This window comes from Nilaparvata lugens, chromosome 7 (genome assembly GCF_014356525.2).
Source record: "Nilaparvata lugens isolate BPH chromosome 7, ASM1435652v1, whole genome shotgun sequence".
Classification (NCBI taxonomy): Eukaryota; Metazoa; Arthropoda; class Insecta; order Hemiptera; family Delphacidae; genus Nilaparvata; species Nilaparvata lugens.
The window spans coordinates 49,969,535-50,041,623 of NC_052510.1; positions in this window are offsets into that span (position 1 = coordinate 49,969,535).

Genomic DNA, 72,089 nt, shown 5'->3' on the forward strand with positions numbered 1-72,089 from the left:
GAATTCGTAGTACAATACTAATAAAATTGTTTTTGTCTCTAGCTGGAATGCAAACAACCATAGTCATTGCTGTGCTCTGCTGCTCAGTTTCTTTCTGATAATCATTTTCTATTCAGATCATGTAGAAGTGAATTGGCAGGATCACCGGAGAAGAATGTATATTGCTGTTTTGCTGGTCACACAAGGAGTAAAAAGGTTACTTTTTATACTTCTCCAATCATTACCATGAGGATTGTATATTGTATAATGCAACCAAGATGGTCATTGGAATCAAGAGTGATTGAAATAGCAATCGGGATTTCCATCTAGCAGTTAACCCTGTTGTCAATGTCTGCAGTAGCAGAAGTCTTCGGTGTGATTTACAGCATTCATTTAGGATTTTCGTTAAATAATAATTAATAATTATGAATAGCATATCAATCGTGAGTTCGGAATTCCCATCACTGTACCATCCATGAGTTGAAGGTATTCAACAATCACAATTATTGCAACAGGAGAATCAAGAGAAATTGCAGAACAATCGGGAGTTCCCATTACCCTACCATCGATGAGTTGGAAGTATTCAACTTATTAAAGTCATCACAACAGAAAAATTTAATTTGACTGAAAACGATGAAAAAAAATAACGATATGAAGGTAACTGTAGAAGATAACTGCAATTGAAGTTTTTCATTCAAATCAAATAAAATGAAATTTTTAAACTGGAATGTCATGATTAGAGCCTGTTTAACAAGCCTGACAACATTGGAAGCGTCAGATTAACTTGGAAATACAACAGAATTTTGAAGCTGAAATACCATGATTGATGCAGAAAATAGAAATCAAATGGAAATTCCGGATCGAAATGGTTAAAAATGCGAAACTTTATTGGGAAGGTTACGGTGTTTCTATCGGTAAAAGTGTTTTCATTTGTTAATTACTTCGGGAAATTGTGAAAAACTTAAAAGATTGAGGTTAGGTTCGGTGCGATGGGCGGATGGAAGTTCAGATAAGCAAACTCTGATGATGATCAACATGAACAGTAACATAAAGCAATAGCAGAGAATACTTGAACGTTCCATAAGATTATTTTATTAGGATTTTTAAATTCTATGGCAATAGTACACTATTTATCTTTCTATTTCCAGCATTCATTTGTCCTTGTTAGTGAGTATCAAGTACCCACTTCAATGGAGAAGTTCAAGATTGGATTCCTTCTTCCAGGCATTAGTGCGCGCTCTCTCTCACACCCTCTCTTTTTTCTCTTTAATATCCCATCATTCTCTCTCTATTTGAAGTTCCTCAGCTACCGGGCTCGATCAGAGCCGAGACCGATCGCATTTCTGGCGACTCACATTCGCGTCCGTATGCGGAATAATAGTGCGAAAAGTATGTGTCGGCTGCTTTCCGGCTTCCGTGTGCGTGCTCCGAATAAAAATATCGATCGACATTCTTCCGGCGATGAGACCGACACGTTTCTGTCGCGATGCGTTCTGAATATCGAGCTGACGCGGCAAAATCATCCGCGCGACAATCGAACGAGCGCCCGCCTGTTGAAGAGTACTTCCGCTAAGTGCTGAGTGCGTGCTCTATTTAACCAGCCGCCCACTTGGATGTGGGTCACTCAAACCGCCCCAAACTCTCGCCACAAACGGTTTTTGATGAGGAATCTGCTCGTTGATGTCGATGTGACAAACGTTCAAATCAGCATTGATTTTCAAATCACTATTTATTTCAATAATGTGTGTAAAATGATTAGTCCATTCAAATTTTTCTTCTCTATTGACATGTTAGTACGGTAATTGAATTTGTGATCAAATAATTTGAACTGTTCAGCTTGTTTGATCCCAAATCGAACAAAAAAAGACAAAATTTCAATATTCTCAAATGTAAGTCAACCAAGCTTCAAAGTATTGACATAGAGAAACAATAACGTAAATAGATGTCTCATGGTATAGTGCGTTTATGTCGCAACTTTTATTGTTATCTTGAGTCGATTACTATCGATTATTGTAGATTTCATACCGTTTTGTTGGGGTGAGAGTGTATGAACGGCACAATATGAGAGACTACCAGCGTCACACACCTTTCTGGGAAAGAAATACGTGGACTATCGGCTTGAGATAATAGTAAAAGTTGCGACATAAACGCCCTATACCACGATATCTACTCAAGCTATTGTTTCTTCATGGTATTGACTAATGTGAGAGATTGTGAGATGTTGAAGATTGTGATTTGCATGTTGACCTGCCAAAACAATAGCAAGTTCAATCATGTCAGACTATTTTCAATTGAATATAATCAACAATATCTCTTTGAAACGATACTCCAGAATCATTGAGGAACTATCGTGTACTGTCACCTGATTCTAGTGTTTTTGGGAAAATACAACATATTCATGCTGTATTTTCTTTCTATTCATAATTTCCTCATTGATTTTCTATTTCACAACAAACAAAATTCTCTTTCAATGAATAAAAACGATGAATATTAATCATTTCCAATAGAATATTCTCTTGGGAATGAGAGAGTTCTCAGCTGTCACAAACTGTGATCTTGAATTTCACGATGGAAAACTCTATTCGAAAATTCAAGTGGAGAAAAGTAAAGCTTTTTTGGAATAAAAGTTATCAAACCAGGTAAATACTACTTAGAGAAGAAGTTGGCACAAAAATTCAGTAATCCCATTGGCTGATGCCATTTGATGTGGAATTCCTCCGCACAACACTCTTAGCTGATTGAAGAAGTTGGAGCATCGACTCGAGCACAAAATTCAGTTTAAACACGACAATCCCGAGTTTTGGTGGTACGGGAGTTCGAACTACTTGTACCATGCATAACAGAGGGAAGTTTAGCACGCTGGAAAGTGGATGCTGATGAAACTATGTCAGGAGAAGTCGTCCAACTTCTTCCTCATTTTGCAGCGTGCCTTTTCAAAGCAAGATCTGAACACCGATATCAGATTTAGTCGACGGCTGCACATAAAAGCATTCCGTTTGTGAAAAGTCGACTGAAAGATTCTCGAGTTGCAGCTAACGACAACGGCATCGGTGAAATACACGCTGTGCACTAGTAAGATTCACTGTGAACAGTCAGCAATCCTTAAGAATATCATAAATATTCCACATTCAAACAATTCTGATAGTTTGAAGTGCATCGTACTATAGATGCTTGAACGGGGTTTCAATGCAAGAGCGGGTTGAACAAAAGAATCGCGTTACGATTTCCTTGAAACGATGCTTCATTGTGAAAAAGAAAGTTCTTTCCAGAAAAAATTCAAATCAAAATGAGTATTATTGCAAGCAAATATTGAAATGGCCAGATCTTGGAAAACCATCCTGATATGTTTATTTTTTGTGGGAAAAGTTTTTTTGCTCTATCACACGTTTTCAGATTGTTATTTTTCCTTGCTTACAGACTTGTTTCCTTTTTAAAATTCATCTTTTGATGTAGACGTCTTTGGATGCTCTCATGGCAGATTCCGCAACACTCTGAAGGGCTTAATTTAGGATAGATATTTGTGGCAATTTTTCCGTATGACATTTTTCTCTCTTTATTTTTTATGACTTTTTTCTTCTCAGTGCCCACATGATTCTTTGTTCTCTCTGTAGTCCATGGTTTGTACCCATGTAAGATATTTTCCAAGTCATATTTATCAAGTGCATATTTTCCCAAGAGGTCCTGGAAGAAGGAGAATATCGTGGCTTAGGAACCTGAGGACATGGTATGGAATGAGCACAGCACAGCTGTTCAGGGCGGCAGTCAACAGGGTCATCATAGCCAGAATGGTTGCCAACATCCGGAACGGATAGGAACCAAAAGAGAGAGAGAGATATATTTTCCCACCTCCCATATTTTCTCTTGGAAAGTAGTTTCAGCAATAAATATAAGATAGGATTTTTTTAATAAAAAACACATATTTCTATTGTTAAGACGCTTTTTCTGTTTTATAATTTATTTTGTTCTTATTTTATTTTACTCTTGTTTTATTCTCAGCTTGTTGTTTATTTTAAATCTAATTTTTGAATGAAGAATGTTGTAATGTTTCAATAAGGGTAACATACACACACATAATAATATGTTGCGTCATAATAAGGGACCTGTTGTCCTGTTGACCTGTTGTCTCCATGTATGTATTGTCACGTTATTCTTTATATTAAAATAACGATTAGCCTCCTGCTTGGCATCAGTCGGTAAAGCATGAGATTTAATATAATTAGGGCGTGGTTTTCTAATAGTATTCAGTCTTAAAAAATCTTGATAGGCCTAGATATGGGCTTCTCCAATAACTCTTGTAATTCAATAAATAATAAATATATATATATATATGATACTTATACTATAGAGATGAGGAATAAAAAATAAATTGCACACCATGAAAATTTTACACATATATTACATAAATAATGCAAAGATCAGTCGAGGCAAAAAATATATATAGAGCGATAAAAAATATAATATAAAAATAGAACAATATTTGAAATCAATAAAAATATCACAGGCTAACTTTATATTCTAGATTTATGGCACGAATCATTACCATGTGCCTTTATCTTGAAATCATATGCATTCTTTGGCATGTAGCTGTGACATGTACTTGCTAATACTTGTCGGCTTGGATAATTCAATCAAAAATATGTGCTCTAAGATCAGCTTGATAAATTAGCCACTAATAATCCAAATATATCTATATATTAAAATCTCTAGTATTTAGTAGATTTATTTGTATCGAATATATATTTTTATCTCAGGGTGCAAGATTCGGCACCTGACGGAATAGGTAGAGCCATTCATCTAGTGAATTAGAACTATGATAAATTATCGCAAATTGTATTGCAAAAAATTGAATATTGATGCATATGTTTTAATAGCCTAGATTTCGTACTTCTTTGATTAAACAGAAATTTCTAAAATATTGATCTATATATTTTTCTTTCAATTAAATACCTTTAATACTAATTTTTACTTGCGCAAGTATTACTCTTATTAATTTCTTAATTTATAATAACCCTTTCGGCGAGCTAGCTTTGATCATCAGATTATTTCGAAGCACTAGGGCGCCCATCACTAAATTCAAATTTAATCACTCACGTGTCGAAAATCTTCTTGTAAGCCGCCGATGTCGATCCAACTCCATGTGGTCCGGGAATATGGTAGCCGGAATCGTCTCCTCCAAGGGGTTATAAATTTAATAAAAATGAAAAATGACTTCTGCTTCACAATAGCATCACGAAGTCTTTTAAGAAATTTAATAATTTACTTTAACTTTAATTTTTACAAAATTATTAATAAGGTACTTCGCTCTAAAATATTTGGGGTCCTCTTATGGTGGCATCTGGCTGGCGAGTGCTGGTTCTTCCTTCTCAAGTTTTACAGATCCTCTTTCCGACTTTCAAATTAGCATAAAATTTAAATATCCCAATCTTCCGCCATTAAATTCAAATAGATCTTACAAAGAATGCCAAAATATTGCTTAGATTATATGATTAATAATTTCTTTGCATTCGAGCCATATTGATAACATAGATTACACAAATTTTTACACAAAATCTACTACAATTATATAAATATATATAAATATTTTTGAATTGGCCTACAGTTGCCGCCTATTAACTGCCGTTTTACTATTGGTGCATGCAAATTTTATTAGGTATTCATGCGCCTGGTAACTCTTATTTCCTGAATACATTAAATTATTTTTATTTGGTTTTTTATTTATGCTCTTTGCATGCTAGTTAATATTTTATATATTAATATTAATTCCATGCTACTTAATAATTAGCCACGTGGACGGGTGTTTTCTCACATTGCACACCGTCTGAATGCAATAAAGCTCTGCCAAGGGGTTTTGGTCAGATTCTACGTTCTTCGGTTTGATCGATCTCTAGGTCACCGATCTGTGAATACATCTATCTAACCTCAATCTTCAAATATTTTATAAATAATATATTTATGAGTAGTAAACTTCTTCAAATCCTTTTTAAGTTCTTGTACCATTTAGCCAGAACAAGCTGATGCTATCTTATCTTGATTATTATCTGCTTGGCGATATTAGCCAATTACTTTATTTTTAGACCTATTACTATTTCTGTTAGGGCTTTTCATCTACCCAGATTTAAATATGTTACACGCGCCCCTGGGTTTGAATTCAAAATATTGAGAATCACAATGTTTTTAATGAAAACCCACCCTTCAATACATTGATATACACTATACTTTATTTATGAATTATACTCTCCTACTTCTATCACATTTCGCAGACATATTTGCTGCATCTCCTTTATACCTTTATCAAAAACAATAACAAATTCTCCTCCTCAACACACATAAAAATATCATAAATATAAACTTCTAAACGCACTCCTCCTGACAACATTTACAACACAGTAATTTTTAAATTCGCCGCTTGCAGGGCCGCCAACTTAACTACACACATTTCATAATTCTCATAAATGATTCCTTTTAGACAATAATTTCGATTCATAAACTTCTGGGCTTATATCTTATAGTATTTCTTAGGTCTTAATATAAATAATTTTCTATACATCAGGTACAATACTTTCTTTTGCTAATGGCTTTTGGTTTTTTGGTAGCTTGTATTCACTTTAACTCTTTTCAGGTAACAAACGTGGCATAATTAAAAGTAATAAATATAAAACATATAAATAAATATATCGACATTAATAAATATAATAATAACAATAATAAATAACTTTTTGGGTACAGTATTTCTTTTTATAAACATATGTTCAACAGACATTACATTCGTTTGATTTGGGTGGCTTTGGCCAGCTGGTCACTGGTTCTACAGAATTTGCTGTCGAGTTTCATAACTATTAACCTAACTGCTTAATTTTTTCTCTTAAAAAGGTAATTAACAAATTTTAATTTTATTATCCCCGCTTGTGTCCTTTTTTATCTGATGTATATAATTTAATTACATATTTAAAAATTGTTCTTTTCCTTATTGCAGGCTTCTAACGGTTGGAAGGAAAATTAAACATTGGATTGTTGCCACGAGGTCCTATACCAATATTAAAATTTATTAAGGAAGGTTAGTAATCGGTTTGATAATAATGTTTTCATTGATTTCTTATCATATTTATTTCAAATTCGATGATATTTCATGTAGAATTGTAGTGGTCTTCCCATATCTTTTGACTTTCTGCTTGTAGCTACACTGTAGGCTGGTTGGGTTATCTGCTATCCATTTGTTGATTGTTGAGGCTGTCCTATTATTAATTTATCTTCATGAATATAAAACCCCGGTATCTGGTGTATTCTCTCTTCAAATAACTCCTTGTTCCTTTAATAATAATTTCTTTTAATTGATTCAAAGTCTTCCATTTATTTTCTTTCAATACTATCCACATAGTTTCTTTATAGATAAGCTTAATCATATCAGGAAACAGTTTCGTAAAGCAAGATTTTTCATAGGCCATAAACTTCTTCAATAATATTATCCTCTTCATTATTTCATTAACATCACAATTTTTAGCAAACATCACAGCCATAATAACAAATATTAAACACCATAACAAAACATTTATCAACTTTTTAATATTGCAATCCTTCAACATATAACCAGGTACTTCCATTTTATTAATATAACTTTTTATTGCTTCCATTCTTCTCAAACACCGTTTATCCTTAATTAACCTCAATAAGTAGTCCACTTTATAATTATCCTCCACGCATGAATCCATAGTAGTTTCGTAAGCAGCTCCGTTTTTATCATATTCCTTTGGCCTATTTTTCCGGTCACATCGCTGATCATAGCCTTTAAAACGAATGTGCCGCGGATGCATGACGTCGGTGGTCTGTTCTCCAACCTGGTCCCGGTCCGGTATCCTCCTCGGGCGTTTGAACCGTGCATGCGGCCGGTATGCGCGCGCGTGGTTCCTCCTTCGTCGCTTCTTCCGCCTCCGGGCCTTGCGATGCATGCTCTTACGGTCCTGTATGCTGTCCTCCTCGTCCTGATGTCGGCCGGGTGTCCTCGGGCGCCTTCGTCTCCGGGCCTTATGATGCATGCCTCTTTTCTCCTGCATGCCGTCCTCTCTGGTGTCGTCCTCTTGGTCCGGGTCCTTGGTCTGCTGTGGGGTCAAATGATGCGCGGGTGCGGTGGCGGTCTCTTGATGCGCGAGTGAGACGTTCAAAGCGGATAGTATGGTGACGGTCTCCTCCTGGCAACTGTTTATTTTTAGCAGTGATTCTTCGGTGGCAGGTTGCTCTTCGGTGGGGAACAGGAAACTTAATAGAGGCTGATGCTTGCGGCTGGCTTTAATTGCATGTTGGGCGGCGGTTTTTTGTGATAGGCTGTCTTGTATGGGATCCTGTGTGTCTGGTGGTGGGTTATCTTGTGTTTCTTGTAACAAAGTCTCCGGTAAATCAATTCTGAATGTGGTGTATGACGTTGAAATATCCTGCTTTTCTTGGTTTGTTTCATTTGAGCTTGTGCTTGTTATATCGGGGGTATCATATAGTCCTGGTTTATTAGCTGTAGTTTTCTGTATATCTGGTGGCGGGTCGTTGGGTGCTGGGTTCCGGATTTTTTGTTGATTCAATCCTATTGCATGTGCTAATGTATAGTTTGTACTTATTTGATGAGGTGGCGGTTTGTAATTTCTATTATAATTATTCTGAGTGTAATCATTATTTGTGTTGAATCGATCATGGCCATAATAATAATTTCTTTCATAGGTTTGCTGTGGATAATGATTTGTTTGACGATTCTGAAAACTTCTATTATTCCAGCTGTTATTATGATTATGATTATAGCGGCATTTAAATTGAGGGGTAGATCGTGAGCAATCATATGGTACTGATTCATAGTTTTGGCTGGTATACTGATTACTTTTCGAGTTATATTGATTTTGTGTATATCTCTGGTCTGAACGGTGGTTTGACATTGCCATCACAGACTGTATGCCATATAAATGATTTATCAGCTGCTTACAATCAGTAATGGGTTGTGTGGCGAGTGCCATTCTAACTTGATACGGTAGCTTCTTTAAAATAATACTTGCTAATGCCGATTCGTTAATGGGCTCGCTCAATTGAGAATTTTTAAACTGTAGGGCAGTGACGAAAGTGGTACATGCACCGTCTAAGTTAGGGTTGAAATCGCATGATATGATGTCCGCTAGCACGTCCAACTGTTTATTTCTGCTCCAATACTGTTCCAGGAAGACAGCTACAAACTCATCCAATGATGTAAATTCATGGACTCTACTCCGAAAGAACATCAGGGGTTCGCCAATCAATAAACTAGTCAAACGAAGACGCCAAAAATTCCAAGAGGTGGGTGTTAATGATTGAACTAGTTTTATCTGATCTATAAATTCTTTAGGTTGGAGATAGCGGTCTGTATTGTCAAAACGGCCTAATTCATTGAAACTGTGTAGTGAATCAAACGTTGCTATGGGAATAGGCTCTATATTCTCGTGCGGAAATTGATGTATTTGACTTTCAAGTTGTACCAACTTCTCTTGGGCCTGTTTCCAATGACTAGAAGCTTCTGTTTCATTATCTACTACTTCGGCATTTAATTCAGATGAAAATAATTGCTGTTCTCCAACGGCTGTCTCCAATGAATTAAGTTGTACTTTGTTTTGATTTATATCAGAATTTAGGTGAGCTATTTGTGTAGATTTACTATTCTGTTGTTTATTTATGGAAATAAGTTGACTATTGTTCCTGTTTGTAGCTATTTCATGAATTTGTGAAGTGTTTTGTGCTGGTAGGTTATCTATTCTTTCCGCAGTCTCCTTACCCATTCTTACCGATGTATCCTTCAGTGATTCCCGCATTTCCTTCATTTCCGCCTTCAAGTCCTTCATTGCCATGGTCATTGTTTTTTCTAAACTATTAGAAAATGACTTGATCATCCCCTCTACTATAACCCTTCTTATTGCTTCTTGGGAGACATTTAACGGTTTATTACTGTTCACAGGATTCTTGGCGGTGATTGAAGATATCTGGGCGTTGGACTCCATCGCGCCCCCCTCAGCGTCGATCTCCGCTACTATCGCCGTCTGCAGTGTGTCTGCTACCTTACTTTGCGTGGACGAAAAGAGACTCATATTTTAAAAATGGATTAGGTGTCAAGTGTTTGTTAAAAAAGTGAAAGTTTTGGCCAACAAGGCATTAATAAGGACACAAATGAGGATAGGCCTATGGACATTACAAGCCAGGTAACCTATTTATTACTTAAGCTCTTATAATATAATAATACTATTCATTGATTTCTGACTAGCAGTTTAGGCTTATAAAATATAATCTCTCTCTATAAACAGGTAATTTTTTACAGTACTAATAATATAAAATTTTCTTTAAAACATATAATTTCTCTCTATTTAAAGCTCTTGTTTCCCCAAAAAGTAATACAAATTTTCCTTCGCCAGTTTTCCTCACAACTCGTATAAGTTATCTATAATTTTCAATATGGTTATTGACTTAATTTCAAATAATTATACAATGAGCTTGGCTCTCATCATCAGTCCCACGTTGGTACGACATGTCTTTGTGCCGTATCCGTGGCCTATCACGTTGGGCGACATGTCTTTCTGTCGTATCCGTGGCCTATCACGTTGGGCGACATGTCTTTCTGTCACGTTATTCTTTATATTAAAATAACGATTAGCCTCCTGCTTGGCATCAGTCGGTAAAGCATGAGATTTAATATAATTAGGGCGTGGTTTTCTAATAGTATTCAGTCTTAAAAAATCTTGATAGGCCTAGATATGGGCTTCTCCAATAACTCTTGTAATTCAATAAATAATAAATATATATATATATATATGATACTTATACTATAGAGATGAGGAATAAAAAATAAATTGCACACCATGAAAATTTTACACATATATTACATAAATAATGCAAAGATCAGTCGAGGCAAAAAATATATATAGAGCGATAAAAAATATAATATAAAAATAGAACAATATTTGAAATCAATAAAAATATCACAGGCTAACTTTATATTCTAGATTTATGGCACGAATCATTACCATGTGCCTTTATCTTGAAATCATATGCATTCTTTGGCATGTAGCTGTGACATGTACTTGCTAATACTTGTCGGCTTGGATAATTCAATCAAAAATATGTGCTCTAAGATCAGCTTGATAAATTAGCCACTAATAATCCAAATATATCTATATATTAAAATCTCTAGTATTTAGTAGATTTATTTGTATCGAATATATATTTTTATCTCAGGGTGCAAGATTCGGCACCTGACGGAATAGGTAGAGCCATTCATCTAGTGAATTAGAACTATGATAAATTATCGCAAATTGTATTGCAAAAAATTGAATATTGATGCATATGTTTTAATAGCCTAGATTTCGTACTTCTTTGATTAAACAGAAATTTCTAAAATATTGATCTATATATTTTTCTTTCAATTAAATACCTTTGATACTAATTTTTACTTGCGCAAGTATTACTCTTATTAATTTCTTAATTTATAATAACCCTTTCGGCGAGCTAGCTTTGATCATCAGATTATTTCGAAGCACTAGGGCGCCCATCACTAAATTCAAATTTAAATCACTCACGTGTCGAAAATCTTCTTGTAAGCCGCCGATGTCGATCCAACTCCATGTGGTCCAGGAATATGGTAGCCGGAATCGTCTCCTCCAAAGGGGTTATAAATTTAATAAAAAATGAAAAATGACTTCTGCTTCACAATAGCATCACGAAGTCTTTTAAGAAATTCAAATAATTTACTTTAACTTTAAATTTTTACAAAATTATTAATAAGGTACTTCGCTCTAAAATATTTGGGGTCCTCTTATGGTGGCATCTGGCTGGCGAGTGCTGGTTCTTCCTTCTCAAGTTTTACAGATCCTCTTTCCGGCTTTCAAATTAGCATAAAATTTAAATATCCCAATCTTCCGCCATTAAATTCAAATAGATCTTACAAAGAATGCCAAAATATTGCTTAGATTATATGATTAATAATTTCTTTGCATTCGAGCCATATTGATAACATAGATTACACAAATTTTTACACAAAATCTACTACAATTATATAAATATATATAAATATTTTTGAATTGGCCTACAATTGCCGCCTATTAACTGCTGTTTTACTATTGGTGCATGCAAATTTTATTAGGTATTCATGCGCCTGGTAACTCTTATTTCCTGAATACATTAAATTATTTTTATTTGGTTTTTTATTTATGCTCTTTGCATGCTAGTTAATATTTTATATATTAATATTAATTCCATGCTACTTAATAATTAGCCACGTGGACGGGTGTTTTCTCACATTGCACACCGTCTGAATGCAATAAAGCTCTGCCAAGGGGTTTTGGTCAGATTCTACGTTCTTCGGTTTGATCGATCTCTAGGTCACCGATCTGTGAATACATCTATCTAACCTCAATCTTCAAATATTTTATAAATAATATATTTATGAGTAGTAAACTTTCTTCAAATCCTTTTTAAGTTCTTGTACCATTTAGCCAGAACAAGCTGATGCTATCTTATCTTGATTATTATCTGCTTGGCGATATTAGCCAATTACTTTATTTTTAGACCTATTACTATTTCTGTTAGGGCTTTTCATCTACCCAGATTTAAATATGTTACAGTATTCATGCAAATAAATAAAAAGCCAAATAAAAGGCTTCACACATGATCACACTCTTATCTCAAATTCTGTCCTCTATCAACCTCCTTCGTGAGGAATGCTTCTATATATTTGAATCATTTCCTCTTCCACGGCCTTTATTCGAATAAGGAATTGCACCTCTTCCATAATTGGTCTATTACATCAGTTAAAAATGTGATAATTATCCGTCATGTGATATTGTGTTTTTGATACATTCTTTTGGATCTTCTATTTTAACAGGTAACAACTTCTCTGGACATGATAACAACATAATAAGTAACATAACATGAAAAAGTCAGAAGTCTCATAATGCTCCACACTTACTACTTATCTCCTGGAATATTGGAGAAGGTGATTAGACAAGCAAGAAGTATGCTATACTATCCAATCAGCAGTCAAATAATACTAGTAAAGATTGCTGGGTTTTCCTCTGGATTGGTGACCTTTTTAGTCTGTATTGTGGTCAGGTCGACAGTCATGATCTTCAACATCTCTTATATGAGTTTGGAAATCATCCTAATATTGTGGTATAATCAACTCTTTATTACTTATTCTAAAATGGATTCATTAACAAAAAAATGATGGATCCCGGAATCCATCGGTATCACCATTGGAAAAAAGTATAGTAACTTGATATAGCCGCTCTTCTAATATTTTTTTCCCTCTGATATCACCATACTCTCACACAAGCTTCCCAATCCATATCCACTCATTCTACTGAGACTCCCCTCACCCTTACTCTCGTTTCTCTTTTCCTCTCTCAAATTCATTCACAATCGATATTATCTCTCTTCATCCCCCTCTGCACTCAAACTCTCCTATTTTTTCCTCAGCAAGTTGTTATCTTTCTCATCTACTACGATGTATCGACAGCCCGCACCCAGTGGTCACGTCACCCATTAGTTTGATGAATTAATTCTCAAAACGAGCCGAGAACGGTTCTTTTGTCGTTGCACAAATGGAAAATAAATTGGCCGTTAATATTTGATTGAATCGCGGCAACAAGCGCTAATTGCTCAATAACCGAATGCACTATACGATTTGCCACCGGCTCAGTGGCAGTGTCTCAATCAAAGCTCGAATTAGGAGTGATCACAACAGTGCATCCATTCAATCACTCCTTGAAACAGTGACAATAATACGTACCTTCACTTTTATACATCACCATCAATCCATGTTACAATATACACTTCAAGTCAGTGAATCAGAGAGATTACGAATTACAAAATGAATATATTTGGTCAGTTATAAATTCAAGCAGATGATATTCGTTGTACTTTGTCCATTCAAGTTAACCGTATCGATGACTAATCATAATCACTCAATTTATATATGGTTACAAACATAATTTTGTGAGCTATTGCTCAATAATATAACAAGAAGTGCATGATGTTACGCATGCAGATAACTTATATACCTCCAGAAGCCGGTAGGTGAAATGAAATGATTATCCTATGCTTTGACTGCAAAATGTCACCGTATCGTTCTTGATATAAGCCATGTAAATTTATAATAGAAAATTGATTCCGATCTCACTAGGCATTGAACCTGCACCACTGTAGAAATCAATCTGAGAAAACAAACCAATTCAAATTGAGGATATTGAAGAAATGATACGGCCATTTGATAATAACATTATTTTATAGGATCGTACTAACTGAAATATAAAGTGAACTCATCAAAAATGGAAACCGTCATTATTACAGAGTTACTTGTATTATCAGGTGATCATGGTTACAATTGTGGATAGCTTCGTATAAGAGTATCATGAAAATACGTTTTCTGGTTGACAGGTTGATTTCAGTAAAAAATGACTACAATTCAAGATATTCTTGAAAGTTGAATGTGTTGAAAATTTTACATTATAATTTTCACCTTACACCTGCAGTAATTGCAAACTATTCCAGTTACAGATAACATATACAATTCATTTAGATCCTTTATTGAGCATAGCATAGGATGAAACATTCTCATAAAACAATTTATTGTTCTCTGATAAAATAATGTTTTTTCTGATAGGCTATCAGGTTCTTATGCTAACAATTACATTCTATTTAAGAGAATAAGTGACGAGAATTGCGAACAACTATCCTCTCGTTGTATTTTCCCGTTTGAATGACTCTTCCGCAATAATTGAAAAACTACATCGATAATAACTACTGTAATACGAGTATAAAACAATTTATAGCAGAGATCAAGCAGTCATGAGCGTCATGCCGAAACTTTTATGGTTAGAGGATGATAAAAATATCGGTATGAGGATTAGTATAACCACTCAATATTTCAAGGAGTCACATTTGGACTGTGTCCATAATAAATTTCTTTGTTCAACCAGGGGTGGTCGGAGAGAAAGGGAGTGATCGGCTAATGTGAATGACTCTCTTTAAGAGAGAGAGGTAAGGATAGTTTTCACAACTGAGAACTCATAGTTGTAATGTCTATAGAGGACCACTAAATGCATTAAATGAATGAAATGTGAGGGCAGTGAGCCAACTGTGTAAACTTAGGGTGGACCATAAAAGGGCACGAGTATTGGGATTTCAGAGGTATGTCCATTATCTCATAGAGAATGGAAGTAAGGAGCTAACCTCATGTACTTATAATTCGTTCTACCAGTTTGTACTGGTAGTTGAGACGTTGTTGTGTATTGTACTGAATAATGAAGGTTGTAGAAGTGAGTTGTTAATAAGGGAATGATAAAGCTTGAATGAAACTTGTTTGTTGGATTGAATACCGATATAGTGTCCAATGTATGTGACTTCTGTATTGGAAAAGGATCTGATCAGGTCCACACTCAATATGTCGTGATCAATTAGAGAATAGCTGCTTTAGCAGGAGTAGGTTTTCTAAGACGTATAATGCACCATTTGAATTTCTCTTATTTCAACGCAGATTTTTTCAAAACTAAACATTTTTGTCAGGAAATCCGTATTTCAATGAAAATATTTCTAAACGGAACATATTCATCACAAAATCTCTCACAATATAGAGTAGAGAGTTAGTGGGGAGGATATTTTCAATATTCTTTCCGAAGAATGGACATTGATATGTCCAAAGCTCCGCCAATTTATGTAGATGCATAACAATATAATTATTATCTATAGTTATTATATTTCAAATTGCTTTTTCATATCATATACAGTTCAATAATTATTTTCTTAGTCTATATTATGTAAATTCATCTATATTTGCTGTATTGTAAGCTATTGTATATAAGTGTATAAGCCAGTATATATTGTAATCTACATAAATAAAGTACTCAATCAATCAATCAATCAATATACAAACACAATATATAATTTCACATCTCTTAATACCAATAATATATTCTGAAATTGATTGAAGATTCGAGGCGGTGTTGATAACATTTTGTTTCTACTGTAGAATACGGTACAGTCCCTGAGAATCGTGGAATTGGAGATTAAATTTTACTTCATACTATGTAGTGGAGTCTGGATGTTCCACACAACATGCCAAATAGCGCATCACTGCAAAGTAGTATTAAATTCTTCCATTTCGGACTGTCATAAATTAGTGTATGATAGAGACTTGATACATAGAGTCACTTGGTATATCGAAACAAGAAAACAGGAATGAGGGAGAGAGACTTTTCATCGCTTGAGAGATATTGGAGTGAGGGAGAGATGAAGATAAAATACCCATGCCGCCGAGAAAGAGAACCCCGCATTTCAGTGGAGTGAATTCGGTCATTATTTTGTGACCAGAAGAAGAATAGCTCAAGTCGCTCAAGAGGTTGAACCAAAAGAGCAGTTCAGAGGAATATATATGCCAAAATGAGGAGCCAGGCACAGAGCGAGGCTGATAGGCAAAACAAGATGAATAATACATGTGAAGCTAGGGCTCTACTGTATCCCTGATCTGATTTTTGCCCTTTGCTTAACTCAGCACAACCCCTTTCTCCCTCTGAACCTTTGCCTTTCTCCCTCTGAACCTTTCCCTTTCTCCCTCTGAACCTTTCCCTTAATCCAGCCGCGGCTTGATCTGCTGCTATATTTATCCCTCCTTTTATTATTATGTGCCCGGTCCTTGACATTAATCCTGGCCGTCCTGACATTAATTTCACAAATGTCCATTCCAAATCTCTCCATGTTTATCCTCTTGAATCACTCTTTCCTACTCTTATCAATGCACCTCCACTCACGTTGCCTAGTCGGGGATATCTGATACTGTGCCAGCCCAACAATTGATTCAAAACAGTTGATCTAAGTGAGTTGTATATCAGAGAATAGAACGTTATCCATGTATTTAAATTGCCTCATTGTTATTTAGAAGAGCTGCCACCATCCAATCAATGATCTGATAATAAACCAATAATGAAGATGAAGATGATGATTATAATGATCTGATAATCCCTTAATTTCTATCTAAATTTGGGAAAGATACAGTTTTGGGCTTTAAGCCTGTTGTTCCTTTCCCAATCATTCATAGTTGAGAATGACATTGTAGCCAATGATCCATGTATAAATGTATAACAATCTTATGATGAAATGCTCACCAATTTTTCACATTTCTTTTAATTTCCATCAATATTACGAACAACACATCATGATGAAATTTCCTTGAACTTTCATTGTATGATTCAGGTTATATCGTCATTTCATGGTTTTCTCAAAAAGGCTGAAAACTGACAACCTATCAGTTATAGTTTTAGAAGACGAGTATGAAGTTGATATGAAATCATTCCAGGTTGTAAATTTCTGAAGAATGCATTCAATACAATGATGATTATCAATATTTTAATACATAATAATTCTCAAAATTCACTTGATGCCCTCATGTTCAATTCTCAAATCGGTCGATATTGGAGATTGATGTGGTGGGAATTCATCGATTCTATTCATCCCTCTTTTTCGTGTAAAAAGATTTTACATTTTCAACTTATAAACTGATCTTGAAGACGGTTCTATTAGAATAATTACTGATAAATTATAGTCATACCTCTCAAAGCTACCTGTTTTGAGATTATGATTCACTTGTATATCATGATTTGCTTGTGCTGCACTAACAGGTTAAATCAAGATTATAATAGGGGGAATCTGTTTTTTTTCCTTTTTGAGTGAAAAAGGACTGATTTTAGAAATGTGGAATCATAACCTCATTTCGGACTTTTAAAATAATAATTATTATCTAAATTTGGGAGATAAATAGTACAAAGAGTATCCTTAGTTTTTCTCTCCCATTCACTGCTTTCTTGTAAAAATTAGAATGATAATAAATAAGAATAATCTCATTAAACATGAGACAACATCAGACAAACGGACACAGCAATAAATAGACGTACGCAGACAGACGTTGGAAAAATTCATCCGCAGGTGTTCGAATTTTGCAATGCACACATACGTTCATCTGTCTGCATATGCCAGTTTACTCGTGCATGCAGACGTTTAATTTTATCGCCGTCTCCTGTGTGCATAAATCTGTCTGTTGCTGAGTGAGTTCGTCTATGAGAGCAATATTATCTATGCTTAAGATATTCTTTACGTAAAACGGCAATCACTTCCGCCTGCCAATACGTTGAGGATATATGTATGTATAGGTATATGGGGCTTGAATGTTGTCATGCATGTTGTTGTGTGTGATCACGTGACAAGTGCTGTTAGTCTATGGATGTTGAACATTGACGGCTATGACGTCATAGCAGAGCAAACAGTCTGCTGTGGCTTCTGTTGAGAGATTGGAATGGCAGCTCCACTGCTACAGGCTGACAACTTGCAAGTGGGAATAGCTTAACGACAGCTACGTACTCGTACTCGTTCCGTTCGCGTGATGACAAGACATTGAGGTCGAGAAGGAGAAATTGTGGAGTGGAAGAGATAGATTTTTGGAGTGAACAAGAATTTGAGAGAAGAGAGACGAATTTGGAATGAGTTAGGAGAAATTGAGAAAGAATTGAAAGAGAGAGAAAAAAGTGTAAGACGGGAAGAAGGATAAGATATTATTGGAGAAAGAGAATTGGATAGAGATAAAGTTCGACAAACTTTCATCTCGGTTCATTTGTTATTGATTGGTGATATTAAAGGAAACATAATTGATACAGTATTCGTGAAAATTACTATTCCAATAGAAGAGTGAAAACTTCTCATCAACCTACAATGAAATCTCAATTCAGAATTCTCAACACAATAATCAACAATGATTCAATTTGTGGGGGTGAATGAGAATAGTATATTTCATAACAGTCCTAGATAAATGTAATAATCCATATTGATGATCTTTGAAAGTTTGGTACTGATTTTTCAATATTGAGAGTTGTTCAGGTGAAGTAACTTGATCATTTATCAATTTATCTATATTCTTTATCACAAATGAAAAATTTTATCTATTCTTTATTACAAATGTAAAAGTTATGTGCAACTGCACAGAGTTCATGGGAGTTTTGTTGATGTACTACCACACTGCAATTATTATTAGAAACAGTGGAGTGGGCAAAGTTAGTAAGATTCTCCTTGAAATATGACCTAGATTATATTTCACAGTGTATCAAGATATTGAATAGGGAGAATCAAACAGAAACATAAATTTCCTCTCTTCATTCAATTTCTTTTCCTACGTACTCCATTGAAAAGAAGACTAGATTAAGAAATAAGATTGGTTAAGATTCTTTTTGATTGAAGCAAAAACTGAAAATTTATTGTAAATTATAATTTATGGGTCATTCATAATGTGTGATTTGTCTTAGACAGGGTTTGGCTTTTCCACTCTCGCATTAATTTTTGACATTATTGAGACTGGAATAAAGGGTTTCTGACGTTATTGAGATTGAAATAAGGGGTAGTTGGAAAGTTTCCGATAGCGTAGGAGTGGTAAAAAGTTGTGAAAGGAAGCAGAAAAAGGAAAACAGAAAATGAAGAGCGTGCATTGGTGAGTGGGTTGAATGCTTTCCCGATGTCGCGAACTTTGCAAACACCACAACACATGACAACTCATGTGTGCATGTTTTGTGAGAGCGTTGGTAGCGCATGAGTAGCAGCGCATTCTATAGTCGCCCCTACCAACTAACACGAACGCAATCGTCTAAGCGCCGCTCATTTTCAAAGTAAATAATTATTACCGCGGAGACGTGAGTACACGATTTCACAGGCGATTAACAGAAAGACATTTCAAAACAAAATATGTGTTTAATTTGCCAATGCAAATACACGCCACTGCGTCTCTAAACATACGTCGTACAGCTAAACGTTCATCAACAGCACTTTAATTAAATCGCGTTTAATTTCTGCGTATGTATGCATTGCGCTCTGTGTCCTATCGCTGTTTCTGTCTACTCCAAACACAACATTCAATGCAACTAGGAAAGATCTCCCTAATGAGATCCGTCACATACGTAGCTTGAATGGTGTCACGCTGGATCTATTCCTGGGCAAAGAGACTCCTTTTGTGTGAATCGTTTGGCTTGTCATCATCGTGCAACAAATAAGTCATGAACTATCAATTAATCTTCCACATTTGAAACATTCTAAATATACGAGTTTCAGATAGAATCCGAATGCACTTGAAAACGAAAAGAATTGAGAATTTAGTCACTAACTGTATAAATTGAACAAACAGATTCAAGAATTCTGTAAATCCTATACTATTAAACGAGCAACTTCTGTTTATATGTTTAGCTGTTTGGATGTTTAGATGTTTATATGTTTGTATTTCACCGGATCTCGAAAACGGCTCTAACGATTCCCACGAAATTCATAACATAGTAGGTTTATAATATAAAGATTCGATTGCACTAGGTCTCATCTCTGGGAAAACGCGCTGAAGGACATTAAAAGCATAATTATTATTCATCCTTGGAAAACAGCTGATACTAATTATTTTGTCGTCTGTTGGTGATGGAAGTGAGTGAGCGAGTTCATGTGTGTGGGACTGTGTCGAAAATATGACTCAGCTGTTGAACTTTTGTAATCATTCAATCAGGTACTTAGTGCCGGTTGCAAGAAAGTGGGTTATTTTCAATCCTGATTAATTACAGTAGATCCATCTTTTTGAAATGGTCTTCTTTGATTTGGTTCACGTGAAGTTAATCAGGATTAACATTCAACCGGCTTTTGTGCAAATTTGTGGAAATTTTTGTATTCCTCTGGGAATTAATCTCAATTTACTGTGATTAGATGGAATATTCCTGTATGAATGTTATTGTAATTTCTTCTTTCGTAATAAACTTTTTATACTTTTGTACTCCAGAGGCCCCCGATATTCATCGATTATGTTCACAGGGAATGGAAATTTAATGAAGTCCATAGAGTATAGGGTGAGAGAAATGATGAAAAGTTTACAGTTTTGGAAAGCATGACCCATTGAAAACGTGGTAGCTTACTGAAATGTATACAGTTTCATGGAATTTACACAACTGAAAAGATTTGGCTTACTGCAAGAAAGAAAACATTGATAGACTTCAAATTTTGTCTGTTCAATAGAACAGTGGAATTTGCAATTGGAGAATGAAACAGTAAAATTAACATATTTGAAAAATTCAAATTCATAATACTGATTATGTTGAAAAGGAATGTGGAAATTCTATGAAGTCCATGGAGAATAGAATGTTGGAAAGTTTGGAATTTGGAAAGCATTACCAATTGGAAACGTGGTAGCTTACTGTGATGTATACATTCTCATAAGATTGACACAACTGGAATGATTTGGCTTACTGCAAAGGAAAATATTGATGGACTTCAGGTATATTCTTCACAACGGAACAGTAAAATTGTGATTTCAAGAATGAAACATTGAAATTGACAATAGAAGAACTGTAATCAAGCAGAAATAAACTCTCAGTAACATATTTTCTCAGAAGTGAGAAACATTTACAACAAAGCTTTACATAATTTAAACATGAGGATTTCAAAATAAACACTATTTAATCCCTCCTCGGTGAGCATACACCACATCTGTAGTTGGCTGGTTATTATTGTAGTGCTGGAGCATCAAGCACTCACTTCTTCAGTACTTAGTACTTTGTAATTAGAGCTTAGTAGCCCACAGTACCACTTTGACTGTTAATAACAAATATTTTAAACGCCTGTTCCAAAGAAACTATCCTTCATTCACAGAACACTGTTTTCATCTCTTGATATTTCCCTTGTAATCGATGTATGGGAGAATACAAAAAAGATTCATTATTTGCCATATTGACGGGTACTTAAAATGTACACCACTTTTATGCTGTTTTTATCATCACGAATGAAATCACTTTTAAAGGTTGTAAATTTCTATCGTGGTCATAAATATGATACTACACTAGCAAATTTGATAGCTACAATACTGTCCGGTAGGTCATAAATGTTCCAGACGAATAAAAATGATGTGAAACTACTGAATTTTTGTTCGCATGAACAGATTGATGCATCAAGGATCCATTGTAATGACCTGTTAAATGCTCTTAGATACAACATTTATGTATTCCACTAAAACTTTTGCAGCTCAAACTTCATCAACCAATACAGATAAATGAATCGATTTTATTCTCCCCGCCTCGAGCATTTTATCTTCCACAGTTATTGTGTTGGTGTCTATTAATCATTTTAATTTATTTTTTCGTAGAGACAATAATACTGGTACAATTCAGGACATGGAAGGATGTACACAATCGTTGAAATTATGTTGAAAATTTTCTAACAATTCCATGAATACTGATTGAAAGGCTCAAAGCATTCCCAATTCTATTAATCTTAGCGGAGCAATTGAAGTATTGGATTCACTAAGTATTTATTTAATGAATACACGAGAATCTCTGAATCAAAACAATATATTTTTCTGTTGTATGAGTGGAGCTAAATGCTTGTAGATTATGATGAATGGAGAATCAAATGCCTCAATATAATGTCTTGGACAAATTAGATTTGTGTTTGATTAATTTTATCTAATATTACAATGGTGTTCATGATCTCGTGATCATGATTTGAGTAAGTTTCATATTTTTCCAGAATTCTCTGTTTAAAATTCTAATGAATTTGAATATTCATAACTGCTCCATGTTCTTGTGAATGTAATCATTGGTTGAGTGGACTATGTATTACAAAGTGGTCTTAGAGTAGTATATTCATTATTGAGTATTGGTTTGAAATTCCTTCAGTTTTGGTGGAGTGATTGATGCAATAACTTGAAAGTGATTGTAATCTAAGTTGAAAATGCTTTTAGCTTCTCAACATAATTCAAAATGTCTATTATATTTCCAATTTATAAGATTGATGAACATGTATAATAGACATGTCAATGACATCAACGACATCTGAGACATGTATTTGATGAAAAAAAATTAAAATTATATTCAACTTAATTTAATATCAATCCTATTATATTTGTAATGTATTAGAAATCCAGTTGCGATAGTAGAAACTTTTCCAAAATTATACCTTGCAAGATGGCTGATCAAGTCATTCAGTCAGCAACAAACACACAGTGCAGTCATTCTTGGAAAACTGGGCCAGGCGAGAAGTTGGTACACGTGAATTTGCACGCGGAATGATTCGAGTTCTAATGAGATTCCAAGTGATGCGGTTTGGATCCAACTTCCTTCTCTCGCACACTAACTTGAGGGCACAACCCGAAGATTACTGCAGCATCTGAAGCTGAAGCTTACAACCAATCGCGTGCTACCGATTCACTGTCAACAACCAATCACAGGCTGCGTACAGTTCCCTGGTACAATTAATTGAGTTCTCAGAGACGATAAACTTGGTGCTTTCGATTAAACACACTCATTTCCGTGGAGATCTGCAGCAGTGCAATGACAATAAGGATCTGTTTTCACAACCGCGACCTTAGAATACTGTAGTCACTTTTCGTCATTACCTAATAGTTCTTTGTCAATTCTGCCAATCACATGAATTCAACTACAAGCATTCAAATGCATTTCCCAGAGAAGAATTATAAATTAATAAACAATTCATGTATCCTCCATCAATTCCTAAAGGGCTGCTCAATTGTTTTTTATGGGATTGATAATGAAAATTCATTTGGGCATTTGCATAATTAGCCGTAGCCGATCGTGAATCCAAAAAATGAAGTTTTTACTCACTTTTACTTGCCTTACCCTATTACTATAGGTAAGGAAAGTATTGCCTTCCGAAAAAAATTAAGGTACCCCAGTTTTCAAATTTCTATACGTTTCAAGATCCCCTGAGTCCAAAAAAGTGGTTTTTGGGTATTGGTCTGTATGTGTGTTTGTGTGTGTGTATGAGTGTATGTGCGTCTGTGTACACGATATCTCATCTCCCAATCAACGGAATGAATTGAAATTTGGAACTTGAGGTCCTTACAGTATAAGGATCCGACACGAGCAATTTCGATCAAATGCGATTCAAGATGGCGGCTAAAATGGCGAAAATGTTGTCAAAAACAGGGTTTTTTGCGATTTTCTCGAAAACGGCTCCAACGATTTTGATCAAATTCATACCTAAAAAATTCATTGATAAGCTCTATCGACTGCCACAAGTCCCATATCTGTAAAAATTCCAAGAGCTCCACCCCCATCTATGCAAAGTTTGATTTTAGATTCCCAATTATCAGGCTTCAGATACAATTTAAACAGAAAACTTCAAGTGGAAAAGATTGAGCATAAAAATCTCTACAATTGATGTTCAGTAACATTTTCACCTCAAATTGAAAATAAGCTCAAAGTTCGATAAAATAAGATTATTAAACTGCAAACTGTTGGCAAATGTTGATTCTATTAAATCATGCACTATGAAGAGATAGCAGACTTCGTGTGTCTGCAGCGATATTGTCCTGTCACCAGCTGGCTTAGATCTTTGAATAGTAGACTTGTGATGCGCGGGAACACTAGCGTAAGGTGATCAATTTTCATAACTGCAAGGAAAGTTGTGTGAGTGCGCCACACCAGATTTTTGTTATAGCACCAAGCTATAGACTAATGAGCTGCTCTATTCTGGTTCAAATATTGATAGGACTATGGAGGTGAATGTATGTAGAATATGACTCATTGGTCCAGCTTTCTATATTGATTAAGGACTGAATGAGATTGGAATCATTCTCCACACAATAAAGTTGTGAACTAGAAATTCCATGGAAAATATACATATTATTATAATGCTTATGTACCCAATGATATTTTAGCTATCTTATCAAGATTGGTTCGGATCTGTTAAAAGTCTGTAGCTCACATTCTTACAGAAATGAATCATATCAGAGATAAATAATTTAGTTTTTGTTGCTCTATGATTCTTAGAAGGTGATGAAGAGGGAGAATTTTCTAGAAAGTCCAATATTTCTTCTTGACTAGTAGGGTGAACAAAGATCTCTGACAAAAATCTGTTTCTGGATATAATTTCAAATTTTGATATTATATTCAAGTGTTGAATTGAATAAAATTATGATTGAACAATCAAAATTTGAAGCGATAAAAGTTGATCCCATAGTGAATGTTAAGTTATAGACTGTATGAATTATTATAATATACGTTATGACACATAATATCAAATATTATGTGTTCGAATTCATTGTTCGCTATATGGAATACAGAGAAAAAACTGATACGGCGAGGCAAAATATCTACGAAGCTATTTTCCCCTACAGAAGCCCGAAGCATACGTACATCAAGTTGTGATATTCAAACACTGCTCAACTTCATTGAAATTTGATATGAAATCCTAAAAAAACTAGACTTTCAAAAAAGTGATGCAATTTCAGCAGGTATATTCCAATGCAGACTCGTTTGAAACGTGCCAATAATGCTAATGATACTCGTTGAATAAATCAGAAGTATAGGTCACTATCCCTTATTTCAAAGGAGAAAACCCCGATCAACATTTTGCTGCATCTATCATTTTTTGTAAATCATTGGAAAATGAAAAAAAATGAACAATTGGAAACCTGAATCTCGTTGGATCTATAATTCCTTATAAATCATTTGAAAATAAGAGAAAATTGAACATTGAAAACCTGAATCAAAGAGAGGAATTATTTTCAAATGACACAATATTCATCGATCCTCTAATATTTGTGTTTATTATCAAACAGTTCTGTCGTAATCCAGTTATGACAGGATCGAAATCGACATCAGCATCAATGAAACTCACAAATAATTAAGAATGTGAGTGTGACAGTAAGTGAATGAGTCAACATAGGGGAGAACCAGCAATTGCAAAAGGACGATGAGGAAATGATATTGTAAAGCGGGAATATGTTGTGTCAATGATAGAGGGCTCCATACTCCACACCCGGCATGTTGTGGTCATTTGAAAGGAATCGGAGCGGATCCCCTCGACTAGTAATGTTAGACAAGGGATTTGATGGAGGTTATCGAATTAACATTATCTCAGCGACATAGTAATTCAGGGGTCGACGCCCGAAAGCGAAGGTCTCCCGATAGTAATTGTAATCACTTAAATCGGGGCAAATTGAAGTCGGTCGCTGTGCAGGGAAGCTTAGAAATTCCCTTGAAATTGAAGGGGTCCGTTCCCTCCTCACTCCCATCGTATCCACTCATACTATTACTACAGTAGATTGACAATGACTTGGGTTGCCTGCTTCGCATTCCCACTGATCTTGGTTCCTTCCTTCTCCCCAACCCTCTAACCCCTTCCCCTAAAAACCTCCTCACATCTCCTCCACCCCAGCATCTCCTAGTCTGACTGCAAATATGATGGAAACACCCTCACTCTGCCACCTTGCTGGATATTGTCACCCTCGCTGGTATTATGTTGCAAATTGTCGGCAACAAACAATAATTGGAGGTGACGCGTCTTGGTTGTGTCAAGAGTCGAAAGAAGTTGAGGTCCAGGAGGGCGGGTTCAGTTGTGACAAATATCTGTCATAATATCTTATCTGTGAGTTACGTGTCTCATCACAAATTGTTTGTAACTTATCTGTGGGAGACATTCTCTGTGTCAGAAAGTTGATGAGAGGTGTCAAATTTTTGTATTTTGAAGTTCTGTGATAGACGGTATATTTTATACATTATATTTAGATATGTTATATTTAAACGTTTATATTTTAGACGGTATATTTTTATATAGTTTTCGTATATTTGTCCGTGATAGACCATCAATGTGATTTAAAGTCTTGTGATATATTTGTCCATGATAGACGATTAATCCCTATGATAAGTGATTGCGATGCAAATGAATGAATTATGGAATTCCATTATGCTGTGGAATGCTTTTACTGTTTGTGCATCAGTTTGTCCTAAGATTAAATCGATCTCTCAACCTTTTTGAACCATAATGATGAAAATTATTGAACATTTAGAAAAAATTGATCTGTTAGATCTGGAAAGTGTGTATCAGTTCTCATAGAGTTTACTGGACTTATGAGTCGCCTCAAAAAGTGCAGGTAATGATCCAGCTGCATTCAATAATCTAATAGAATAAATTCTAGAAATACTTTCATGTTTTCACTTATTTGAGAACAAGATGCAAAAAACTAGAAATGGATCATCCTCCTCCAAAAAAATACTCATAACGGAAGATAATTGGATTTGATGAACATGAGTATTCTTAAATATAAAGAAAATAGAAATCTCAGTACCCTATTTTTGAAATATTTTATCACAACATGTTTCGGACATTTATGCCATTTTCAAGTGAATGTCCGAAACATGTTGTGATAAAATATTTCAAAAATAGGGTACTGAGATTTCTATTTTCTTTATATTCATATTACAAGTAGCCCTATACAGAAAAGAGATAAATGAGTATTCTTTTTTATCATGTGAAAATTTCAACAACAAACCATTATCTCAACAAAGCAGGTACATTTAAAAAAATCGTATTATCTTTCAGTTGATGCAGTGCTGACTATCATGAATCATGAAATGTTTGATTTTTGAGCATAAAAACAAATTAACGTCAACTGTCCAGATTCCAGAGTTGAATCTAGAATACTTAAAATATTTCGCTTGGAAATCCTAACTCTGGAGAATTAGAGGAATGCAATAGCACTACTTTTCACAACATCACTCCTGCACATCGTGATCTATGGACGACAGCTGTACTCGCTAATTCGCTATTTATTGTTGTTCAAATAATGTATTGCTGTTAACTGGAGAAAAGCATGGAATCAAAAGAGGGGAAGAAAAGGAATAATAAGGCAAGGGGTTTGATGAGGTGTTTGCTGGAGGGTACAGAGAGATAAGTGGGGGATTATTATGTGTGGGAAGTTGGTGTGAAATTATGGGAGTCGTGTAAAAAATGAGTAAGAAAAGAGGAAGAAATGAGAAATTATGGAAGAAATGGAGAAATTATGGGAGTTATGAATGAAATGAGAAGGAAAGAGGAAGAAAACGAGAAAGAGGAAGTAAAGGATCACAGAGACTGAGAGGTGATGGTGGGGGGTGTGGTGGATGTGGTGATGTAGGAGGCGATGTTGATAAAGAGGAGGAGGAGGAGGAGGAGGAAGAAGGAATTGGTGAGGGATGATTGGGAGGAAGAGAATAAGGAGGCATAGAAGAGGAGCAGGAAGAGAAGAAGGAGGTGGAAAAGGTGGAGAAGAGTTAGGAGGAGGCGGAGAAGAAGAAGAAGTGCTAGAAGGAAGAGGATGAGGAATTAAAGGATGAAAAAGAGGAGAAGGAGAAGGGAGGGAAAAGAGAAGAAAGTGGAGGAGGGGGATGTAAAGATGAGGAGAATTAGGAGCAGGTGATGAAGGAGAAGGTGGGAAAGGAGGAGTTTAAGTAGGAGGAGGAGAAGACTGAGGAGGAGGATGAGTTGGAGAATGATGAGGAAGAGGAGAAGGAGAAGGATGAGAAGGAGGTGTAGAAGAATAAAGATAATAGGAGGAGGAGGTGTTGGAGGTGGTATGGATGTTGATGCAGAAGATGGAGTGAAAGTGGATGATCATGAGGAGGTAGAGGAGGAATAGGAGGAAGAGGAGGAGGAGGATGAGTTGGAGGATGATGAGGAAGAGGAGAATGAGAAGAAGTAGGAGGAGGACATCATTGATGAGGTGGTGGAAAGGGAGGAGAACGATGGGGAAGAGGAGAAGGATGGAGAAAGATGAAGAAGAGGAGCCTATCTCATGGGCCATTCGCGAACGCGAAACAGCAAACCCAGCTACAAAGTTAATAATATATGATAGCAATTAAACGGCCAAAATACTTAGACTGAATTGTGCGCATGCTCTGTAGTGTGTATTCTCCGTACGCCTATCGATCTTGGGCTAAGATTCTGTATGGAGTGTTGATGTGGGCGCTTGGTGAAATTAATTAGTGCGTTTGTTAATTGACAGTGCCTACTGCCTAGTGCCTCATGTAAATACACGACTCGACGATGCTGCTGTGGCAGGTTGCCTGTTCTCAGGCTCTGCTCAAGTTAAGATTGGAACGGTTCACTTACAATGAGTACTTTCCGTTAGTTGAAATTTTCTAACATTTTCTAAATAAATAAACATAATTTGCGAACATGACGACAGGAAAAGTCCCACACTCTCCCAATAACGTGTTATTACATGATTACCATAATGAACAATTCTATAAGAGGAGCATCATCCTATTATATTAATCGAGCAATTTCTGTATTTTTATATCTGGTTATTTATGTTCAACGGATCTCTAAAAGGGCTCCAACGATTTTCACGAAATTTTGAACATAGTAGGTTTATAATATAAAAATTCGATAGCTCTAGATCTCATCCTTGGGAAAACTTGCTGAACGACATTAGGAGGATAATTCATCCTTGGCTGGAACAGCTGAGACTTTTGTCGTCTGTGGATAGAAAAAAAGTGAGTGAGCGAGTATGTGAAAAATCAAAATATCGCATCCCCGAAATTCATAAGATGACATAATTATAGCCAGCTGTGAAATATAAACATGATCATTTTAAAGAATTGTTTTCTGTTTATCAATGAATAAAAATAACGAGTGAAGCTCGGTGCCCTGATATTATCCTATTATATTAAGCGAGCAATTTCGGTATTTTTATATCTGGTTATTTATATTTATATCTGGTTATTTATGCTCAACGGATCTCGAAAACGGCTCTAACGATTTTCACGAAATTTGGAACAAAGTAGGTTTATGATATGAAAATTCGATTGCACTCGGTCTCATCCTTGGGAAATCTTGCTGAACGACATTGAAAGTATATTTATCTTGGCTGAAACAGCTGTGGATAGTGAAAAGTGAGTGAGCGAGAGAGTATGTGAAAAATCAAAATATCGCATCCCCGAAATTCATAAGATGGCATATAGCCAGCTGTGAAATATGAACACGATCATTTTAGAGAATTGTGTTCTGTTTATCAATAAATAAAAATAACAAGCGAAGCTCGGTGCATAGAGTAAAGAATACTACCAGTGTCATATAATAAAATACACGTAATATCTAATCTCTGGTGACATGAAGCCAAGTAGATGTCAAATATCAATGTACTTCCATGAAAGGGAATACAGTGTCTCTCTTCAATGTTCAATTTGTTCTGTTTTTTCAAACTGATGAGGAAAATAAGCCTCAAAGCTTTGACAGGACTCATGATCCATCAGTAAAGATTCTTCACTCAACATTCAAAGTGATTTCCCCCTTGGTGAAATATGTTTCCAGTTCCAATGCTAAGGATTGAGAGCCAAGACGTAGAATCCAATTGTGTACTATGAAGAGATTGCTCAATCACCTGACTTGATATCAACTTAAAAATTTGTACAATGATAATCACAAATTGGTGATTTTTCCTTACCCTACAAAAAAGAGTTCACGACACTTGAAATTCACGAATTTCTCTTTATTTTCTACTATTTCTTGCTTCATCATTGATTCCATTGAGAATTCCATACACTGTTTTCTGTTTACAAGCACATGATTGTATGATGCAAGATGATGACACATCCACTGCACTCATTAACATGCTCTAGTTATCATTGATTGAAATTATTTTTACAATAAACAACAATAATTTGAGAGATTTTTTATATTTTTATTTTGAATAACAATAAGTCTAGTTTCATTTTATTGCGTACAGAATACTTCATGAATGAAGCAAGGATAGCGGAACTGCAATCATAAGTGATGAATGATGAGAAGAGTTTTTCTTATGTGAAATTAATAGAGTTTTGCGAATGAGAGCACCGTAATAAATGAAAAACACATCCGTATTTAATTAAGGATGAAACGTACTGCAGTCATATTTCATGCAAACGGTAGTTGACATTTCAAATTAAACTGGATATAGAATGAATTGAAAACTCTGCTCGGAAAAGATGTATGTTGGTTTGTTCTCTGTTAAAATAGAGGGAATCCTAGATTCCAGCTTTCCCGCACCAATTTACATGTATCTCTTTCCTGTTTGCTCCTCATATTAAACAAGAATTTCAAACACGATTTGAAAGCATTCAAAATGATCCAGATTTATAAAGTTAGAAGAGAAGAACTTTCTCTCTTTAATGGATGAATTCTCATGTAAGAAATTAAATTCTTCAATGGTAAAAAAATTCTCAATGGGAAAAATTCCCATGAAATTTTTCCATACAGAAAAAATTATGAAAGACTTAATCAAAAATTCAAGCTAGGTACTATGCTTCTAGCTTCAATACAGACTTGAAGATGAAACTTGATAATACTTGAAAGAATTTGAACAGCGGAGAAAAGCCCAAACAAAAGGTAGGCTAGATCTAATTCACACTGAGCTGTTATATAGCTATGGTGAATGTGATATTTTCGAGCTCAAAATTTAAGTGTTTTTATTCTTTATTTTGTGAATTTATAGTTTATTTCATGTTTTTAAGAAACTTTTATTATTAATCCATCCAAATTTAAGATTGTTTGTTTTATTCTATTATATTTTAGATTGTGATTTGGTGTAGAAATTTGAATTGACATAACCTATAATATTTGGACAATTTAAAACTAAATAGGAAATTGAAGAAGTTTTAGGCAATAGCCTCTTTTTTTTCCGATTCTTGTATTTTTTTGCTAACCTTATAAACAAATAATGGAGGGTTCATCATTCATCTTTGAATTCTATATAAATTGATATATAATGCAATATATTATCGGTGATAATTAAGTGTAATATTCGACTATAATATGGTGTTTTAATCTTACTTAATTCGAGATTTCTAGCTCATATATATTTTTTCAGATATTATATATATATATATATATATATATATATATATATATATATATATATATATATACTTTCAAGCATAAACTATTACTGGACTCGTTATCCTTTATCAAAGTTTGGGAATAGAATAGTTTTGAACCTAGCCGGTTGTTAGTTCCCGATCATTATGATTTGTTGATTTGTTACAATTTTGTATCCACAAATGGATAAATAAATAAATAAATAAATATTGATAACTCGTCATTTATTCATTTATTTTCATGGAGATATCAGGTAACCCCATTTTGTCTCCTTCATAAAACAACATGCAATTGAATACAAAAAATTGATAAAATATATGAAGATTCATCTTTTCAAAGATGCAGTACCGTAGTATTTTACACGAGATTTATACGCTGCCAAGTGATGGAGCCCCACTTCACAGTTAGCCTAGCAAATTGGTAGGATGAGTAACAGTCCATTAGTCTTTGCATAAATGGGACTGACATTAAGAGGTAAAGGACGTCTGTCAGCCCTTTGCCTAATATGTCCTAATGGCATGCTGAACTGTTACAAGCAGTCACTATGTACTCAGCACAACATCTTGCCATTCATCTTGCACCGATATAAGGCGACACCGATAGCACCACTCACCTGGCAATACTAATCAAGCATGTGAGTTATGCATTAAACATGATTTGTGATGATATATGTTAACATGTATGTTGCACGTCAATAGATGTTTAGCTGAATGTGATATGGGGAGTCGACTATTGACTTACTATCTGGAGTGAGAACCGGGTAATTTGTGGCTTACCTGTTGACTTTGTGATAGGCTGATATTATATTGCTAATTGGATTAATTGAACAAGCAACATCGATAAATAATCAGCGTTCGTACCAAGATGACTGTCATTGATGATTTTGTGTTTGTAGATTTTCGCACAGAATGTACGAATAAATGATTAAGAATGGTTAGTTTTCATTCAATTGTGGGATTTATTGATTACTAGCAGGTAACCCGTGCTTCGCAAGGGTCTTTCATTAAACTTGACGTAATGAAATCTAGAAGAATTCAAAATAGGCCTATAAGAGTCCTCGGTTGATTAAGAATTTATATGCTGCATTTCAAGTAAATCAGTATGACCACCTTTCAATTGAAAAAAGAAGTTGGATTCAAAATGGCGGAAAAAATTTGGGTGTGACGGAAAACCTGTTTTTATCATTTGAAAAGGATCCCAAATCATACCTATCTTCTAATTTCCCTTCTAAGAGAAATTTTGTACTAAAAAGTAAATTTTATTATCATGGCGATTCTGTTGCTTAAGCCGCCATTTTGTCACACCGTTGAGGGGGAGGAGACTGTCTAGCTAGGCCAATGGCAGGCATTCATGCCCCCGACCAATAGCAGTACTCGCCTACTAGTATAAATTCTGCTGCTCTTGTATTTAGTTTTAGTTTATCAGAGATTGACAATGGTGTAATAACCGAAACCGGTCTTTCTAATTTCAATAAATCAGTGTTTTTTTGACAATATCTTAGTCTTTTTCATTTATTATGAATAATTACCACAATATCAACTTCTCAACTACACAAAAAGTCTAAGAGAAATCTTTGCTGCTTCCATACAAACTGGAAGCATGACGAATAATTGAAAACTTGACAAACTGAATACTTAATGTAATCAAATCACAAAATACATTTTTGGATTGTATAGTGTATGATTTTAATGTGTGAAGGAGGCAAAATGGGATTTTACCTGTTGCCTCCATGAATAAAATTATTCATTTATTTATTTAAAATCTTGGAGAATTTGAAATTGGTCTATAACCACCCTCGGTTAAGCAAGAATCTTTATGCAAAATTTCAAGTTAATCAGTCCAGTAGTTCTGACGTGATAATGCGTCAAACATAATTTCCCTATACTTTACACCTGTATAGGCTACGTTTATAATCCAGTTCTTTCCTTTATTATAATATAGAAGATGTTACATGGATGGATGATCATTGTTATTTTACTAAAAGATAGAATAAGTTGAATAATTTCCCTTTCAGAGGGAGTTTTGACAACTCACAAAACTCATTTTTCATTTGAAGATATAACGAAAAGGTGCATATGGCCTTATTTTTTTGCTCAGCTTGCCAAAATACCTCCCTCATTCCAATATTAAAATTTTCGACTGACTGTACAGTGAGTCAGTCATTCTATTAGGGCTCGAATAATTTTAAAATTTTAATAAAATAAAAAATGGAAGAATAATTATAATCTCTTTAAGTGATTGACAACACCTTCATTCAAAGACATATTAGCTGCATGCTTTTTCATATTGCCGATACAGCATTCATGAAACTGTAGACGTTTATTCAGCACTTTGTTTCAAAAATTGTTCTAGCTGAAAAATTAATAATCCATGCCACGTGTAGGTCTAAGCATTGCATCAGGAAAACGAAGTTTCAAAACTATGTTTTTCAGGTAGCAAGAAATATAGAAACAGATGTTCCTTTTTTAATTTCGACTATATGATTTGGTGATTTTTTAATGGAATCGAATGTACCATTAATGAAATTTAAACATTAATTCTGAAAAATCTAGAAGGAAAATTAAAATTTGGGCTCCCAGGTGCACGAGATTGATATTTTTAGAATCTATATGCAAAATTTGGAGATCTAAATCATTCCCGTTTTTCCGGTATGCAATCCACAACTTGACATGTTTTGATGAGAACAAACGAACACACGAACAACACAACCCCACTCTCTCTTATTATATAGATAATAGAAATAAATATGCCAGTCTGATACAAAAAATTGAGAGGAACGGAAAATCTCAGCTCTGGAACCCGCTGTAATCACAGATGATACAATGTAATGAGCTACATTCCATACTATCTGTTTCTAATCATCTTGGAAATATTTTAATGAAAATAACTTCATGATAAGCCCTATTAGTCATTATTTACATACATTTATTGATGGTTGAATTTGTTCTCAACTGATTTTTTTGAAATAAAATTTGCTTATTTACTTCCTTTATCAACTCATAGGGTAAAATAATATGTACATGGAACATTTAATTGAAATTCTTGTTGTTTTTCCATACTGTATTGGCCTAAGTTGAAGATCCCCTGATTTTAGCAAGACCTCATGATATTTGAATTTCTAAACAAACCAATTTATTTATTGGTATAATGACCTCAATATCAACGTTCCAGTCTCACAATTGTACTTCGAACATTTGAGAATTATTTCTCATCCAATAAAAAACGAATTTTTTCTAGTTTTCAGTTTTCTGTCTGTTTGTGGAGAGTGATTATCTGTTGAAAGGCATATATTGAAATAGTACAAGAGTGTCAAATAACAATAAATTCTCCAAGGATTTTCATTTAGGAGATTTCCTTCAGGCTAGTTTCACATGGCAGAATCCCGTCTCCTGAAGATCATATTACAAGATCATATATGAGATCATAGGAAGCTTCATTGATTAAGAATAGCTTTGCATCATATGGAAAGCAAACTGGTTCAGGTCATATAGTATTCCTAATATGGTTTGTAGTATCTTTATTCAGTTTATTTCAAAGTTATATCATTGTGTAATTTCTAACGTGAATCAATTCCGTTTATTGTTCTTGAAAATGTGTTAGCAGGATATTGGAACCTGATTATATTGTTGTTTAATTTTTCTCGTGGATCAATAGAAATTGATTGTTCTCAGCATTTAATTGTAATAGGGAGATATAGGAAATCGCTCTATGAGGTCACATTCACCACGCACCAATATTGCATGTTCAATTTTGAATTCATGCCCTACCAAAGTCCTCAATAAGCAGCCAACAAAGTCAGCCATATTTTCGCGTCACATGTGACGCAATTTTCGAGCGTCAGCGAAAGTGCAATGCGGACCGACAAGAGAAATGCGTCGGCAAATCGAAAAACTTCAAGCGTTTCAACTTTCTCAGAAGACTAGGAATCGGATTGTCAGCAAACCCTCTAAATATATAGATATAGTACTCTCAAACTTGATATACATATCGTGATAGTTGTGTGAAAGAAAGCATCAGTTTCCTTGAATGAGACGGCGGGTACTCTTCACAATTGATTATTTTGGAGACCCTATCTGACCGCGAAGCTTCTCAATTCTCACAACATATTCCCTCACTCTTTTCTCCTCCACCACTACCCTCACTCTTGCTCTTATTTGTTCCCACAGTTCAGAAACTTGAACACGGACTCCTATTCCCTGGGCGACCGTTCCAACTGTCGCTAAACTTTCATTCCGGTTTCAGTTTTCTAGTTTTCCACATTCAAGAATGGTTATAAATGAATATTTCACGTCCGAGACTTCGTCTCTTTTGCATACAACTTTATAATATCCCATCTCTTGAGTGGGAAAACTCAACACTGCTGATGGGAAACTTTGTAATACTTGACATAGTGATACTGTAATATGATAACGTAATAGAGTTGAAAAATTGTTATGAATGAACATTTACTCTTCCAATCTCTCATGTAGATATTTTCTATGTATCATATACATCTGTATAATATATCATCGATATATCTATATCACATGTAGAATCTCTTACATCATTTTATTCTGTGTGATAAACTCAATGACGAAAAACTCTTTCTATTTCTTGAAGAGTTACTCTTTGATTCGATAAACCATCAACTTTTTTATAGCCCTTGAAATTTATTTAGGAGAACACTTTTGGAATAATCACATTATATTCTCGAGCACTCATATTTTCGATAGTATTCCTCATAATAACTTTTAATTGTGAAAATATCAGTTATCAGTTTCTTGAATAAGTTATATTATGGCAAAGAGATTTGAATTCTCTTGATAAAAATAGTTATTCGTGATTATCAAGGAATAAAACAAAATCTTACCTCTTTTTTCTCTTATTCAAAAAAGGCTACTTAGATTTATTTTTTTGCTTGATAATCAAGAATAAGCCCTAACAAAAACATTTGTCCGAGATTCTATTCGGAAATACTTTACTTTATCTGACTCTACAGTTCTGGGTGGACCTTGGCCTCCTCTACATGACGCCTCCATACATCCCGCTCTTGTGCACCCTGCCGCCAGTTCATCCTTATTCGTTTTTATTTCCATTTCCTGTTCCATTTCCTTTGTTCCGGTTCCATATCCGAGGCATCATTAGAGTTTTCTGAACACAAAACTTTTTTCAGTGAGGAGTAGTTAGCACCTCGACCAACCCCCAACCTGGGGAAAATTATTCGAAAATGATTGCCTTATAATTTAAGAACCATTTCAGTCAATGTCTCCAAATTGTTTTTTTTTCTCCAAGTTCCAAGATTAAATAGCTCCAATCGCAACATTTTAAATGATTGAATAAGTTTGATTCGATAAATGAAAATATATTTGTATATTCATGATAGTTTCAAAATACAAATCACTCAAGGTCAATGCTCGGCAATCGGTTCAAGGATCGGAATATGTGTTTACTTTTACGGGAGAAAGCCACTGATAGCAGCAAAGAACATGTTGGAGAAATGAGAATTCGAAGAGAAAAGTAGGAAGAACAGAGTGGAAGAAGAAAGATTACAGGAGAAAGTGGAAAGTCCTCTCGTCTTCCGTCAGCATTCGGGATTTGTTTCATGAGTGGCAAGTGAAGATAGGAGCTGCAAGTTGTCGTAGGGGCTTTAGACAGGCTCTTCACTGCCTTCACTATATCGTCAGTCTTCGTCCTGCGCTGATAGACGATAGACGCAGCAGAGGTACAGTAACAACACTGAACAGTAAAGTAACAACAACGATACTGGCAACTCTCAACCTGTTTTGTAAGTGATACGACTGCAGATTAGTACTCGTTTGCCGAAGAGCTCCAGCTCCAAAGTTCGAGGCTCAGCCTCTACTGACGAAGATGATGATAATGACGGTAGAAATGATGATGATGATGATGATCTATATCAAAACTTACAAGTACCCGACAAGCTCGAACAGTGTGCTTTGATGATAGTTAATGCTCTCATAATTAAAACTGTTATGCGCCAGTGAATAAATGCGAGTCTAGTATCTGAAGATTATAGAAGTAAATTTAAGTAATGTGGAAGTTTCAAGGGAATCACTTCTCGTCTGTAATTGAGAGTTGGATTTGGAGATTTGTAGAAAATACATATTGAACCTGATTTGAGATTTTTTTTCAGATTGATTTCTACGGATTTTGAAATTTTGACTAGTGAGATCATGAAAAAATGGAAGCTAACTCTGTAAAATTTTAGCGGCCATGTTTGTTGAAAGAATTTTCAATGTTCAGCTGCTTCATCTATAATCCATCATCTCAAAAGTGATAATATATCTTTAACTATAAGAATTGTGTTATTGGAAAAAAAACTCTACTTCGCTTGGGAATGAATATTCTGATTGTCCTTTCAGCTAAAACTGAAAGCGTAGTAAATTTTTTTCGTACAAATAATATTGATGACCTCTTTAAATATTGTGATGGACTCATTATGATTATATGACTTATTTCCTCATTATTTACTATCAAGAAACTGGGTGTATAAAATCCAGGTATTCATTATCCAGAGGCTGTAATTAGTTGCGAATTATTTATCTTAATGAATTATTTTGAAATCTTGAAATTCAAATGCAAACACAACTCAATTAAATGGTTTATTTCAACTATGCACAAAATGATTGAAATAAATAGATATATGAAAGATGTACATTATGACCTTGTTAAAAACATAATAATATTATTATTTCTCCCCAAATACAATCACACAGAATTATGTGTTAATTCATTACATGACATGAATACATTGTATTGTATGAAGAATAGCTTCAAGTCGTCAAATGAAAGAATGGAACCGTGACACAGAAAATAACCTACGATTTATTGATAGATTGTCTGTTAGAAAATAATTAAATCAGAATAATTATTGTGATATTGATATTTCATCAAGGGGCAGGGTTTTGATTCATTTCATAACTCAGTTAGCTTATCCAATGTAATGTCTAACGCGATTCACAATCTTATTAAAATGGAAATTTCGATTGAGTATGAATAGTTTGTCAACCCTTCCATTTCATAAGCAGGAGAAATCAGATTTCCTCCCTGCTATTCAGCAATGATAATCTCAACTTCATCAATATAAATGAAGCTTTTTATCACCATATACTTTATTGTATGGAGTACAGAACTAGGCTCCAGTGTAGCCAATAAAATATTCAACCCCTAAAGTACACTCAATTGTGATATTTCCCACTTGCACTGTTTATTCAAGTTACATGAAAATCAAAAGATTTATTCACGAAATATAGAGAGCAGAGTATCGATGTAATACACTCCCCTTCGTATCGTTTTGATAACATCGATATTGACCTTGCCATTCCACCCCCTCCCTCACCATCGTCCTGCCCCCTCTCTCGCTGATATGAAAACTGTCAATTTGCAGTCCCCTCCTATTTGCACTCCCGTGAGACGCTCTGCCGTTACGACGCTTCCCCGACTGAGGGGGCGAAATTTAATTTCTGATTCGGAAATCATTGTCCAATTTATATTGTTCGGGATAAATTTGCATTTTGATGGCTGGATAGTGTCTCGTCTCAGGAGGTTCAATATCAGGGCTGAGTGTGGGGAGCTTGATGGGTTTCGGGAGTTTCCCGACCCAGGGAGTTTCCCTAACCCTCCACCAATAAACGAGAAGATGTTGGAGCGAGAAGACCTTGAACGACCAAATTCGAGGCGAGATTTGGGCACCTCGTGTGGTCGTTTCCAGGAATCGGTGATTGATCACGGCTTTAAAACAAAACTTGTTTCATCAGAATGCAAGGATATTAAAAGAGACGCCCAACCGTTCTGAGAAGGAAATACGGAAAACAGAGCTTCAATCCAATGTGGGGCAGTAGCAGGATCAGTGTATCTCGATACGTTCGAAAAGGATAACGAGTTAGGACTCTACATTCTTTTTTTGTTCGCAACATTTCTCTCAAGTTAACGAGAAATTTCTCTACCTACGATTCAGAGAATTGATATTTCAAAAGTCTCCGAGAATTGATTTTTTGAATTGAAAAGTTTGTGGTTGTCAAAACAAATTGAATAATACAATAGGATGAGTTATCGAGAATCAATCTAGTTTTTTTCCTTGGAAAGAGTTCCAATCACAGTATTCCGATGATTTTCCACTCTTTTCTCAGAATTATCCTCCTCCCTCGAGAGTGGTTTTGAAATGTTTCTGAGTAGGCCTGAATTTTAACTCTCAACATTTTAAAATCTCCTTTGTAGCCCCAGATGATTTCATCAATGAATAAATTAGAACAACAGTTGGAGACAGTTTTCCTGTTCTCAGGGATTCCAGGATTTTTGTAAGTACTCTCTTTGTCCTCTCAACTGGTTTTTTAATATTATTCCACCAGTAAAGATTGATTTTATACTAAGTTTAGCAGACCAATATCAATGAATGTGAGGCGGATGTTTCTAGCTGAACTTGAATTCAAGGAAATTATAAAGCTCAGTTACAGCACTCTTTCTCCATAACTTTTCACTCACAGTATCATGGGAAAGATGATAGTGGTCCCGAGCATATAGTATTCTATTCAGTTCCATCCAGTTTCAAATCTAAATTTAAAAGCTTCACATAAAAACATCCCAAGAAAGATGCCTGGATCTGGAAGTTCATGTATGTGAGCTTTTCCCATGTAGATTAATTTATTCTTTTGAATTTTTTTCACAAATCGATTATATTCAATTGGAAAGCAAATAATTTCTATTTCTCTCAGATTACTAATCAAGACTCTTTTCCAGTGAGAATTGTATTATGTTCCTCCCCTGGCCATGCGAATCTAATAATATAATATTTGAAGATAATGATAATAAGGAAAATCTCGCATAGTGCTCCATCCAGCATTATTCAGATCCTGATTCGGAATTTCAAAGCTTCGGATCCAGGATGACCAACAAAGAGCGAAACTCGGATTTTTTTAAGATACCCGTATTTTATTCTAGGAAAACGTATACTGATTCCTGTATTATCTCAGCTTATCTTTTCGCTCAGTCGAATGCTAGTGGGTTCGCAACCCGTTCCCAGCCCAGTCATCATTAAATTTGGATCCGTCTTGTTTTACCTTGCGTAGGAACGGCAACGTTGTAAGCAAGCTGCCTAACAAACGAGGAAAGCAAGCAAGCACCAGCAAAGTAGCAGACTACAGGCACTTGTTCTTTTGTGAGTCGACGTTCCTATTGTTGGACCTCTGCTAACATTCGGCTGACAAGAGTCTAGGAACTCTTTCGCTCTCTCTCACTTTTCCCTCCTCTCGCACACACTCACTCACTCTTTCATTCTCTCTTACTCTCTCACTAACCCTTCCACACACTCACTCTCTCACTCTCGCTCACTATCTCTCACTCCCTCTCACTAACCCACTCGCTCTCACTTACTCATTCACTCAATCTCATTCGCCCTCTCTCACTCATTCTCTCACACCCTCTTTCTCTTTCACTTTCTCTCACACTTTCTCTTTCTCACTCTCTCTCTCTCTCTTTCTCTCTCTTCGACTTGCTCCCTCTACAAAGAGTCGTTTTTAATGAAACGCTCACTTCCTAAGACAGAGTTTTTCTCAGTTCAGATGACGGCATTTTTCTTTGTTAGTTTCTAACGTTACACAGAACGTTCCGTAGAAGCAGAACGCATCTTACTCCCCCCTCCCTCCAATGTTGTTGATAGGAATAATGAGCTTGTTATCTTGATTAATAATATTTTCTGATTTTTGTGCTGTTGGCTTTTCCAAGTACTTTTCCTTCCCGTTCCAGGGTTTGTAGATTCGAAAGACGGTGAAAAGCGAAAGTGGGGTTGAAAAATGAGATAAGCATTCAAAGCAGAAAGACTTGAAAGAGAGTAAGGGGTGCAGAAAAAGTGGAAAGAGGGAGGTGAGTGATCGAGTTCTTCACAATCTGATTACTGCTTAAGAAATACCGAAGGGAAGTAGAAACGATGAGTGGTATTCTGAATTAATTCATTAAATTTATTCCGCAATATTCTTATTCGTTTGAAGTTTTATTTATTCGAATGTAAAAATGTGTTTTTTGATATCATTTTCAATATCCTTGATGTTAATTCCTCATCTATCTTGTGTAAACGTCAACTCAACTCCATTTTGGGACTAGCTTCTAGTCTCTTGCCAGAATAGTTACAAATTATTTCAAGCACACTCAGCACAGAGAACTCATTCTTCTATCATCAACGAAATCACACATGGATAGTAGCTTCTCAATCTATAATAATCTTTCAAGAAGATTACCAGAGGATAAAGTGTTTTGCTTAAATACTACAAAACATCCATAGCCTGATCATATAAATAGGGGTCCAAAAAAATGTATATACTAATTTTTTGACAGTGCACGTAAAAAGAACAAAACAATGCACATCTTACTCTGTATTTATTTATTCAATCATTCAGAATTACACAACTTATAGAAAAGTACCACAGGCTTATAAGCCCAAAACGGTTCCAATTCTAATTTACACAACAGTCCAAATGAAGCTAGGTTATGTGTCACTTAACATTCTCTTATTACACATTCAATTTACAATTCGAAACACACAAAGATCATTTTTAAATTAAAAATACTCCAAAATTAAATTAAATCAATCACAATTAATTAAAAAATTCCAAACTTTGAAAAAACTATAAAATTTTGAAACCGAAAAGACAAACACACTATTTAGAACTTACCACAGCTGTATTGTAGTTCGATATTTTATTAAAAGGTAGTGCGGAATGATTAGCCGGCATGCAAACTGTGAAACAGTTTCAGACCGTTATAAGCCTTATGGTCATTCTAGACTACCGTAGCGTCTTCGGGCGATGTAGCAGGTATCCCTGCGTTTTAAAACGCAAGCTATGAACAATTCATACCGAGATATATATTTCCCTTTATGTTTGCATTCGATCATATTTTGAGCTTTGGTCGAGTGTCATTGTAAAGTTCAAAGTCCAAGATGCAGAGCGACGACCAAATCAGAGACGATTGGCGTCGCATATTATGAAGCGTCAGCGACTCGACGCGTATATAACATACAATATAATTGATTATAATATAGTTCATTATCAAACTATTATTGATCCACTTATTAATATTAATTATCTAGTTATTATTTTAAATTATCTAGTAGCCACTTTTAGGGTTAATCCTGATGATATCAGATCAGCACTACACGATGAATTTAAAGCCTTGAATATATAATTGTTAACACTCTTCACAAATGATCAATAGTATTAATTTTTCATATTCTCAGTGTCTTCTCTCCCAGTGTCTTCCGAACAGTATTGCATGATAAGCAAGAGAGGAAAGATACTAAACAAATTTGTACAAACGTAGTAGACACTACAGAGAAAGTACTACAGCTGAGAGAGGGAAAGAAAATCATTGAAATAGAAGCACCGGGTATTGGGCATCGTGATAATGGCAATGGAAGCAAAGCCACGTAGCCACGAGGACATAAGAGAAACTGCGGAGGAGGAGAATAAGGAGGAGTAGGAGTAGGATGATTATGAGGAGGAGGAGGATGATAAGGAGGAGAAGGAGGAACTGGAGAACAAGGATATGAAGGGTGATGAGGTAGAGAAGGTGGTGAAAGAGGAGGAGGAGCAGGAGGAGGAGGAGTAGGAGGAGGAGGAGGTGGAGGAGGAAGAGGTGGTGGAGGAGGATGATGATGAGGAGGAGGATAAGAAGGAGAAGGAGGAGAAGTCTGCCTCCTCGGCCCCTGGGGTACTGTTCAACCATCAGATTTATGACCTCCCTCCAAATTTTCTCTCGTCTTATCTGTGGCGCTGCGTAATCTTATGAAAGCATGTGCCTGCCACCTTCTGGCTACTAGTAGCCTACTGCTGCCGAAGCAATGCCTTCTCAGGCACCACCTACTTTGTCTCTCGCTATGACACTGCTCAAAACTACATACTGCATGCAGCTGTCTCGCTCTCACCATGTAGCTCTTCCTATGCCTTCTATCCTCTGTCTTTCTTTATCATCCTATATTCCTTATCCTCCACGAATCTCACTTGTTCTTTGTCTTCTTATGGTAGTTTCTCTCATGTCATATTTGCTGTAAATTGTGAAATGATTCATATTATTATTTTTATATAATTATTTATTTATTTATACATTGATAAATACAATATCATTCTGAAGTATAAATGATTGGGGAAGGAACAACAGACTTATAACTCAAAACTGTTCCTTTCCCAAATTTAGACAGAAATTGTCCAAAAATGATTTCATGATTTTTGGCCATTTTTGAGTCCAAAATATGATGTATTCTCATGTTCTATCTTTTTCTTGAACGTATGCATTGTTTACTCTGATTCTACATATGATAACAAAAATATTTCATGATAATAGCTTTGTGTTGATAATGAAATTCTTGGAAGAGAATAAAGATAAGCTATCTTTTGGGAATTTCAATTTTTATTGAACAGGGGAGTGGAAAGGTTTTGGGCTAGGTCTGTTCCTCTTGCCCAGTCATATCTACTTTATGATTTGTAATGATGTTGATGAATGAATGAAATGTATATTGATAAAAATAAAATATCTTCTTTTTTCTATATATGATGATAGTAACATTGTTTGCTGAATATGTATGTTACATGACTGTTTCTATATTGAAGATTTTCAGTGGTTCGATATCACCATTTATGACTCTAATTCTGAATTTATATGAGTGGTATATGAGCAATAACAATATGTATTCTATGTTTTTTCTCATTTTCTTCATCCAGAAAGCAAGATTATAGTTTATATTTGATTTTGTACGGATAACACAACAATAAATATTATGCAATTTGGTTTGATCTTCGAGTCTTTGAACTCTAATCGATGGAAATGGAATAAAATCATCAGTCAAAGTAAGTAGGGTAACATCATAGTTTGAGTTTACATTTTCTCAAACTTTAAATTCCTAATGCATTCCAAAGGAAACACATTAATTATTGTTCTATTCATAGTATTTGATAGTAGAATATCAGATCTACTGGTAGAGATGGCTATACTGGTGGAGATCATTGATCCAAGTGAGAAAAACTATGTTAAACTCATATATTTGAATTCAAATAATGATAATAGTAATAATTTTCTGTCCTACAAAAGGTTCACTCTGAAATCTAATCACTGCATATTCCAATATTTGAATTTCAATAATTCAATTCCTTACTCGTTCTACACTACCTGACCCAAAAAATTCCATAGACAGAAGAACAATTCCATATTCTCATCTGAAGTTAATAGGAATGAAGAAAGTCCAAATCTGTTGCCATCTGATAATTCACAATCATATTCCAACACTACTATCTATCTCATATGAGATACAAGCCCAAAGCATATACGAATCACATGATAACAGAAGAGCGATTCCTACTCTTCACATGTATTATGTACGCTACAGTTTCAGTGGGAGCAAGCAAGCGTAAAGTGTTGAATCGAAGACAACTGTGTTGAGCTCAAAGCTTATTATAAGGTGGCAACAACTTCACAGGTCCTGATATACGACTTACTCAAGTTCTCCCGGGGGACTTTGACATTCTCTCCGGTGCAATACACACGGGCTGTGACAATAGCTCCCGGAACGTTGCAATTGGGAACCGTTCAACCACACCAACCGGACTGCCCGATATTACACTCGCAAAGTTCCCTCATGAAGCAACAGTTTTGTAATCCTTCTGCTGAGAGAATCATACTCCTAAGGGAGTTTGGCTCTTGGAAACGGGAATTCGCCGGCGAGGAGTGTTGAGTCTTACTCCATTGTTTCCACTGACCATTCACTGGTTCAGCTCGAGCGAGTAGAGTGAAGTACAATTGAATATCGAAGCAAATGAATTATATCATTCGGTCCAAACATTATCTTGCCTTGGACTCTGCAGGGAATACTTTGAAATGTACTAATCTCGGGATCAAAATCAGTTTTGATAAATGTCTTCTTTCCTCATTCATTATTAGTTTCAAGACTGATATGGAGTTTATAGAGATTTGTTTACTCATATCTCTAGTACGATATATCTCTAGATGACATTGTTCTACTGGATCTCAAGCTCAATGAGAGAATCGGGCTAAATCAGAGATATAAGGGATATCATTCAGATAATTATGGTGGTGTCATGATAATTATGAGCAAAGAGCATAGAACAATGAAATCGATCCTGAAAAGGTTACGTTCTTTGTAATATAAGAAAAAACCTCTTTTTTAATTTTCTTCTCTATATGAACATTCCTAAAAAATTATGAATTCAAAATAAACTGGAAATCACTAGGTACTCCATGCGCCAAATTAAATGTTCAATTCCATAGTCCATGTAATAAAAAATGCTTGATCAACTCTCGATAATACATTCTACTGAATAACTCACAAACTCAATGTAGTCTGCCAAGATTTTTATGAGAATTTTCAGAATGAATTCAGCAATGCATGGGATGAAGGTTGGAAGAGACTAAAAACCACATAAGAAATGTGCAATCATAAGTTTCTTCCAACACTACAGCTATCTTTTACTAATCATTACTCTAGATTCTACATGGTTGCGCAAAAGTCACTGGACACTGCTATAAACAAAGACTGAATTTATTTTTTATTACAAAAAATACTTCGAATTATTTTTTATGTTCAAAGTGTTTTCCGTCTTCATTAATACATCTTTCCAGTCTTTAGGGAAATCTGTGACATACTTTATGGCATAGCCTGGTATCACTGTCCAAACCTTCAAATGCGTCGTGTATATAGTCTTTCAGTTCGTCGATTGTCCGAGGCTTTCGAGAATAAACAAAGTCCTTGACGACACCCCATACGAAAAAGTCCATGGGCGTGATATCTGGTGAACGTGGAGGCATGTCTATATCTGCCCCTCGTCCAATCACTTTTCTGTGGAAAGTTTCATTTAAATAATCGCGAACGTTAGTGGCATAATGTGGTGGAGCACCATCGTGTTGAAAGTAAATTTCTTGAAAGTTTTCAGCACACGTCATGAGTCCTGGTACCACGTAATTCTGAAGCATATCCAAGTATTTATCTCCTGTCACAGTGGTTTTGATGTAAAGTGTCTACCCCATTCATTAACAACTGCAGTAGCACCACTTTTATAACATGTTTTTAAAGCGAAGATTCTTTCTTCTTTCGTTAACATCGTGACAACTGTTTAACAAAAAAAAACTAATTCGGAAACTACAGCTTCGAACACGTCTCACAGAACACGCTTTCAAAAACTGACTAGATCGATTGTTGTGTTTGTCATTGCATGGTATTGCCAACTTGACGAGGCGTAAATTATCAACATTTTGTAATATCAACATCATGGGCTAAAACTATTGTACTACATCTTCCTGTTACTTTATTTTTTCTTTTAGCCAACTGTCCAGTGACTTTTGCGCCATTCTGTATATCAACGAACATTTTCATCGTATAAATGTTTATTAACAGAGCTCATTAAGGATCGTGGAAAGATATCATGAACAGTGAACAGCTATTGTTATTGATAATTCAAAATTGTCAATAAGTAAGATTGTTCATGTGAGATTGCGTGCAATTTTATTGCACCGAGAATGTGTCTTGTTGATTTACAGTGGAGAATTAATACTCAATCAATCAGTGATGGTAATCGGATGAACCAATAATGTTGCAATAAATTTCAAATTCTCACAATCATTGGTTTATCTGAGTCCCATCTCTCCACGTTTAAGACACTGTGAAGGTTTTTGTGGATGTAGCCCACATCCAGACCAATCCAAATAAAATAATTAATTCATGAACAGCATCCATCTTAGTTTTTGTCGCGTTGTAAAAGTAGCAGATTTGCCAAGTTGCCCCAAGACCAGCCTCCTAATAACCATCACGGTCGTCATTATCTTTTCATGGGGCGCGGAAAGAGATATTAGAGATTATTCAGCTTCAATTGTGGAGACAATGATTAATCAAGCGACAAAGAAGAATCATTAATTCAAGCGCCGGTGCTAGAAGAAACCCGAGCTTAGCTGCATGCTTCTCCTGCTCCAAGTCTTCGTCTGAACTTCGCGGACGCCGCAGAAAAAGCCGCGGATTAAAACTTAGTCAATTCGGAGACTGGCACTTCTTCTGCTCTGTTTTGTCTTGCTGTGTAAACTTCATCGCTGAAAACTAGAGCAAAATAACAAGCAGCCGCCCGGCATGGCTTCCAGAAAAAGCCTTATGAATCGACTTCAGTCGCTGGCTCTCATTTGCTGGCTTCACTTCTCAGCTCTTTACGTCAAGCGTGGCTTTTCCGGCTTAAACTTCTACAAAAAAGCGACCATCTTGCCAGAAAAGCTAATTCTCAATTCCTCCGGACCAAACAAGTGAAAATTAACGTTGAGCAAATAAAAAGTGAACGCTGATGTTGGATTAGGATGACGCGTTTTAAGGAAATTTAGAGCGGTTAATTCATTCCAGACGAGATTATGAGATAAACCATTATCCTACTGAATCAAGTAACAAATTTATTTTGCAATACAAATGAGACTAATGCAATAACATTGGTAGATAAAATAATAAGGTAGTCCTTGTGCTAAATAAATAATAGTCAATTCGGAGACTGGCACTTCTTCTGCTCTGTTTTGTCTTGCTGTGTAAACTTCATCGCTGAAAACTAGAGCAAAATAACAAGCAATAATTCCCAATTAGGTAAATAAAATAGAATTCTTCATGAATGTTAATATATGAACATGTATTTATCACTTGTAGCTTTTCAGAGAAAAATCACAATTTTGTACAAAAAATATACTATAGCCTGGTTATTTTATTTCGTAATAATATAGTATCAGCGTTGTTCTATGATCAAAAATAGATTCAATCTTCATTGAAGAAAAATATTTTATGAAGGGACGCCAAAAATCTATCTAGATGATTGCATTCTCTCACACAATCGTAAATACTATTTATAAAATATTCCTGCTATTTTCTCTCTAACAATTATTCATACTAGCTATACATTTATTTTCCCCACATACACCATGAATGTGGAAAGCAATATTGTCCATTGTTGCATACTGAATAATTTAGTAGAATTAGAGTAAGCTAGAATCATAATATTCTTATAAGCTATAGTCATCTGCAGTAATCAAAATGACTATGGTTCCACCTTATGTACCTAGAATACAATTCCATCCAATTTATATAGAATAAATTCTAGATACCTTGGCTCCATCTATCAAAAGAGTCACACATAATATTAGGCCATACAATATTTATCATTTCTTCCTTCATTTACTTCATCCATTTTATTGTGCAAAACACTATAATCATATTTATATGACCATGGAGAAAAAACTAGGCTGTTCCTGTACCATATCTCCCACAAATTTTGATAATAAGCTAACGTTGTCCAATGTTTTCCAATATTAGGTAATGAAATCACACATTACTGGTTCGACACATAATTCTCGGTCAAGGAATACTTATTTGAAAGTTTGGAAATTTGTAAGCTGACGTAAGAAATAGAATGAATGAATCTACCAAAGAAACCAATACTTATATTACACTTTATTATTCCATTCATTAACTTATTTAAAAATTGTAAGACAAAATTACAAACCTACTCACTATGAGTACAGCTGTTGAGTATGATCGAAAAAAGACACCAGACAGAATCTATAAATGTCTTTCTCCCGAATTTCAAGAGTAGGTGATAGTTAATCTTAACAGATCAGTTCGAATTTTAGGCTTATTCAACAATTATTCTTATTGATTCAAGAATTCTCAGGGTCGCTTTCTCCAAAAAAATTGAACTCAAATTCAAGTTCAAACCATCAATTGAAAATCATTATTAAAGATACAATCATAGATTGATTGAACAGGTTCAATAGTTGAAACAACTTTAACCTTCGTTGTAAAAAGTACAACAGTCAGAAAGTTTTTCGTTTTAATTGAGAAATTCACATCCGTGAGGTTGAAGGTATTCAGTGTTGAAGAGACCGGTGTCAGAAATGTTGTACTTTTCACATCGCGCGCGTCCTAGCTTAGTGTAGAGTTTGAAGTCTTGTGGTCCATTTTTCGAAAGTGAGTGTGATTTTACCGTTAGTTTCAGATGAGTTATTATTAATTTTGTTAATTATAAACAATTTTGACAATTTTCATGATGTCAGATGTTCTAAGAACAAGTGGAATAGACCGACTCCTCAATGAAAGTAGTTCAGAAGATGAGCAAAACATTGATTTTTCAGATGACAGTGAGGAAGTGATAGAATACAACGAATTTTCGGATGATAGTGAAGTAGAAGGTGACAATGGAAGTAAATTAGAAACCAGTAATATTCATTGATGAAAATTCTCCCGAACATGATGATATTGAGTTTACTCTTGGGAAGGATGGTGAAACAATCTGGTGTATGTCTGAAGTAGCAACAACCAGCAAGACTAATAATAAATATATTATAAAAATTCTCCCTGGTACAAAGAAGATGGCTAAGAATGCAAAAGATGAAGTTGAAGCATTTTTATCAGTTATCAGCCTTTATATATGATTGATGAGATTTCATATTGCACTAACCAGCATATTGTATATTTAGCACCTCAATTCACAAGAGGACGAGATTGTTTACAATCGAATAGAACTGAAGTGGCCTGAGCAAACGAAAATTGAGGAATAAAAAAGAACGTCAAACATTGAATGAGAGGTATGTTTCTGTACGTAGTTTTTACTATGTGTATTAAAAGTTTTCTTACATAACCATTATTTTTTTAGTTCCCTCTAATAATAAAAATCTAAAACATACTAAAAATATCATACTAACATTCAAAAATAGTCTTGTAATGAAAATAATGGTAAAAGTTGCACATATAAATTGATATAGTAGCTATTTTAATGAAGGAACCAAGTGTTGTATAAAGTACAACGCGCGCGTCCTCGTGTTACAAAAATAGGCGCGCGTCCCGGAAGATTAAAAAAAGCTACTGTGATTTCCTCTCAGAAATTGGTCCGATTTTTCAGTTGCATCAGCATACAGTTTACAGGTGGACCAATTGCTGGATCAAGACTGCACGAATTCAATGGTCAAAATAGCCTCAGGCTTCTCATCTTATTGGAAAGGGATCAGGCACCAGAGCGATAGAACAAAAGAAATTTTTGACCAGAGAAAAAAGAGCTGCGTAGACGGAAAGGTATTTCGGCGTGGCGACATTGAGCAGCGCGGTCCACAAAAACGGTTACTGGGAATAATAGAGCCAGCGGCTGAAGGAGCTACGGCCCAACATCTGAGTCTTTTTGCAAGCGCAGAAGAAAAACTTCAATAATGCAGACGATCTCTAATTCCCGTCTCTCTCAATCACTTTTCTCATCCTCATACACTCGTCTCTTTCTCCATTTCCTCTTTTTCCCAAACACCAACACTATCTATTCCACCTCTCACCAGTATTTCTCTCACTTTCTTTCTATCTTCAGACAGGGTCGGGAAGGTTGTCTTACTTTCTTCTCCTGGCACCCAAATGTTTGATCAATATCTCGAAATATATACTCAACTTGCACATGTGAAACTCAATAAGGCTCTCAATAGTGAGTAGGTCTTTTTAAGCGGTTATCGGATGGGCACGTTAAACTGTCGGTCCCGGCTGAAGTATGACAGTCGTAAGACCCATTGACGGCTTAAATTATATATTCAGGCGGTGGGACCTTCCCGCAAGGGACTCCCCACCAACAAAAGCAATACGAATTTACTTTACTAGTGATACAGAGCAGTGGTTGTGCCTCATATCAACTGAGGAAGTATTCAAATATTCGTTTCAATAAGGGTGCTAATTTGTTTGTAAGGTAGTTTAATGACGAGATTCTTTTCCTGCGGGTGATTTCCACAACATGATTTCCAATCTTGAGTGTAGAAAATGTGGCTGATTACCAACGTTAGTAGACAGATCCTTAAGGGTTTGAAAGGGTAAGTTAGGAGGTGGGGTTTTTGCTTTTCATAATTATTGTAAAGGAAACAGAAAGCTTGCATGTCAGAACATATTTGTATTATATAATTTGACTATACATCACCGTATGATTTTCAATAATGCGATATTCTGCCTACTTTGTACTACAGCCTACGTCACGGCTGCAGTTCTCCAATTACATGTCAACTTGAATTCAATAGATGAGTGACCAACCTTCTGTCTACCAACTTTGACTGATTACCACCTAATTTTTCCACTTTCCTTGCCCTATTACCATAGGTAAGGAAAGTATTGCTTTCCGAAAAAATTTAAGGTACCCTAGTTTCATGTTTTCTATACGTTTCAAGGTCCCCTGAGTCCAAAAACATGATTTTTGGGTGTTGGTCTGTGTGTGTGTGTGTGTGTGTATGTGTGTGTGTCTGTGAACAGGATAACTCCATTCCTAATAAATCGATTGACTTGGAATTTTGAACTTAAGGTCATTATACCATTAGGATCCGACAATAAGAAATTCAATAAAAGTTCAATTCAAAATGGCGGAAAAATGATGGATAATGACTGAAAAACCATGTTTTCACGGTTTTCTCGAAAACGGCTCTAACGATTTTCTTCAAATTCATACCATGGATAGCTATTTTATAAGCCCTATCAACTCACATGAGTCTCATCTCTGAGAAAATTGCAGGAGCTCCGTAATACTCTTGAGAAAAATGGCGGATAATCACTAAAAAACCATGTTTTTCACGATTTTCTCGAAAACGGCTCTAAGGATTTTCTTCAAATTTATACCATGGATAGCTATTTATAAGCCCTATCAACTGACATAAGTCTCATTTTTGGGAAAATTGCAGGAGCTCCGTAATATTCTTGAGAAAAATGGCGGATAATTACTAAAAAAGCATGTTTTTCACGATTTTATCAAAAATGACTTGACCGATTTTTTTTCAAATTCATACCCTGTATAGTTATTATCAGCTCTTATAACTAGCATGATTCTCCTCCCTGAGAAACTAACAGAGGGTCCACCCCATCCTTGAGAAATTTACTTTGTAACCCCCTTCTCGTGGTTGAGGTAGGTGGGTAGAACAGTTTATTCAAAAGAGCACACGTCGATATTTTATTTGTAGAACAGCTGTTTTGACAACTTTTAAAAAATCCTATAAATTCATAATTCAAGCAAAGGAAAATGTACTCTGAAAACAATAACAATAGTATAATCGTAGTTTTAATAAAATTATTTAGCCGCTAATCGGCATAATGTTATTCCCCTAGATTATCCTCGTTTAAGAATGAAGCTTAAAGATCAATGAGCAAGGAAAGTTGTGTGAGTGTACCACACCAGATTTTTTTTATTTTGCTACTTGATCAATTATTATCAGATTATTTTCATCGAATCAACTACTCAAATTCAACTATTGTGTTGACAACATTACTTCTTCACCGAATTTATTTCATTTGAGTTGACAAAGGTGTCGTCTACCTTTTTGCATGAAAAATATTGACTAGAGCAAGTGCACGCGCAAGGTTACACCAGTTTAAAATCATGAGAATTTCCATGTTCATCTCTCATCAACATTTTTCTAATGATATCTTACTCTACCTTGATTGAAACAAACTTCTCATATTCCCCTAATATTTCACAGTACTCTTGTTCTAGACAAAACATCCATCAGACTACATTATCAGATGATATTAATAATAATGGAATCTCCCACTTCAATAACACTAGGGAATGATTTCTCATTGATACACACCCAAAGCCAGTTAATTATAGCCAACTAACAATGTAATAGTGGAGATATATTACAATCATACAACTTTCTCAACACAATATAGATGTGAACGAATAGAACAAATAGAATACATCTGATGAAACATCAATCACAGCGTACACCAATCATTTTTAGAGCATTGTTATGGAATCTGTTGATAAACGTTACAGATAGGCTCGTCCATTTAGGAAAGGCTTCAATCGAATAAATCACGTGATCCCCGTTCTCTATCAATCGGCCGCTCACATACACAAACACATATATACTAACATACGTACTATACACATGCATTGCACCTGTGATACGCGCACGGAAGAAATACGCTTCATTCCCGTCGGAATTTATTTCTGAGCGCGATTTATGATGTTCGCCTTCATTCATGTATTGGGGTGCTGCCTTTCCGAGTGTGACAGACGGTGAACAGACAGGGAGGGGGAAGGAGATGGACATACGGAATAAATGGGACGAGGGAACACTCGGCAGGGGAAACATGTGTCGAAAAACATATGTTTATGTTGCACTTACACTGCCGTACATCCGACACGTGGTTGATCACCGGATGATAGTTGGCGAGAGAGATGAAAAAAGAACAAAGATGGACTACAATTCGATTTGAATAATGTTCTGGTACAGACAGCTTCCCTCTGCAGGGTCCGGTCAAGCTAGGGTTCAAACATGTTTGCGCTTTTTTTCAACGAGTAATGATGAACATGAAAGATAGCCTGTCCTGTTCTGTTGCAGAGATCTCTTCCAATAACTCTCTCTCACTCTCACTCTATCTCTTCCTGACTAGTCAGATTGCAACAGATCCTCGAAAAGTGACACGAAATTGATGAGGTGATGATGACCATGTGTCTGCCTCTGTTGATAGGGGTCCAATGAGGGTATCTGCCCTTTGGAAATATTTGTTGTTCGGTTCCAAGTGTTATCCGAATGACTTGACAGGTTGTATATTCAATGTGAGATGATTGATCGTTGTAGTAATATTTTTATGATTTTATTGTTCATGAAGCTTGTATCATTGTTGCATGTATCCTAGTAGGTTCAGTCGATGGGTCCATCAAGTGTACTAGTTTGATACACTGCCTTGATTTTGTTTAATGGAAGGTTATTGATCGAATATTTCCTATCATGAAGCTTCTTCAAGAGGGATGTTGCAACATGCAATGGATGAGAGATGAGTCTCAGTTCCAAATCCTTTGACTTTTCACTTTAGCACAACACATCTACACTTGAAAATGCATAATATATCTTCTTGTATCCCAATAGGTTCACATGACGTTCAGTTGCACAGATTGATGATGATATAGGTATACTTATCATTTGATTCATGTTGCAGTAAGAATTGTAAGCGTGCAGTTCTGTTTAGTTTGAATCCAGGCAAGTGTTGTCACATGTGAATAAAATATTAATTCTTTTCTTCGAATAATCTACTCTTTCGATAACATGAGCAATTATCTCCGATAAAATTCAAAGCAAGCCTATACCTGATAATTTTCTATTGAAAAAAGCCAAAGATGAAGGAAAAGAAAGGACTTTAAATAAAGAGAGATAAAATACGATGTAGGACAAGTTGGAGAGAGAATACAAATGATTTACCTAGAAAAGAACTCGAACAGTCAATAGTCTCTTTCAATCTTACCTGGAGATGCCAAGAATGAAGATGATCGGGAATAACTGCTCAAATATTAATTCATTAACTCGGAATTAATTAATTAATTCATTCATTTATTTATTCCTTCATTTTTATATGAAAACTAATCATCAAGATATCAGTGACAGAAGACTCGTGCAGTATGCAACATAACAGTGATTTTTCATCCAAACTCTCAATATTGGTTGAGTAAGATACATTCGAACTATTTAGTCCAAAAGTCTAGTCTAGTCCAAAAGAAGTGCTGATATCACTTGAATCTCGCTATAACTGGTTTATCTGGATTTGAAGAATTTCAGTGATAAATCATTCTATCGATCTCATTCATTGCCTTGATCCATGAGATACATCAAATGAGATACTATCCGTCCGACGGAAGAGTCAACAAAGCATCCACCTATCCACCCACGTAGAGCTTTCAAGTAATGATGGATATGAGAGCTATTCATCAATACAATCTGCCAGATAACAGTTCTAGAGAAAGGTTATTCCGATAGAGCCTTATTATGTTTCCTCGCCGGGAGGTTCATGAACAAATATCAAATTTGGAACAGAAATTTTTATCTGCAGGCTGTTCCGATCCGACTGTGTTTGCTTGCCGGTCTGTGCTCGGAAGAAAATCAAACGAAAAGATACTCCGAGTCGACGGCAGTCGGATGTTTATCCCCTATCGACAGGGAAATTGTGGGAGGGGGCGGAAGGATCAAGGAAGCGGCACGGCCGATTTAATATAGCTTCTTTCCGAAAAAGAAAAAAGGGAAATTTGTGATCTTGTCCGGGATGGGTGAGGTCTATTCATAAGATTGTCTAAGCTGGCGAAATGAATTAGATTACTCAAAGACACAATGCAATTGGTCTGTAAGCCTTGCGCAAAATCTCTCACGGCCAGAGTTAGGGACTGTAGACCAAACCCCCCTCCCCCGAAACTTCACTCATGGAGTCAGCCCCCTTGTGGACTCGTATCTGAACCCTTGTTGTACAATCTTTCATCCCCCTGTTTGTTTGTAGCACATAATAGCCCTTTGCTAGCCATCCCTTTCAATATAACTTGAGCAGTATCATCCTTGTTTAGATGAAAGTTCTTTTATATTGTGCTCACTCCCCTCGCTGGCGAACAGATAACACATCGAATCCTCTGTGCCAGCCCGAAACTTTCAGCCAGTGGTCGCAGTTATTTGCTACAAGATGAAAATTATGAAGAGAATTGTAATGGCAGTGCTCCATCACAACTTTTGTGGGGGAGATACTTCCATAACACGCAGGGAATTTTTGTAATGACTATACGAGGTCAATAAAGTTTTCTAGAACTCAGGGATCGTCAGTGAAGTATCTGTGACTTCTAAAAAAGTTATTCACATAGGAAATTATCCAATACAGAAGAGATAACTCATAACATACTCCCAAGAAATTAATCTGATTCCATGATATATTGTTAGATCACGATGAATTTATAATACTTCTATCTACCATCAATAGAATAGAATGAACCCACTTGTTTTGATGGGCATGCATCATTAACAATACATTGAGCAAGTAGAATCATCAAAACAATGGTATCAAAAATACTATTAGTAATACAATAATAGTCCTATTCCGTTGATATGAATAAATCCATTTATCTAAATAAATCTTGTTCACCTGGATTGCATTATCAGATAGATCTACACACATAAGTCAAGATCAACGACACTAGGAGAGACAGAGAGAGAGAGAGAGAGTAAAGAGACATATTTTCCGCTTAACAGGATACTAATTCTGGTTTCATTAATGAGTGGAAATTGATGCCAAGTGCGAAAAAATATTCTAACTGAGATCATGTCTAATTTATCTCATCGTTTTGGGCATGAAATCAATTCCAAAGACTTCAGTAATGATTATTGTAATTGAAAATAATAACGCTATTGCATATCGGGGAAATGTGATTCTTGAAAGGAAGTGAAGGGAGATCTACGGAATATTTGAAAAGATCAACATACTAATATACTAGTAGTTCTGTGAACAGTAGACCTCACGCAGTTGAAAACCACAGTCTCCTATATTACTGTCCACCAGAGTGAATTATGTCATGTCCTGAAGTGTCGGTGTCGGTGTACAGTTATATTTAACTTTACAATTAAAAACGAAAAACAAAAGAAAATAATATCGCACTTCATTAATTATTCACAACGATTCAGTATAAATCAATAAGATTAGAAGAGAACGATATTTGAATTAGATTCAGGAAAGTTAGTGAAGGGGTATAAAAAAGGAGTATGAAAATATCTATATACAACGAAAGATGAAAGAGTTTTTCACCAAGTTACATTGAGATATAAATTGCATGCGCCATTGCATGCTATTTATAATCCACTCGACAGCTGATTTATGATGAATAATATTCTAAGGTCTCATTTCTACGGTAATATTGGCGTTCAAAGGAGACACCTTTTTCTTTTGTATTACTCTTAGAGTGCAAAATCTTGAAAAACCTTATGTATACGTCGACATGAAATTCAAATAGGAACATACCTGTCAAATTTCATGAAAATCTATTGCTGCCTTTCGATGTGAATGCGGAACATAAATATAAACATAAAAACATAAAGAGAAATGCAAAGCCGTCGACTTGAATCTTAGACCCTACTTCGCTCGGTCAATGAATAACATTGCTACTGTTCTATTTTATAATAATAATATCTTTGCTTCGCAAAAAGCAATTCTTTTTCAATTTGCAAAATCGTTGAGAATTGTAGGTGGGTAACTAGCATAAATACGTATCACAAGACTTGGTTTGATGTAAGACTTGTAAATGTTCATCGAAGATGAAACGAGAAGATGGGATCACCTACCTGGTTGCAGCAGGAAGACCCTCGCCGTGATTCTATCCGTTTCCCCTTGAGTTCATTCTTTGCATGTTCAGTCAAGCGTCGATGATGAAGAAAGGGTTGAGCCTTGTAAAAGGCCCGCTTCACTCCCTCACATAGCCCAGTTCTAAAAGAAGATATCGTCTGAAGGATATCGACCGTCGTTGCAGAATATCGCTAATACACGGCTCCCTTCACGGAAAGAAAGAAAAACATCAATGCCTCATTGATTGCTTCGGAATTAGGTTTTGTCTTCCACCAACCAGCGTAATATTTGATGGAAGAGATCTGTTTGAAGTCGGTGGATTGTGACAATCAGTATCGTCAAGGAATAATTCCGTGAAAGAAGATCACAAGGACGTCGGTCGGTGAGAACGGAAATAGCTCTGCAGAGATGACGAGTTCTCAAATGATTGGAGATCAACAGGACAATCAATATAGAAAAGAACTCTTTTCAACAATCGAGGCAATAAAATGTATGTTGAGGTTGAAGATCAAAAGCATCATATTGTTCAAGATTGAAGCTCCTATACAGACCAAGATACTCTATAGTTTACATGTGGAAATATCAACATAAATAGCATTGGAGAAAAATAAAACAAATATTTGGAAATATGTTTGAAATGTTAATATTCACAAACATATACTGATATTAAAAGACTGATTTAGGTCTTGTAGAAGCTATTAACCTAAGATAAGGATTGTATCAAACCCCATGATCATTAGAAACGCAACGTATGTTTCTTCTCAAGACTACCAAATTTATAAGAAGTGATCATTCTAATTAAAGGTTATTCCGTTCCGATTATTGGCTCACCAGGAAATTAACACAAAGATTGAATTTGTGAGGCGAACAAAACTTGAAAATTGGATTTTTTTTCCATGCTGAACAATATTGAATAAGAGCTATTCGGAACATGGATTCAATTCTCGGAACCTCTCCAATCAGGAAGTGTGGTGGAGAATTGAACGAACGTGTAATCATTTCTGTTGCATGGATGTATGCGAAAAATCGCAATACCCACAATGTAAACAAGGCGTTCAATGGTACCACCCGACGAGTGAAGTTGGAACAAATAAATAATTGAAGCAATCTCATTGGGAACGAAGCCTGAGGGTGACCCACTTGTTTCGACAGCCCATTGACCCAGTTATGGGCCAAAAATGTGGGAGGAAGCGTGTTTTTTCCCGAAACGCACGAGTTTGGCAGGATACTTATGCAGGCTCCCCAAAAATATCCAGCTGGGAACGAATTGCCGACGGCTAAACGAGAATTTCCCGGCGAACTTTGGTGTGTGGCGGGTTGTCTAACCAAGTGCTAGCAGGCGGAGAGCGGCCAAATACAGTACAGGGCAATGCAATAACTGCTGGAAGCTCTCGTCGTTTGAAGAGCGCCAGAATCACAACCACATCGCCTGTCTCTCTCTTTTATTACTGTGGCATATCTCCTGTCAATAAACTCGGTGTATTTTCCACCAAAAATAGACGCACTCTTCGGAAGTTCCTAATGGAAAAAGCACACAAGTCTACTCGATATTTCTCGGAACGAATCAGCCAGTATTCTTTCCACTTTCAAGATATGGTACAAGTGGAATACGTGATGGGAATTCCACATCTAATGCTGAGCTAGACCACCATCACAGAAAACTGCTTCTGGCATAGTATCTAGCAGTGGAGAAATATCATAAATAATAGAAAAGAGTCGGTGTGCATGATACTGATTGCAGTTGAAATTTAGTATTATTCCGTGTACTGAGATGGATGATTGCATTCAAGAGAGTACAATGAACGAATTCAATTGAGATTCATTGTAATTGAATTAGTTCACCTGATGGGTCCACGTGAGCATTCACTTGTACGTAGGTAAAGGGATAAGAAAAGTAGAACATGATCTAATTTATACGATCCAACCAACTTTTGTTCTTGTATCAGATCATCAAAGAACGTGAGCATCCACTTGTACGTAGGTGAAGGGATAAGAGAAGTAGAACATGATCTAATAATAAATAATACAATACAATTCAACCAACTTTTGTTCTGGTATCAGTTTATCAAAGAATGATTTGTACTTTATCTGACTATCACCGCAGACTGTTATCAACATACAGAATCAAGCTCCAGATTGAAGCAGCAGAATTTCAAGAGATGAATAACAGTCATTCAGCAGCATCTATCTATGTTCAATTGATTCAAAATCGCATCCCAAAGTGAGTGAGATTGTTCAATTCTAAATTCCATTCTCAAATACCGGAAGAGTATATATATTCACAAGCAAACAGATAAAATTATGGAACCTGAATCTGGATCCTACGTGTAACAGATGAATGAAATTAATAATATTGGAAAAGTGAAAGATAGAATCCAAGATGACGGTGACACTTTGATCAATAAATACAGGGAATTTTTAGTCATTTTACCCGATATTTTTTTGATTTATGAAACGAAAATCTGGTTGAATTGTTAACGCATTGTTGTTAGCCCATGTACACAATATATAATATTGTATTATTCTTTTCTCACAAAAGTTACAAAAGATTTCCGAAGAATGTGCTTAAAATGTTCACTCATTAAAGTCAATTACGCTCTGACTCTTTTCACTATAATATCCATGTTCTTTGTTGAAAGATGTTCTGTTCATGATATGACTGGAATCCACACAGAATGCTAAATCGCTCAGGATGATCAACTGCTGGCACTACCGTGTGTATACCAATTGATTAGGGCTAACAACTTCATGCGACGAAAAATTCTCTTATAAAGATAGAATATCCACTTGAAATAGGGAAACAGTACTAGAAGTTCACTTCGTATAATACTTTACTTCGACCCTCAAATACAATGCAGAAGATGAGAGATAATATTTTGTTATTTTATCATTATATCGTATAATACTTCACTTCGATCCTCAAATACAATGCAGAAGACGAGAGATTGAATATATATGCTAAGATTTATTTAGCCAAATGTCATAAATTGAATTTTCCATGTTTCCTATTTTCTATGAAGCATAATATGCTCAATCGGCATAATTCCAGTTGAGGACATTAAAAGTAACAGCTACTTCTAATGTCCTCAATTGGAGTTATGCTGAATTAGCATATTCTGCTTTATAGAGAATAGGAAACATGGAAAATTCAATTTATGACATTTAGCTAAATCAATCTTAGCATACAATATTATTATACTACTTATTGTGAAATTATAACGGAAATTTTATTATTTTTTATTTATTTTATAAAATACTATAATCATAATATAATTATGACATTGGAGGAAGAACTAGGCTAAGCCTGTACTATTTCTCTCCAAAAATTTTGATAAAATAATGTTAATGTTGTCCAAAAGATAAGGTTATATAGTCACACACTGCTTCGTCACTTGATTTTCGGTCCAGAAATGATTTAAAATTTTTAATTTTGAAGGTTGATTTTATACTCTAAATGAATCACAATAAATTAAAAACTTTAGAAATATTGCACTTATTAAAAAATGATCTTGATCGCTCAGGCAATGAACAGGCGATGAACGAGCAGCTTAGAGGCTACATTATTGCCTGTAAGCAATGATAAAATTGCGCTATGATAAAACAAGATGATGTGAGATAATACAAAAATCATTCTCAACTCACACAATTGTTGAACTGATTGTGACATTTGTTGGATAAAGGAACGATACCAGAAGGTAACACCTCAGCTCTTCGTGATTGGGCACCATCGGAGAGGTATTTGGAGTCTGAATGGGAATCGTAGAAGAGGAAACCCGGTTTGTGTGTGTGTGTGTGTGTGTGTGTGTGTATGAGTATGGGAAATGGAGCCATCGCCATGTCTGTCTGGCTCAACCAAACACGATCGGACATATCACAATAATGAATTATTTATTACATAGTTACCAGACATTCAGAGGGGCTACCAGGATTCTGCAGTCACATGGTTCTCCCAGCACAGCTGTTAGCTCCCGCCAAATACGAAAACCTGAATTGCTCTTTTATCGATTTCATATGGAGACAATGAATATGATATAAATTCAAGACTATAAATAGGGATAACTTCTTCCAAATTCAGAATCCTGATTAGATTTGGAATCTACAGGCTTTCCTTGCTGGATAGCCACCATGAAAATATAATTTAAAGGATAAATATTCCAATAAACATGATGATAGTATATTTGAGTTTTGAGTTTTCATATTGTTTTGTATCAAATCAAATAAAATTTATTGCCTTTCGAAATATGTTTACAATATTAAAAACAAATAAAAAAATGTGATATTTTAGAATAAGAAGTATAATTTTTTAACATAATAATATACTAATTCGGCGAAACCAGCAAAACCATAGTTTGAGTGCATGTGACGAGTACCAAAACAGTAAATGATTATTATTATTTTTGTTCATGTTTTATTCACTTATGATTGATCTGAAATCGAGGTGATATGCTTCTCTTATTGAAATTTCTATATTGCTGAAATTGCCAAATAAATTGATTCAAATTCGATTTGATTAGAAATTTACATTCAGATATTGTTGATTTGGAACTGGAATTTCTAAAAATTTATTTTCTTCTTGGAATATCAATCATTTGAAGAAAAATGTAACTCAACGCTCATTGGAGATAGAGAGCTCAGAATAATATTTCATCCTATTCAAAACTTTATAATCTAAGAAAAACGCGCAAACAGCGAATTTCTCTGTCCGATGGCTTGATTTGGAGGAAATAGCTGAAAACTCGAAAATGAACCAAAAATACGTGGTTTTTGAGGCACTTTGTGTTTAGCACAAGGAAATTTCGTATGAGAGAATTGGTTCTGGACTTCTCTTAAGTAACCAAACAACATAATTATTGGAGAATAAGAACTCCAATATAATATTGCAAGCACCAATGTATATACTGAATGGACTAATATGTCTGCTCTGTGTGTTTTCTTTATACTTCTGATGGTATATTGATTCCAAAAATATTGATTTTCTCTCAAAATTCCGATAATTTTTGGAACTCATCGCTCATTGAAGACAGAGAGCTAGAATGTTTCCATTTCATTTGAGAAAAGTTCGCTCTCAACAAAAACTTTCTTTCATTTATGAGTTACTATAGAATCACTTATCGTCTAATTTATTTGAAGAATACCGTCTGATATAAGGAAAGCCTCTAAGGTAGTTTCACCAGGGTATTCAATTTACACAGATTAGTATCAATGGTAATATACTTGTTTATTATGGAAAGCTGAATTAGCCGAATTATGAAGCTCATAAAAATTTTAAGCACGAATCAATGCAATTTCGTTCTATATTAGAATAAAAATACGAAAATCCGAAAATTGTATGCAATACTTTGATTTTTGCTGAGAATTATTTTATCAAATTGGAACAATTTTTGTATTCTCTTATTGTTGATCTTCCAGAATATTCAATTATTGTATCCATTGTAAATCTATTAGTTTTTCTTTGGTGAGTTGTTGTATATGTTGGTAATAGTTTATATTTTCGTGCTGCTGTGGAAAGTCAACTTCTACTTTTCTTGTACTGTAGCTATTATTGTTGTTGTATCGACTCCTCCTCTAAACAAGGACTTGTTCCATATTAGAGGAGTGATTTTCAGTGGTATGTATTGTAAAATGTGGCCTCTTCAAAAATATAATCAATTTGAACAAAATTTGAATGATATTCAATCATAGAGGTGAACATTTCCCACATTTTCTAATCATTCCTTCAATCTGAATTTGACATTTTATATGTAGACTGGTTAAACCACCAATCAGTTCCACAGCTATTCTGTAGGAACACACGACTCAAGGCATGTTGAGAATACGTCAACCGAAATAGCTTATTCAGTCTCTATTCGATCGTATATAACAGGCAATTGAATTTTTAAACGTCGCGGTTTTCCCGGTACTTGAATTTCCCTGTTGAAGTCTAATGGAAAATGCTCGTTCCACTGGGAAAATTGGGCCCAAAGAGAATAGGTACTACTGGAGAACCCCTTTTCCCCCCTGGTGCCCCAGACTGAGCATTCTCCCACCCCCCTCCTCAGCACAACAAGTCATCGAGTTCTCCGACTCCATCAATCGACATTCATTATATTTTCGCGCATGATTTGCCTCCAAAGCAATCGTTCCATTCGGTTCTCGTGTTAGAGCTAGCATTGCTTCTTGGCTTCCATAATGGAGACCTTTCAAATGCAATATCGAATTATCAAATTGCTAAACTGTAGGCAACCCAACCTGGCAACTGGCAACGTGATTCCTCATCAAAGGTCGCTCGTGCAACACTTTCAAATTAAGAGAGTCGCTTTCTTACATGAATAGGGAAGGTGCAAATATTAATGTGAGAGTTTTGCTTTTTAGATTGAGAAGCATTTTTTGTCATCATTTGTTGAGGAAAAGTGAGAGTCTGTTACATTTTTGTTTCACTTTTCCCTGTGGGTGGAGCTTTTCCTTCAGGTCAGGATAACGCCCACAAGACTTTATTACGAGATAGGACGAATATTAGAATTGCCACAGAATTTATTTCTCCATGCATTCATGGAGAACTGAGGTAATTAATTCCATGAAATAAAATTGCAGAGAATGTATCCATGGTACCGTGATGGTGTATGAATCTATTTGTATCTTACAAAATGTCTACTATAGTGAGGTCCACGTTATAATGACAGTGGAGAAAGGAGAAAAACGTTGCCAAACCTCTGTCTTGTCAATGCCTTCTATAGACGGCAGCTAATATAGGTTTATTAATATAATATTAACTAGTGGTTCTGTGAACAGTAGACCTCACGCAGTATTCTCATCCACAGTACCAGATGTCAACTGTTTTAAATGTTAACAAACTCAGTTCAAGTTTGAATTTGTATTTCATACGATATAATTCATCCAGTTTCGTGATGATCTTTCTATCTGATGAAAATTAATTTTTAGAATCAAAAATATTATTATTTCTCCAGTATTATTAAGTTCATTTGTTTATTTTCATTCACCTATTAAACTAGTTTTTTCGAATGTGAGAATATTGATACTGATAGGCTCGCATAATAATACCATGACTGCAAAACAAAATATTGAAACCAAAGACCTTAAAGCTGCGATTAGACCAAATTTATTAAGAAAATGTTAATAACTCAATCCTTTTAGATTATATTAGATTGAACATAACTTATCATACACATGATGAGCTTATGTGTTTGTCAACTTCCGTTCAATCTAATCGAATCTATAAGGATTGAGTTATAACCATTTTGTTAATAACTTTGGTGTAAACCCAGCTTGAAGATACATACCTCTTTAATGTCTTTGATTGAAACTATAGACCTTATACAAATACAGTAATAGACTGGCTTCTCCACACATCTGTGTAATCACTTGTCAGCTGATTTATGATGAATAATTCTATAGTCTGGTTTTTACTCTAATATTGGCGTATGAAGGAGGCTCCTTCTTCCTATTATATTATCCTTGAAATGCAAAATCTGCAAAAACCTTGTATATACGTCGACGCGCAATTTAAGAAGGAACATACCTGTCAAATTCCATGGAAACTATTACCGCGTTTCGCCGTAAATGTGCAACATATAAATATATAAACATATAAATATTTTAACATTAAGAGAAATGCCAAACCGTCGACTTGAATCTTGGACCTCACTTCGTTCGGGCAACTACTCATTCTGGTTTAAAATAATCAAGAATATCTTACCAAGCAAGAAATTATATTCTTCAATAATTTCATGATTAAGATTATCAAGATTTTCAAGATTAGACATGAATATTTTGTTAATTAATTATCAATTCTACATTGTTAAAAATCGATCTGGCAACAGAGAAAGAGATAGCACTATCCGCTTTGTTCAATGATAGACAAGGATAGCAATACCATTGCAAATCAAACACTACCATTATAACGTGGACCTCACTATAGAGTCTATGCTCTTGAGAATAAAATCTCATTGTTGTGTTGACAATACACTATTCATTAATCTTATTAAGAAGAGTCTCTACATCAGGGGTGCCTACCCACCCACTCAACCACTGGACATACCCATCCTCCTAAAATTGGTAAAATTACACAAAAATTCAGATGCTACACCTTTTATATGCCCTCCCTCCACCAGATTTGATAATGGATACCTACCAGTGGTCACCCCCTCTCTAGTATATCATTCTCAGATCATTGTGAACATTCCACGAAATTTCACACAAATTCCATTTATAAAGACTGTAATGCAAATTTCCACTCCAAGTTGTGATGGAAAATACTGAAGAATTGAATCTTATTTATTTTTCATTCACAGGTGAGAAAAGCTCCAGGAGTATTGCACACCGCTTCCAAGAATCATGAGTGCATAGAGCGCACGGATGACCTTGACAATCTTTGAAACGGAACAATGAACTGGCAGATGGATGCTGGCCAATCTAGAAATAGACAGGAGGAGTGAGAAGAAAAGAGAGAGAGAGTGAGCAGTAAAGGAAGGTAGAGAGACGAGAGAGAGATAGATACAGAAAGAGAGTGAGAGAGAGATGGAGTGAGTGAGAGAGTACACAAACGATAAGATGAAAGAAGAGTTGCAAGTGGAGTGGACCGTGAAAGCACGGATGAAGGAAAACGCTGAAGAGAGCAGGAAAAGTGTTCTAGTAGCTGGTCAAAGGAGAATGGATTAGATTTGGCGTCATGCATCAAATGATTGGCGACCAAGAGGCAGACAGGGTGACAGCCTTGCCTTGCCTTGGCCCGCGGCTGTTATCAATCCTCATACATCTCTCTTTGCTTTTCTCTTCTCGTCTCTGCACTTCACTTCATCTCCCCAGGCAAAAAAACTCTCACTCTCTCTCTTTCTCTGCGCTCCCTTCCTTCTTTCCACCCACCCACAAACATACGTACACGCGCATCTCTTGAAGCTTTTCATTTTCCTCCTGCTTCTTCTATTTTTTCATCTCCATTATCATTATCTTCTTCATCTACTACTAGTTCTTTCCCTCTTCTTCTTCCTATATACTGTATTCATATCAGTTTTCTCCTGTATTCTTCTGCTGCTTATTCTTCTTTGCCCACTCTCTCTTAAACTTCTTTATTATTATTCTCATGTCATCTTTCTCTCCTCATTTAACCTTATTCCCCTACATCGTATTCTTCTTTCTTCTCTCTTCCATTTCCATTTTTATCTTCTTCCTCTACATCATTTTCTTATAATTATCATCATAATCATTTTTCTGTCTCTCTCTGCTGCTCCTCCACCACTTCTTTCCCTCTTCTTCTTCCTATCCTCCTTCTCCTTTCCTTGTCCTCTCCTTGTTCTCTTGTCTTCTTCTTCATCTATTTCTGTATTCATGTTCATCTTTATATCCTTCTTCTTTTTCCTCTTTTTGTTGATCTTCTTATTCTACTGTATTCTGGTTTTTCTATCTATTTTCTCCTGTATTTCTCTGCTGCTTATTCTTTTTCTCCTTCACTATCTTTCACTTTTTCTTGATTTCCTTATTATCATCATGTCATGTTTTTCTTCCAGTTTCCCCTATTCTTCCACCTCTTCTCCTTCTTTTCCTCTCCTTATTTCTCTTTTTTTCCTTCGTCCTCTTCATCATCTTCTTATAATTATCATCATTATTATCCTTCTGTCTCTTTCTGCTCCTACTGAACTTCTCCTTTCTCTTTCTTTTCTCATTATCATTCTACTGTATCCATCTTGTTTTATATCTGTTATCTCCTGTATTCCTCTGCTGCTTATTCTTCTTTTCCATCTCTTTCTTACATGTCTTCTTGTTTCCTTTATTGTTATTCTCATGTCATCTTTTTCTTCTCATTTACCCTTTTTCTACTCTTCCTTCTTTTATTTCCTCTATTCCATTTTTATTTTTCTCTTTTTCCTCTTCATCATTCTCTTTCTCTGCTCCTCCTCCTCTTCTCCTTCTTCTTCATCCTCCTCTTCTTCTTATTCTTCTTCTCCTTTTTCTTCTTCTTCTTCTTCTTCCTCCTCATCTTCTTCTGTCCTCTCCATCATCTACTACTGCTTGTTCTTTTTCTTCCTCTTCATTTCCTCCTGTCTCTTCCATCCTCTACTACTTTTTTTTCCTCTTCTCCTTCCTCTACCAATTTTTCTTTTTCTTCACTACTCTCTTCTTCGATTTCCCCGTCCATTTTTCTCTGGCCTGTATCCGGACACACACAGACTGGGCCAGCCATGTCTCCAACTTGATGTATATCTTGTTTGGAGAGAAATAGCTGACTTATTCGGTGGCCGGGCGACGTATTTTATCGAGTTGCTTTCATGGCGGAGTTCTTTAGCCTCTTTATCAAATGCTGCTGCTTTGTTGTGTAGATGATAGGAACAGCTTCTGCGAGAAGTCGGCTGGAATAGTTTCGGGTTTTAATTTGTTTGGGAGACTGAGATTCGATGGAACAGATGTGGTGCTTCCGGAAAATCGAATTTGCCATCACTGTTAGGGAATAAATCGATACGGAGGCACAGTGGGAAAGAATGATAAAACATTGTGTTATGGGAGTCAATAACCGAATTCATCATGCTATTTATTCATGATTGATTTATGATAGATCTGATAAAGATCCCTCCAATTACCCTTTTTACTTTCCTTGCCCTATTACCATAGGTAAGGAAAGTATTGCTTTCCGAGAAAAATTAAGGTACTCCAAGAAAAATAAAAAACGTTTCAAGGTCCCCTGAGTCCAAAAAAGTGGTATATATGTGTGTGTGTGTGTGTGTGTGTGTGTGTGTGTGTGTGTGTGTGTGTGTGTGTGTGTGTGTGTGTGTGTGTGTGTGTGTGTGTGTGTGTGTGTGTGTGTGTGTGTGTGTGTATGTGTGTGTGTGTGTGTGTGTGTGTGTATTAGTGTGTATTAGTGTATGTGCGTCTGTGTACACGATATCTCATATCCCAATTAACGGAATGACTTGAAATTTGGAACGTAAGGTCCTTAAAATATAAGGATCCGACACGAACAATTTCGATCGAATGCGATTCAAGATGGCGGCTAAAATGGCGAAAATGTTGTCAAAAACAGGGTTTTTGCGATTTTCTCGAACGTCTCCAACGATTTTGATTAAAGTTATAAAGTTCAAATCTTTGAATAGTAGACTTGAGATGCGCGGGAACACTAGCGTCACGTGATCAATTTTCATAACTGCAGGGAAAGTTGTGTGAGTGCGCCACACCAGATTTTTTTAAGAAGATCTTGAATGATGACATTCTAAAATGTAACTTTGTGAAACATCAGGAAATCTCTCTCTATAATAGAACTCATGACACCAGAATTTGAGGGATCAACAATGACCATTCACCAAAATCCGTGAAGTATTGAAACCAAAAGGAAAGTATTATCTATAATAGAACTCATGACACTCTCAATTCTTATAGTTTCATTCACATTCAGTGACTTTCAGGGGAAAGTAGGATTTTTAAACTTATTCTTGCACAAGGTTTTTTTAAATACATGCACAAAAATATATACTAATGATAAAATATCAACGTATTGTTATCACCAATAAGGGCTGAATCATACAAATCGTTTTTTTCAGTTGGCACCACATGACCTGAAGCTCTCCCATTGGCTGATTGGGTTGGTGTATCGAGTGAGCTCCCTGTAGAGCCAATCGGAGAGCTTTCAGTCTTTTTGTGCCGACTGGGAATATGCCCAATGTGGCTTGACCCTAGGTGCACTTTATACAAATGATGTGATTGATAAGCTGATGAATCAGATATTATTAGATTTCTGAATGAAAAGGATGCTTTATTTATTAATTTATTTTATACATTGAAAATCACAATATCATTCTCAACACATGAATGATTGGGAAAGGAACCATGTGGTCAATTTTCCATTCATGATTCAACTGTAAGCTACAAATGAAACTGGATGTAAATAAACAACATTTGGGAGAGGTCAATAATAGGTCAAGTCTTGTGGCTTGAACATTCTTCTCCCGAAATTTGAGATCATTAGATTGATCCATAAGGAAGGGAGATTGATTGATTGAGTACTTTATTTATGTAGATTAGAGTGAATAGAATATATACACTTATACGTATATAACAGCTTACGATACAGCAAAATTATAGATGAATTAACATAATATACATTATTTTTACTAAAAAAAATATTATTGAAATGTATATGATATGAAAAAGCAATTTGGTATAACTATAGATAATATTTTTATGCATCCACATGGTGGATCTTTGGACATATCAATGTCCATTCTTCGGAAAGAATATTAAAAATGTCCTTCCCACTAACGCTCTACCAAAGAGAGAGAGAGTGGGAAAGAGAGTTGATAATAAAGACTAGTCTGTCTCTGCTCAGAAAATCCATTGACCAATCATGAACACCAGCAGCTATAACTGAATCGACAAGTGAATGGTTCTACAATAAAGCAGTCAAACAGACTGAAACAGAATTTAATCTGGAACAGAACTTTGAAATCATTGATGACGATTCAGAGGGTTTATTCCGGAATGTGATAGTTTTATGAAGCCATCAACCAATTATTGAGCAATTAACACTTCTTGTTCACAGCATTTGATGCTGATATTCGGTGCATTATGGAGCGTGGGTATGTTAATAGTTTATAGTTGTGGAGCTTAAACAAGTTGAGAGGTATTAGACCATAGTTTCATCCACTTGATCACTCTTCAAACCCTTCTCATAATCACTCTCTCTCTCTCTTTTCTCTCTCTTTTCTCTCTCTCTCTCTGTTATCGTTTCTGTCCTGATCTCTCGATTGTTTCTCTCTATCTATTCCACTGGTGTACTATATTTTTTCTCTCTTTATCATGCACGCTCTCTGACCACTACAAATCCTACTCTCTCTTCAAATTCTTCTCTTCTCCACAAATCCATCTCCTCTCTTCAAATCCTTCTCATTTTAACTTCTTCTTCCAATCTTCTCTCCATCTCTCCTACTATCCACTGTCAGTTCTCCCTCATTCATTCTCACTATTCCCTCCCTTCTCCTCTCTTCCTTTATTCGTCTCTCTCAACCAATAGCTCTATGCCTGACCTGGGAACAGGTTATCATCCACAGAGATTAGCGCTCTAGGATTAAACTAGCCAAACTGATGCAGCTATGTCGCGACCAGAGCCAGTAAATAATTATTAGCATGGTCTCTATTATCCGGTCTCGGCGCACGCTGAATCCACCGGATCGTGTGAATTGTCCCATATATATGAACAGGAATTAAGCCCTAATACGGCAGACACCGCATGGATCAGCCGGACGGCTTCAACCGCATTGATGCTGACTCACTATTTGCGATACTGCAGCAAATTTTTGTATCCAATTTTGCAGCAAGAATTGGAGGATATAATCCAACCCTACTCACTGACACAGCATAGTCTCATAAAATGTCAAATTGAAACTCATATTATGACTTCTAACACAATAATACCGACCTCAACAAATTTTTTCAAATGATCCGATACAATGTATTGAAAGTGGATTGAGAATTTGACAGGTATTTCATTCAATTTATAACGCAGGATATCTTTGTATCCCATTAATAGAAGCTATTAATGCTTGTAGCATTTCGCAAAATTGGGGTTCAATTAATGTCATATCTCATAGAGCTACATTGAATGAAATGAGTTTCGACAAAATAATATTGTTCGGACTGTCATTGACAGATAATTGTCATTCATTTATTTACAATGCAAATGACACTAATGTAATAACATTGGTAGATAAAATAATAATAAGGTAGTCCTTGTGCTATTTTTCTTCCGAATTTATAGGTGGTAAAGTCCAAGATAAGGTTAGAATTTCACTTGTACAATTTTTATAAAATTGTAGACCAAAATAAACATGAAAACTATAAATTTTGGATTTGGATGGCTTGAATTAATAAATTAATGAATTAGAAATATTCCTCTCAATTACAACTTGTAACGAATAATATTGAGTTATTAAAGAAAATTTGGAACCATTGAAGAAACACAAACTTGTAAACACTAAAGCAATTCGATTCAATTTATTTACAACACACAAAAAATACAATAAGAAAAAACAATAGAGCAAATAATAGAGAAAAACAATTCTCATTTGTGAAATAAGACAGAAGTATACTGTCAGATTAACAAAATGTACAGAATTGAACAAATTCACAAATCTAAGGAGATTGATCAGGTTGAACAAATTCAATGTAAGATCCGATTGACGGAAGTTTTATCCGAAGTTTTCGTGCCGATGACAGGGCAGCATGGGCGGAACGACGTAACACGTTCCACTAGTAAGTTATCCTGAAGCATGAAACCAATTGTTGGAACAGACCAGCTGTTTAGCGCTCTTTGTTTTTTGGGAGAGGAAAGACAAGAAGAGCACAAAATGGCGAC